At 36.0% G+C, this 53,880-nt stretch overlaps 1 protein-coding gene and 2 pseudogenes across 2 annotated transcripts in view; 2 read left to right on the forward strand and 1 right to left on the reverse strand.

The window, feature by feature from the left end:
- GABRG2 (gamma-aminobutyric acid type A receptor subunit gamma2) overlaps positions 1-829 on the reverse strand; it is a 144,781-nt gene extending 143,952 nt beyond the window's left edge. For both annotated transcript variants that reach the window (XM_069102425.1, XM_069102424.1), the window contains exon 1: positions 200-829. In XM_069102425.1, coding sequence (XP_068958526.1) covers positions 200-306 — 107 coding nt within the window. In that variant the 5' untranslated portion in view covers positions 307-829. The remainder of the gene's footprint in view (positions 1-199) is intronic.
- Positions 830-15,813: 14,984 nt separating this feature from the next.
- On the forward strand, positions 15,814-17,325 carry LOC138172541 (large ribosomal subunit protein uL10-like; annotated as a pseudogene).
- A 9,253-nt stretch (positions 17,326-26,578) lies between these two features.
- LOC138172862 (protein ecdysoneless homolog pseudogene) lies at positions 26,579-27,705 on the forward strand (annotated as a pseudogene).
- The last annotated feature ends 26,175 nt before the right edge of the window (positions 27,706-53,880 follow it).

The raw sequence follows: 53,880 nt of genomic DNA on the forward strand, positions 1-53,880 counted from the left end.
CTCTCTCTCTCTCTCTCTCTCTCTCTCTCTCTCTCTCTCTCTCTCACACACACACACACACACACACACACACACACCCCTACAATCTCCAAACCCTTTATATTCTGGGGACAGTTTCCAATACAAACTACATTTCTCTCTCCTTACCCACTCCCACCTTCTTCCCATGCAATAGAAACCCGAAAGAAACGCATCTTACCCTGGGTGGAGGGCGAGTAGGAGCAGAACCCACACCATCATTTTCAGAGAAAATGCAGGAGACGAGAGTACCCGGCTTCCTGTTCTCCTTGCAACTGGAGAACTCATCGTTTGGTGTTTTACTCCTCCTTTCCTCTCGGTTGCAGACGGGTCTCTCCTTTTTTTATTATTGTTATTAGTATGCTTATTATTATGTAGTGGCTTCCCCACCACCACCCTCCCCTACCAGGTCCCGTCAGTGGGAAAATGCATTGCTCCCAGTCACGGGAATTGATATTCAGAGTGCAGAAATAAGATCAACAGCATAAACCCTTGCAGATACAATCAAAGCGCCAGCTCAGGCAGCAGCTCCCCAAATCTTGGAGAATAATATAACAGAGAGTAGAGAAAAGAGTGAGAGATGGGGGTGGGGAAAGCACATAGAGGTAGTTAAGGGAGAGAACAACGCTTGCAGACACATTCACACATACACTTGCCCCCCCCACACACACACTCACGCATCACTTTCCAAATCCATCAGTTAAAAAAAAAAGAAATTAAAAAAAATGAAAAGAAAATGACTGGAGCTGCTGCCTGAATGCAGATTAACTCCGAGGTCAAAGTGGAAGTGATGCACGCTGCTGCAGCGCAGATTAACACATGCGTGGTGTCGTCCTGGCTGCTTTTTAACGTCTGGTTACACACTCATTGCATGCAAGTCATGGCTTTCATGGAAAGGGGGTGGTATGCAGACATCTCTTCGCTAAGGCCAGAAACAATGTGGCCAGGGACAGAAGGTCTGTCTCAATTGGAATTGAGGAGGATATTCATTTTGGGTTTTGCAGTCTCAGAGATCATGATTTAGGTGAAGGAAGGAAGGGTGGTTGTTGCTATGTAACCCATCCATCCCCAGTGGGGGAACAGCATTGGTGGAGTCCTTATGAATGAGGTGACAAAGACTGAGATAGGACTAAAATGAGGTTGTAGAAATTAAATTCTTTCAAGCCTTTCCCCTCCTCCTTCCTTAAATTGAAGTAGGCAATGCAGAGACATTTGAGGAAGCTGCAAAACAATTCGGGGGAGTGACTCTATGACACCTTCCTCATTCTTCAAGTGGAAATGACTGAGAAAGGTAATACCACTTATCTATTGGTTAAACATACCAAAATCACTCTGGAAGTGGTCTTTCACCCAGAGAGTAGGGGAAAGAACCTAAATTAATTAGAAGTAATGAACTCCAAAGAGATGAAGTAATTGAAAAAATTGTTTTTTTTTTTTTTTTTTTTTTTCTCATTGGTCACTATCATACTGATAAGAATGGGATTATCTTCCCTTTTCCTTTTAAGGATGCATTACCATGGATACTGAATTAGCCATGGATACCGAGGTGTCCAAGGAAAATCTCTCATTATTTGAAAATATTTCTAAAGCAGTAGGAAAAAAATACACCAAATCTCCTTGGTTGGGCCAGAGTAATTTCTCAAATTGACTGACCTCCATTTCTCCTTCCCAGTAGATATACAAGAAAGAAGGGTTTTCAAGGAGTTATAATTGAGGATTACAAACCTAGCTTCCAGGGGTACTATACAGACTTCTACAGACTGGATGCTTATTTTGTTAAGGGTCTGAATCCTCATTTTGAGAAGTTCTTGTGGGGACACCAATATTTTGGGGAGGTGACAGTCCTGTAGGGCATTTGGGTGACAGATGAAACAATTAGGCCTCTATCCTGTCTGCAAATCAGTTATTTAAACCACTCTGTGTATAAAAAACAACGAGTGATCATGTGAGTCATATTTAGTTTAAGCCAGTGAAAGAGTTTAGGGGAAAACATCTGGAGCCATAAGTATCTCAGGAAAGTGCCTGAAACTGGAAGCAGTCAGAAGTCAAGGGGTATGGGAGTTTTTTGATGAGTGTAAAGCTAAAACAAATGAAGAAAATAAAAATTCACTTGAAAACCACTTGATTTCTTCTCCCAACTGTTAAAAAATTGAAACAAATAATAAATCAGTTACTAAACTCTTTAGCAGCAATAAAGGTTTACAAAATGATTTTCTTTCAATTCACTTATAAATTTTAAGAAGGAGGCTAGTACCTTTAAAATGTGGAGCAATGCAATTTGAATAGCTAAACATGAATCATATGCCATTTTATAGTCTTCCCTAAAACACATTATTTTAAGTTGGAAGAGGAAGAATGTTCAGGTGAGTTGGATATATGGGTATGAATTTCCTTTGCAACAACAATTTACAAATTAAAAAATAATAATTTACTCTGCCTGATGATGTTGTAAATGCCACATGTTAGGTGTATATAAATACTTCCTATTATATTGTCTCCTCAAAAATCTCCTTGGCCTCTCTAAAATTGGAGACATTAGAGAGTGTAGTTTTTTAGTTGTACAATCTTATTAGTCTATGATCAACAGAAAAAGAAAGATCTGGTTTGATGGCTATTGAAATGCTGTCACTACGAGGAGAAAAATCAATGTCCTGTGTGATTTTCCTCTATAATGTAGAGACGTTTTATTTTTTTAGTTCCACATTGCTTGTCTCAATATTATGGACGCTTTAAGGCTATTAATTCCACAATTAAAGGACAAATTTGTGAAAACTAGAAAATAAACATTTTTACAAGCACACAAAATTTGGACAATAGAGAAGAGGAACAAGAAGAGTAGAAAACTGGTAAAAAAAATCTTTGCAGGAAGTTTATCTGATGAAGGTTTCATTTCAAAGATAGGTAGGGAAGCAATTCAAATTTGTAAGAACAAGAGCCATTCCTCAGCTGATAAATGGTCAAAGTATGTGAAAGGTAGTTTTCAGAGAATGTCATCTAAAGAATCAATAACTATATGGGAAAAATTTGTAAGTCACTAATAATTAAAGGAATACAAATTAAAACTTTTTCTGAGGTATCACCTCATGCCCTTCAGATTAATTATAATAATAGAAAAGAAAACTTACAAATGCTATGGGATGAGGGACAACATATACACTAATACATTGTTGGTGGAGATGTGAACCAGCTTAACATTCATTCTGGAGCTATGTCCCCAAAAGCTATTAAACTTTACATACACTTTGACCCAACAATTCAGCTACTGGGTACATACCTTAAAGAGATCAAAGAAAGAGCAAAGGGGACTCATATATACAAAAATATTTATAGTAGCTGTTTTTTGTAGTGGAAAAAAATGAGAAACTAGAAGATATCCACTAATTGAGAAATAACTGAAGAAGTAATAGCATTGGTTACTATTGTGTTGTAAGAAAAGACAACAGGGTTTGTTTCAGAAACAATGGGAAAACTTGTATTAACTGATACAACATGAAGTGAACAGAACCAGGAGAACAATTTATGCAATAATAGCAAGATTGTAAAGATAATCAACGTTGACGGACTTAGTAACTCTGATCAAGACAACGACCAGCCAAAATTCCAGTTCAGGATGAAACATGAATATTTACCTCCAGGTAGAGAACTGATGAACTCATTTCAGATGGAAATTATTTTTCTTTTTCTTTAATTTTCTTTATTTTTTTAACTGCTAGTGTGGACATGGTTAGTATGGAAATTTATTTTGCATGACTTTATGTCTGGTTTTGTTTTTCTTACTTTCTCAGTGGGTACAAGAATGGGAAGGAGGAGGTATTTTGGGACTCAAAATAAAATAAAATTGATTTAAAAAGGAACTAGAGGCCCAAATGCAAACATATTTTATGTTATAAGTATCACTGACACTTGATTGGGAACCTGGAATATGGTGTTGAATGGATTTGCTTTAGTCAAAGCAAATGGAAGAAGTATATGAAGGAGGCTCATGGTAGCACTGGACATTAAGTAAGAATACAAATGAGAAAATTTAAAAAGAAACAAAACCTGATGCAAAGCATATGAATAAATGTCAACGAAGAGGAAAACAGAAGTTATTTTGACAATGGATACATTACAATTAACCTGGATAGCTATAGGAAATAAATGAGCAGTTAGGGAAGCAGATCACATACATGGCACAGAGACAAGTTATAATAATTTTCAAGGGTTTCAATTATCCAAGCCATCAGCTAGATCACTATTTCAGCCAAAGATAGGGTACCTCATTTTTTTTCAGCTGCCTTAGTGATACTTTTATTCTTCAGCAGGTAGAAGAACCAGTCAAGCAGAATTCCATTCTCTATTTGATTCTAACATGTAGGAATTTTATTGGGGGTAGAAATATTGGCAAATTTTCGGGTAACTGTAACTCAATTCTGTTTGTAGTTTGTTTGTAGTAGAGGAGAAGAAATAATCTGACATATATCCTAGATTTTGGAAAATATACTTGAAAGGGTTCATTTGAAAAATAGGCACAATACCATGGATCTAAAAAGCTCCAATGGAAGTCAGTCTAAGGGGGATAGAATATAATATTAACTAACTGACTAATGGTCAAGAATAAAATATGGAAGACTGGAAGGTAAATGATTCTAATGAGGAAAAATATTTTTATGAGACTTATGTAGAAATAAATGGAACTCAACAACCAACTCAAATTTTTAGTAAAATGAACAAAATATTGAAGCAAGATCAAATATTAGAGGATATATGACCTGAGGTTGTTAAAGGAAGTTAAGGACAACAAAAGATACAGTGCTTTTTAAAGCTATTTTGGAAAAAATAAAATCAAAAACAGATAGGACCTTTGTTCAGAATTAATAGATGATTGACAGTAAAGAGAAGGAGGAGCTCCTAAATTTTAATTTTGTTTCTGTTTTCTCTTCAGAGGAGAGTTTCCCTTGTAGGTGAGAAGATATACTCAAAACTAATAAGAAATAGTTTGCCTAGATAAATAAGAAAATAATAAGAATGCACCTATGTTTCCTTGAATTCATTTCTTTTGCCTCAGATGAATTTCATCCTTAATGTACTGAAAGAATCGACAGATGTAATTTCTGTTATTCTAAGTGATATCTGAAAGTTTATAGGAAATGGAAGAAATACCATGAGATTCCAGCTGTTCTCTTGTTTACAAAGAAAAGGAAAAGAACAGAGTACACAATTTATAGGTCAAGGAGACAGACTCAATGTTTGTTGAAATTGTAGAATGGATAGTTAAATAAGTGTTTGGTATATATAGTTGGAGAAGTGATAATTACAAAACATAAACATGGCTTCATCTAAAACTTGTCTTGTCAGACTGACCTCATATCCTTTATAATAGGGTTCTTTAGTGATAGATAAGGTAAAGGATGTTGAAATGGTTGAACTAGATTAACACGTGCTTGTTATTTATTAAAATATTCCATGATATGCTTTTGGAGAATTTGGAGCTTTATGGATTAGACATTATACAAGTAGATAAATACAGAACTTATTGAACGGGTTGAATCAAATAGTAATTGTTAATGGTTCAATGTTAACAGGGCAGAAATTCCATAGTAATCTCTAGAGATTTGTATTGGGTCTTTCAGTGCTTAAAAATGTTTTGCCAATGACTTGATAAAGACATAGCTGGTATGGTTATCACATTTATAAATGACACAAAGCTAACAGAATCATGATCCAAATATTTTTTTTTCTTTTTTGGAAGGGAGAAGGCAGGGCAGTTGTGGTTAAGTGACTTGCACAAGGTCATATGGCTAGTCAAGTGTTAAGTGTGCGAGGCCATATTTGCACTCAGGTCCTCCTACCACCTAGCCACCCCCCAAAGAATTCTTGATAGACTTGAAGATCAGGCTGATTCTAATAAAATACATTTTAAAAGTGATAATTTTTTTTATTTGAGTAAATAAAATCACCTTTGATTTGGAGGGGGGGGGAGTGAAGCATGATTACACAGTTAGGGTACTGCAAACTCAATTTTTCATCAGTATGATATGACAGCCAAAGAAGGTAATGCAGTCTTGGGCTGAATTAAGAGGGGCATAATTTCTAGGTGACAGTACAACTCCATACTGACCTCATCAGACCTCTTCTAGAGTACTATATTCAATTCTCAGAGCCATCACTTATGAATCATACTGATAAATTGGAGAATGTCAAGAGGAGGGCAACCAGGATGTTGAAAAGCATTGGCTGCATATCACATGATGCACTGTTGAAAGAAATAAGAATGTTTAGCTTAGAGGAGAGAACCAGAAGCAATGAGTGGGGTTTTCAAAGCAGGCAAATTAACCTTGATTTCAGGATGGGGGAGAGGGTGGCAATCCCTACTAATTAGAACTTTCCAAAAGTGGAAGGGGCTACCGAGAGGATGGTTTCTTTGGAACTTTTCAAGCAGAGGTAGGATGACTACTTGTCAAAAATAACACAATGCGAAATCCCTTTGTGTATGAGTTTGTGGAGTAATTGGACAGATTTAATCCCAAATGCTAGAAAAAGGAGGGACATCTCAAAGAGAAATCTTTAACTGATGGTAGGTAGAGTGTAACATCATAGCCATACATAGAATATAGAACACTCTCACAACCAGTCATAAACATCTATTAAATTTTCACATTTTATAACAAAAATAGTTTTTAATACTATGCATGGATTTGTAAGTAAAATTGTTCAGAGGAGCTATTGCCTAGATGCCAGGAGCTAGGAATATATTTGAGTGGAATTCTTTAGGTATTGTCTGTATTGTGGCATTGAAACCAAAAATAAATGAGGCATTGTCTATATTATTCATCTCTTCCCTCCACACTCTTTTCCCCTCTATTAAAGAAAAACAAATGGTTTGAAGCTTTTAATTCATTATATTTCTTTTCTTTATTTGACAAAATTACTGGAGGTGGAGGAGAATGTTCTATTCTTCATTCCATTTTATCTAAGTTAATGCAGAGGCTATGTTATCTTCATTTTTTAAAAAGAAGATTTGACACTTTGACCTAAACAGTATGATTTGCTCTCAAACTAAACAAACATATTAGGGGAAAATGTACAAGTATCAACCACAAATATATTTATATTTTATGAGGTACTGAGAGGTCAATGATTTTTTTTTTCCCTAGGATTTTAGAGATGGTGATAAACTGTGGTGGACTCTGAATTAAATTCTTTCTGAAGGTGAGTCTAGAAGTCTATCCAGTTAGCTATCATCTTTGCTCTTTCCTTGGCAGCAGGTGATACAGGAACAATGAGCATTATCTAAGAAGGAAACACACAAAACCACACTATGATAGTTCTCCTATTTACTAGAAATATTAGATCATGGAGACAGATGTTGCTCTGTCCCAAAGTTCCTCTCTTTTTAGCAAATCTTGAGATAGGAGTCTCATTCAAACTACTTGGCTTTCAAACAACATTTGGTAAAATAAAATTACACTCAGTTTGGGGTTGTGTGTTTGGGGGGGGGGATGGGAGGAAGGAATGCTCCCTCTGTGGGTTTAAAAATCTGACCTTTTGCTATAATTACCTAATGTTTAATTTCCTAGAAAGAAGAGCTTTGGATTTTTGGAAATTACTATACATTCATATGTGTGTGTATTATTATGCTTATACTTATCTGTGGTATGACTCAAATCCAAATCCAACCCATATATTCTGCAGTTTAAGTTTATTTCCATGTTATTGACCCAGAAAAAGTCAGACCATTATTAAATGTATTAACATATTCATTGTTAGACTGTTCTAACGGTTTTTCAAATAAAACCCCAAATTCAGGAAATATATGGAGTCATCCAACTGTAATATTTTAGTAAAGTGAAATAATACTTATAGCTATGGCACAGCAACTGGCACAAAATAAGTACTTAATAAATACTAGTTGATTCACTGACTCGTGTAGTAATAAGTCAATTCATTTGCTTGGTTTTTTTTTTTTTTGTATTTTGTCCTTTTCAGTCATGTCTGACTCTTTAATGACCCTATATAGGATTCTGCACAAAGTTTCTGCAGGGGTTTGTCATTTTTGTTCTCCAGCTCATTTTACAGATGAAAAAAATGAGGCAAACAAGTTTAAGTGACTTTCCCAGAGTCACACAGTGTCTGAGGCTGGATTTGAATTCAGATCTTCCTACCTTCAAGGCCAGCACTCTTTCCACTGCACCATGTAGCTGTCCAGGTCAGTTAATTAGCATGCATTTAGTCTTTATTGTGTAGCAAGCAAGTCAAGATAGGAGGACAAAAGGGAGTAGTATAGCCCAGCTCCCCACACAAATAATCCAGACTTAGATAATAATAATGAGTGGGAGAACAAATAAGAAAATACAGTGAATTGTCTTTCCACGTCAAGACCACAAACTGTGGAATCATAACTGTCAATGATGAACTCCCCCATACAACAGAGGTGGATAGCAAAATGGAATAAAAATCACAATCCTACAATATACAGTCTACAGAAACACATTTGAAAGAGCAGGATAGGGAGGCTCGGTGGCACTGTGAATAGAGCACCAGCCTTGGAGTCAGGAGGGCCTGAGTTCAAATCCAGCCTCAGACACTGAAAACAAAAAGTAGCAATATGACCTTTGGCAAGTCACTTAACCACAATTGCCCTCCAAAAAAAATAAGAAAGAAAGAAAGAAAAGAAAGAAACAGGAGGATACACATAGAGTAAAGGTAAAAGGCTGGAATAGAACATATTATTCCTCAGTTAAAGTAAAAAAAAAAAAAACAGGGGTAGCAATCCTTATCTCAGATAAAACCAAAGCAAGAAGAGATCTAATTAAAAGAGATAAGGAAGGAAACTATATCCTGCTAAAAGGCACCATTGACAATGAAATAATATCATTAATAAACATATATGCACCATGGCTATCGCATCCAAATTCCTAGAGGAGAAGTTAAATGAGTTAAAGGAAGAAATAAATAGCTAAACTATAGCAGTGGGGGACCTCAATCTCCCCCTCTCTGAACTTGATAAACTTAACCTCAAAATAAACAAGAAAGAAGTTAAGGAGATGAATAGAATGTTAGAGAATAATGATAGAATATGATAGACCATTGGAGAAAAATCAATCGGGATAAAAAGGAATAAACCTTATTCTCAGCAGTATATGTCACAGACACAAAATCTGACCATATGCTAGGGCCTAACAACCTTACATTCCAGTGAATAAAGTCAGAAATACTATATGCATCCTTTCCAGATCATGATGCAATAAAAATTATATGTAATAAAGGACCATGGAAAGATCGACTAAAATCTAATTGGAATTTAAATAATTTGATCCTAAAGAATGAGTGGGTCAAACAAGAAATCATAGAAACAATCAGTGATTTCATTCAAGAGAATGACATATAAAGAGGCAACATACCAAACTTGTGGGATGCATCACAAACAGTTCTTGGGGGAAGTGTCATATCTCTGAATGCACACATGAATAAAATAGAGAAAACGGAGATCAATAAATTGGGCATGCAAATGAAAATGTAGAAAAAAAGAACAAATTGCAAGCCCCCAATTATATATTACATTAGAAATAATTAAAACCAAATGAGAGATTAATAAAATTGAAATTTAAAAAGTTATTGAACAAATAAATAAGACTAAGAGCTGGTTTATGAAAAAAAAAAATAAAATTGATAGACCTTTAGTCAATTTGATGAAAAAAAAAGAAAGAAGAATACCAAATTAGCAGTATCAAAAATGAAAAGGGTGAATTAACCTCCAATGAAGAGGAAATTAAACCAATAATTAGGAATTATTTTGCCCAATTGTATGCTGATAAATTTCATAATCTTAGTGAATGGATGAATATTTAAATATATATATATATACATACATACATATATATATATATCTATATATATGTATATAATATATATATATTAATATATATAATATATATATATTAATCTGGGATATATATATATATATATATATATATCCCAGATTAACTGAAAAGGAAGTAGAATACTTAAATAACCCATCTCAGAAAAGGAAATTGAACAAGCCACCAATGAACTCACTAGGAAAAAATCTCCAGGGCCAGATGGTTTTACAAGTGAATTCTATCAAACATGTAAAGAACAATTGATTCCAATATTTTATAAACTATTTGGGGAAATTGGAGGAGTCCTGCCAAATTCTTTTTTATGACGCAAATATGGTATGGATACCTAAACTGGGAAGAGCCAAAACAGAGAAAGAAAATTATATAACAATTACCCTAATGGATATGGATTAAAAAATTTAGATAAAATTTTAGCAAAAAGACTACAGGAACTTAATGATGACAATAATACACTTTGATCAGGTAGGATTTATTACAGGAATATTAGGAAATTCAATATTAGTAAAACTATCACTATAGTTGATTATATCAACAACAAAACTAGTAGAAACCATATGATTATCTCAATAGATGTAGAAAAAGCCTTTGACAAAGTACAACACCCATTCCTATGAAAAACACTAGAAAGTATAGGAATAAGTGGAGTCTTCCTTAAAATAATAAGTGATCTCTATATAAAACCATCACAAGTATTGTATGTAATGGGGATAAGCCAGAAGCATTTCCAATAAGATCAGTGGTGAAACAAGGGTGTCTACTATCACCCTTCTTTTTCAGTTTGGAACTAGAAATGTTAGCTGTACCAATAAGAAAAGAAAAAGAAATTGAAGAAATTAGGTTAGACAAATAAAAGGCTAAGCTATCACTCTTGGCGGATATTATGATGATATACTTAGAGAATCCTAGAGAATCAAGTGAAAAACTACTTGAGATAACAAAGATAGTTAGCATAGTTGCAGGATATAAAATAAACCCACACAAGTCCTCGGCATTCCTTTACATTTATAACAAAGTTCAACAGCAAGAAATAGAAAGAGAAATTCCATTTAAAGTTACTCTAGACACTATGAAATATTTGGGAATTTATCTGCCAAAACAAACCCAAGAACCACATGAACACAATTATGAAACACTTTTTAACACAAATAAAGTCAGGTCTAAGTAATTGGAAAAAAAAACAGTTGCTTGTGGGTAGTTTGAGTTAATATATTAATTACAATTTTACCTAAATTAATTTACTGATTTAGTGCCATACCAAGAAATCTAATTAAAAATTATTTTATAGGCTAGAAAAAATAGTAACAAAATTCATTTGGAAGAACAAAAGGCCAAGAATATCAAGGGAATTGATGAAAAGAAATGCTAGGGAAGGTAGCCTAGCCAACCAGATTTTAAACTATATTATAAGGCACAATCGTCAAAACTATGTGGTACTGGATGAAGAATAGAGCGGTCAATCAGTGGAATAGATTAGGTATACAGACAGCAATCCATGGTTAGAGTAATCTACTGTTTGACAAACCCAATGACCACATCTTCTGTGATAAGAACTCAGTATCTGACATAAACTGCTGGGAAAGCTGGAAAATAGCATGGCAGAAACTGGCTATGGACCAATATCTTATACCATATACCAAAATATAATCTAAATGGGTGCATGATCTAGATATAAAGGTTGAGACCATAAGCAATCTGGAAGAACAAGGAATAGTTTACCTGTCAGATTTATGGAGAAGGGAGGAATTTATGACCAAACAAGAGACAGAGAGCATTATGAAATGCACAATGGATAATTTTGATTACATTACATGGAAAAGTTTTTGTACAGATAATTTTGATTACATTAAATTGGAAAGTTTTGTACAAATAAAGTTAATGTAAAAAGATTAGGAGAGAAGTGGAAAATTGGGAATTTTTATAACCAGTGTCTTTGATAAAGGCCTCATTTCTAAAATATACAGAGAATTGAGTCAAATTTATAACAATACAATTCATTCCCCAAATGATAAATGGTGAAAGCATATGAACAGGAAGTTTTCAGAGGAAGAAATTAAGGATATAAACATAAGAAAAAATGCTCTAAATATCTATTGATTAAAGAAGTAAAAATCAAAAGAACCCTAAGGCACCACACCTCACCAGTATGATTGGTTAAGATGACAACCCAGGAAAATGATAAATGCTGGAGAGGATGTGGATAAATTGTAATATTAATGTATTCTTGGTGGAGTTGTGAACTGATCCAATTTGTCTGGAGAGCAATTTGGATCTGTGCCCAAAGGGCTAAAAAAAGTGCATACCCTTTGACACAGCAATACCCCTTCTATAACTGTATTCTAAAGAAACCATACAAGTGGGAGGAAGACCCATTTGCACAAAAATTTTTTATAGCAGCTCTTTTTGTGGTGGCAGGGAATTTGAAATCAAGGGGATGGCCTCAATTCAGAAATTGCTAAACAAGTTGTGGTATATGAATATAATGGAATACTATTGTGCTTTAAGAAATGAGGAGCAGATTGACTTCATAATAACCTGGAGAGACTTTTATAAACCTATGGTGAGTGAGTAGAGCAGAACAAGAGAATGTTGTACATAATTACATACACACATCATATGTGTGATGACCAACTTTGATAGAGTAGGATCCTCTCAGCAAAGCAAGGTTTTAAGACAACTCCAAAAGACTCATGATGGAAAGGATATCCACATCCAGAGAAAAGAACTATGGAGTTTGAATGCAGATTGAAGCAAACCACTTGCTCTCTCTTTTGTGTTTAGTTTTGTTTTGTTCCTTTTTTCTAGTTGTTCATTTCATTGGTTGTAATTCTTCTTTACACCCTGACTAATGCTTAATGTTAAGGTATTCATAGAGCCTATATCAGATTGCATGCTTCCATGCAGCGGGAAGGGGGAAGAGGAGGGGAAGAAAATTTGGAACTCAAGGGAGTGCATAGCTGAATGTTGTATTCTAAATGTAGGTAAAAAATTTAATAAAATAAAATTGGAAAAAAATAAATGAGTCAGGATGACAGACTCAGTGCTAAGCCCAAGGCAATAGCAAAGCATCAGTCAGAAAGGAACCGAGAAGTCCGAGTTAGGCCAGCTTAGGTCACCCTTCAGTTTTAGTTTTAGACCCAGTAGAATTGTTGGTTCCAGGAATGTAGTGTCAGTGGCCTTGTTCTGCTAGTAGCTTTGGAACACAGAGAAGATTGCTCAATCTCAGGACCAAGTCCACAGTGAGAAGTCTTCCAGAGAATGCAGGTCTCAGCATCTAGAGTTTTGAGATAGGTCTTCAGTAAAGACATATCCAGAGTTGATCTTCAACTCAGCCCTATTTCAAGCTAGCATCTTGGGAATTTTAGCACAGATTCAGCATAGGCTCAGTGCCCCAAACTCCCAAGCCAGAATCTTCCAAAGCAGATTTTAAATTAAGTAGCCCTCTCAGGAAAACTGTATAAGGGGGCCTGTAAGAGAGGTCTAGATAACAGACTCAGCTTCATAAAGTCTCCTAGCTAGGCCCAGAGAAGATCTCTAAAAGGAGTTTTAAATTAACAAAAAAAGATGAGCTAATATACCAAGGATGTCCAAGACACAAACCCAGACCAAGAGAATAATGCTAAAACACTTATGAGCAATGCCTCAAAGATTTTTACAGCTCATATAACAGAGCAATCAAAATTGCTAGAACAAATGATATAAATTTAAAATGAACTATAATTATATCATAAATGAAATATGAACAATGAAAATTAATTAGAAAAGAAATGGGAGCTAAACAGGAGATATTTGTGAAGAGAATTATCAATTTGTTACTTACGGTATGAAACATTATGCAAGTAACAGATTCTCTGAAAATTAGAATGTACCAAAGAAAAGGTATTATTGCTATGAGACAATAAGAAATATTCAAAGTTAAAAGTTTTTTTTTAATAAAAGAAAATGTAAGATATCTCATACAAAAACTTTTGGCCTGAAACACAATTCAAGAAGACTTGACATTGGAAGCAGTAGAATAACTGAAAGCAAAAAAAATTCAGAGGTTTTAGGGAAAAAAAAGAAAAATCAATACTGATTGTTTCCAGAAAGAAAAAGTTTAAGTACAAAGGATCATGTGAAATTTAGTGGCTAGAAACTTTGAAATGCAAACACAAAGCAAACAGAAAGATTAAAATGTCAATATAAGTAAGAAATCAGGAAACATAAGTAGGAAATGTTTGCTTTCTAATGGAAATGGGAATGATACAAGCATCTCCTAAGAACCAAGATTTCATCCCAGGTCAGAGAGGGAATCAAATAAGATGGAGGTTAAGTGTCTGAGGCCGGATTTGAACTCAGGTCCTCCTGACTCCAGAGATCTATTCACTGTGTGAGCTAGCCTCCCAATTTAACTCTTAATATTGTTGAGTCAGTCTCTAGAGTCAAAGGCATACTATTAGTACAATAGTAGGTGAACATTCTCTTGTGTTTATTGTTCAGTACTTCACATGTTAAGATATCTTCCTTTTATATGACAGATCAGCAAGCACTTACTGGAACTCTAATGACATTTCCTCATCCATCATCAGTACACTTTACCCCTACTGGAGTCTCAAAATGAACTCTTAAAACATTTCTAAACCACTAACTTTTATACCTGTCCTGTTTTCCCAGTTCCATAGCCTTTTGTTTTGCACAACTCTACATAGAAATTCCTTCTGTGATCATAATGGTGAAGGGTAAATCTGATGAATCCTATCTCCAATACAGTAATTCATCCAAGGACTATTTGAATGCTAGACCTTTAAAATCTTCAAGACCTGAAAGAATACATTCTTAGTGGCAGAATTACAAATACTATGTCTAGATGATATTATTGTCCTTGAATATCTCATCAAAGTATGGGAAATAGACCCTTAATTTGGGAACAAGAAAAGGGAACAGCAGAAAATGGGATGGATGGTAGACTTATGGAAACACAGAACATGAAATTGGAACGACTTGGAGAGATGGTGGAGTATAGAAGAGCCTGGTGTGATATGGTCCATGACATCATAAATGAATGAACAACTGACCAATAGCAAAAACCAAGGTGTAGATGGATTGTTATTTCTGAGAATGACATGGAATATCTGTGACAATGAATGTGCTAGACCAGTGTGGAAACCAGGCCCTCCTAACATCTGTAAAATTCTACATGTTTAGCAGCCTGCTTCACATAATGTAGCAACCTTGTTTCCTCCTGAATCCATTTGACATGATCATTTTAATTGACTTTCATAAATGTAGATGAAACTAAATTTTTAAGCATGAATTACAGTATTCATTCAGCTCTCTATACATGGTAATCTTCAACATAAGTGTACCTAAATATTTTAGTAATAATATCTTTAGAAATATGGAACATTTGAATGCTGTGAAACTTTAGTTAAGAGGAAAGCACAGATAAATAGTTTTTCAGATATGTATACTCTTGGTACATTTTAGAATGAAGCTCTATCACAGTAAAAATACAGGAATATCATGGGATCAAAGGTTTATAGGTGGAAGGAGTCTCAGAGGTCATGTATTCCAACCTCCTCATTTTATGGTTGAGGAAACTGGGTGCAGAGTTTACTACTGTGTCACTTTATCCAAGGTTACACAAGTACTAAATATCAGAGGTGAGATTTGAAGCCATGTCCTATGTCTAAAAAGGTACATTTTACAAGAGTGATCAAAACCTATGTTTTGGAATAGCAATTTGGCAGTTATATGGAGAATGGATTAATGAAAAGTGATAACAAAGACGTGGAGACCAATTATGAAACCATTGCAAAAGTTGAGGAAAAAGATCATGAGAAACCTATTGCCTAGGGTAACAAATGCATCACCAGAGAGAAATGGCTCTCCCCTGCAATCCTGCGAGTGACATTGTATTTAAATCCTGAGTACAAATCCCTGAAGCACCTTTGAGATGCCCACAGAAGACAGGACTATCTGGAAATCTAATTACTTCCTCAAGAGCATCCATCTTTTGGATGATTATCCAAAATGCTTCATTGTGAAAACAGACAATTAGTACTCCAAGCTGTAAGGGTTATGGGATTTAAAGATTTTCCATTCCCCTTTGGACTAGCTGACATAGCAGGAAGGGGCAGGGCAAGAGGAAGCAGAAGCCAAGCTACAGTTCCTGTGGTGACTGGCAGCAGTGACTCAGCAGCAGCAGCCAACAAAGGCAGAGGCAGTGATAGTGGTAGTGGCCAAGGTGGAGGTTGGGGGGTTCGCCAGCCAGAATTTCTGCTGAGGACTGCCAGGGACCGGAGCTGTGGGGTGCCTGGAGGTTCTGGGAGCACACTTCCTGGACACTGAGAAATTGTTGTGAGTGGGGAGAGGAGGACCTTTGCCTGAAGTAGTCTGTTCTGTTTTAAAGGCTTGAGAATGCAGGTGTTTACTACATCAATTATGTGTGACAATTTTGTAACTACTGTGATGGCTTTGACCTTCTGGATTTTGGGACTTCATTTTCTGGTATTTTAATAAATGTTCTAGCTTTATCCCCCATGCAGAAAGCCTGGTGTATTTTATGATTAATAACCACATCAGCATATTTATAGTTGCCATAGGCATTGTGAATATTGCATTGCTGATACACAAGTAGATATAGCAGACCCGAATGTCCCTCTGTGGAAAGGCTGTAGTATGGATTGGAAAAAAAACACCATGATGGACAAAACTATTGATGGGCCTCTGGAGAACAAACCTGCCCTAGAGAAACAACTGTTGTCTCATATTGAGGGGAATGTACACTTCGTGGTCCCAATAGAAGATCTGACTGAGATTAAGGATATGCTTCTGGTCAATAAGTTGACAACTGCTGCATATGCCAGCGGCATTGCCCCAAGTGATGTCATTGTGCCAGCCCAGAAGATTGGTTTGGGTCATGAGAAGATTTCCTTCTTCTAGGCTCTGGGTATAGCCACCAAGATTTCCAGGGGTATCATTGAAATCTTGAGTGGTGTGTAGCTGATTGAAACTGGATACAAAGTAGGCACCAGTGTGTCCATCTTGTTGAACATGTTAAACATCTTGTCCTTCTCCTTTGGGCTGATCATTCAGCAGATGCTTGATAATGGAACCCTCTGTAACTCTGAAGTGCTAGACATTGAAGGGAAGAGTTTGTACCTTTAGTTCTTAGAGGGTGTTCATAACATTTCAGCATCTGTCTGCAGAATGGCTACCCAACTGCTGCATCAGTACCCCCACTTGATTATCAATGGGTATAAGTGGGTCTTGCTTGAAGCTGTGGAGAACAAGTATGCCTTCCCACTTGCTGAAAAGGTGAAGGCCTTCCTGGCTGATCCTTTGGCATTTGCAGTGTGCAGCTCTAGTTCCTGCTGGGCCTACTGCTGCTGCTGTGGCCAAAGTGGAAGCAAAGGAAGAATCATAGGAGTCTAATGAAAATATGGTATTTGATGTGTTTGATTAACCCACAGGAAACAACTATTTTAATCAATTTATTAGTGAAACAAAAAAAGTGATTATTGAGTGATTGAGAGAGAGAGAGAGAGAGAGAGACAGAGAGACAGAAAGAGACACAGCAGAGAAAGAGGGAGAGAAATGGAATATAGATCTGAGAAGTTTTTGAAAATAAAGTAAAAATCCAGCTATCGAGATATTTGGCACACCTGGTTTTCCAGAGCTAAGGCCCAACAATTAAGCTATGTCCCGAACTTGTCATAGCAATAATCCTTTGCACTCAACATCTGGATGATCTCAGCCAGAGCAAATTCCCAGAATTCTGGTCATGAAGCCCTACTATGGATCAAACTTGTCACATATTTACTGTTTCACTTTATTGTAAGGGCTACATTTCACTTCATAGCTATATGTATGAGTATTGAGATTTTCCCATACTACTTCCCCCTTCCCCTTCCCCCCCCCCCCCCCCCCTCCCCCCCCCCCCCAGATGATGCTCTGGCACATGTTTCCTTGCTTACAAGTCATTTCTCTCACTTTGAAATTAAACTTCTTTTTAGCATACTTTGTTCAGTTCTAGCCACCCACAAGTTAGAAGCCAGTTCCATACAGTTGATATTAATTGGTGTCAGAAGTGGGACTGGACATAGAACTGGGTTGTACTCTCTGGTACCAGTGGAAAAGTGCCACCAGAGTTTTATTTTTCAGGAATCCAGCCCCACTTCATCTGGCGAGATCTCTGTTCTTGTCCCTGCTCCTATCCCCTGAGATCAACCTTGAATGAGCTCAATACTCTTTGTGAGAAAGACTCCAGGGTCACTCTTTTGATCTGGTTCATCCCAGATCACTCTGGTAATGATATCTTTTATTAACTGTATACTTCTGTTGGTTGGCCTCTCTTCATGCCTTTGTAAAATTCTAACAATGTGCCTAAAGTTGAAAAATATATGCCTTGGTAACCTGGAAACCTCAGTATGAATGGTGACTGTGTATTGTGTTAGAAGTCTTTGTGTTTGTGTTTTGAGATTTGTCTTGTTGCTTTTTATGTGTATCTTTGCAAAATGTAAAATTTCTTTGTCATGTTTGGGTTGTGAGCTAGATTCTGTTACCTGGTAATATTGAAAATGCAGGCAGTGGGAGGCAGAGTCAAGATGGCGGAGCACAAGAAGGACCTCCCTGCGACTCCAGCTTCCACCTTCCCCAATCAATGAAAAAAGGGGACTCTGAACAAACTTTGGAGCTGCAGAACCCACAAAATGGCACAGAGAAGCTAACCTACCACTGAGGACAGCCCGGCAGGCCGGCAGGAATCGGCCAGTGCAGCACTCTGGGAGCCAATCTCAGGCCTGCATGAGACAGAGGTTTTAGCTACAGAGCGTGTCTGACCAGCCCCTGGCCAGAGGGAATCCATCTCTGCATCAGCTGTTGCTGTTTCCAGAATTATAACACATAGATGCGAAGGACAAAGTGAGAGATCAGTGTAGTCGGGATTTTGAGACCCAATAAGTGGGAGTATGTCAGCTTTTGCTCCCAGGGTGAGAAGCTGCTGAGACACAGCACATCCAGCCAGTGCCATGTGGCAGCTTCAGATCCTGGCCTGCAGAATGTAGGGGGACAAAACGACCAGTCTTAGGGGTAATTGCTCTTGGTTTAACCTACTTAGATCTGGATTGCAGTCTAGGGTGGAGATCCTGGAGTGTGCATCCAGCTCACCAGAGCATGTGGAGGCCTCAGAGAGGGCACCCATCTAAAACATCTGGCAGCTGAGAAAACCCCAGAGCTTGGAACAAAAGCTCCCCTGTCTGGGGGCAGAATCCTACTGTGGCAAAAAGCCCAGGGGTCAAGTGACTGAGGGGCGACATGACCAGACAAAGGAAACAAATCAGACAGAAGATTCCAACATTAGACTCCTATTTTTGGGACAAAAAAGGAGCAAAGCATGGAACAGGAGGAAGTCAGTAAAGTCAGAACTCCTGCACTAAAATCTTAAAAGGAAAGTATGAGCTGGTTACAGGCCGTGGAGGACCTTAAAAAGCAGATAAGGGAAGCCGAGGAAAAATTGGGAAGAGAAATGAGAATGATGCAAGAAAATTATGAAATGAGAGTCAACAGCCTGACTGAGGAAAATAACACCTTTAAAAACAGACTAACTCAAAGGGCAAAGGAGACTCAAAAAGGCAATGAGGAGAAGAATTCCTTAAAAAGCCGAATTTGCCAGATGGAAAAAAAATCCCAAAACTCACTGAGGAGAAACATTGCTTCAGAATTAGATTGGAGCAAATGGAATCTAATGATTTTATGAGAAATCAAGATGCTGTTAAACAGATCCAAGCAAATGAAAGAATAGAGGGCAATGTGAAATATCTCATGGGAAAAACCACTGACCAGGAAAAACGATCCAGGAGAGATAATTTAAAATTTTTGGACTACCTGAAAGCCACGATCAAAGTATGAACCTAGAAATCATCCTCCAGGAAATTCTCAAAGAAAACTGCCCTGATGTTTTAGAACTACAGGGCAAAATAGAGGTTGAAAGAATCCACCTATCACCTCTTGAAAAAGATTCCAAAAAGGAAACTTCTAGGAACATTATAGACAGGTTCTAGAATTCCCAGATTAAGCAGAGAATATTACAAGCAGCCAGGAAGAAACCATTTGAATATTGTGGAAACACAATCAGGATAACCCAAGATCTGGAAGCTTCTACATTGAGTGATCAAAGGGCTTGGAATATGATATTCTGGAATTCAAAGAGCTGGGATTAAAACCAAGAATTACCTCCCCAGCAAAACTGAGTATCATGTTTCAGGGAAAAATATGGTCATTCAGTGGAATAGAGGATTTTCAAGCATTCTTGATGAAAAAACTAGAGTTGAATAGAAAATTTGACATTCAGATAAAAGAAGCAAGAGAAACATGAGAAGGTAAACAGGGAAAAGAAATCATAAGGAACTTACCAAAGTCGATCTGTTAACATTCCTACATGGAAAAATAATAATTGTAACTGATGAATCTTTTCTCAGTATGAAAATAGTTGAAGGGAATAGAAATATATATCTATATAAGAGGGTATATGGGAATATTAATACATATGTTAATGTGTGTATATATGATTACCAGTATACATAGAGGGCACAGGCCCAATTTAACTGGAAGGGATGATATTTAAAAGGTGAAATTAAGAGGTGAGAGAGGAATATACTGAGAGGAGATGGGGAGAGACAGAATGGGGTAAACTATCTCATATAGAAGAGGCAATGGAAAAGGGTTACAATGGAGGGGAAGAATATGAAGGCAAAAGGGAATGGGTCAACCTTATTCCCATTGAATTTGGCTTGGGGAGGGAGTGAAATACACACTAAACAGGGTATCTCACCCTACAGGAGAGTAGGGGGGAGGATGGGGATGAGAGGGGGCTGATGGAAGAGAGGGCAGGCTTGGTGGGGGAGGGAAGTTGAAAGCACCCACTTTTGAAAAGGGACAGGATCAAATTAGAGAATAGAAGAAAAGGGAGGTGGGATAGGAGGGAGGGAAATATAGTCAGTCTTTTACAGTATATTGTTGGGGGCCAGGAAGTAATGGTATATGGGCTAGTGCCTGCTTGCTTGATGTATGACCTTAAAAGGTAATGAATAGAGCTGTAGAAGATGATTGGCTATATGTACCTATAAGTTGCCCTGATGCGGAAGTTCAGGGCAGTCGCGATGTAGCTGAGCCTGAATAAAAAACTCCTGCAAACCTCGGGTGCTCTGTCTGGTAATTCCTCCTAGGAGGCCGGTGACGACCGAAGACTTACTATGGGTAAGTGAGAGGACGGGATATCAATAGCCCCCCACAGTATATATACTATGTTATTCTTTTGCATTAGCTACACATATACAATCTATACTGAACTGCCTATCTTCCCAGTAAGGGTGGGTTGACAAGGGTGGAAGTGAATGAATCTGGAATTCAAAGATTTGAAATCAAATGTTTAAATATAAATATTATTAAGAATAATATTTTACATGTAATTGAGAAATTAGATATACAGGTACTGGGGCATAGAGATCCACCATGCCCTACTGGAAAAATCAAAAGGGGAATGGGAGAAAATGTGAGAGAGAGCAGATTAGAGGAGGGGATATCCTGTGGGATTGCTCTTTTGGGGTGGTGGGTAGGGGAAAAACAGGGATTTGTAACTCAAATCTGGCAGAAATGAATGATGTAAATCAGAAGTTAATAAAGCATTTGAAAAATGAAAAAAAAATGCAGGCAGTCAGAAAAAAAAAGTCCAAGGACGGTAACCAGAAAGTTTAAAACACTGGGAAAGGTTAGTGATCTTTCACAATTGAAACGGTTGTTGCAGTAAGCAAGACTAACTCCCACTTTAGGCTTTCCACAGGAGATCAGGTTATGAGAAAAAAAAATTAAACCTGCAAAATACCTTTTCCCCCCATCATTCCAGCTTTGACTATGTTGGGTTTACAAAAATAAAGTCAGATAAACAAAGTTTATGGAGTTGTTAAAACACATCTTAGAAGATTTAAAATTTTGGAGATTGATCATTAAGGAGTCTGAAGATTTATCATTTTTTAAGAATACGGAGAACTCTTTAGATTTTGAAGTAATTCCAAGAACTCACTCTCCTCTGAAATATCTTAGTAAATTTTGGAGTACCACTCTGCAGAATTTGTTTAAAGAAAAAAATAACGATTACATTTATAAAAGTTTTAAAAGCAAATGGTAAGATTAATAACCTCATTGTTCTAGGGCAATGATGAAAGGCAACTAATTTGGAAGTAATACCAGAGTGAAGAAAGAAAAAATGGGTAAAGAATTTGTACTTTTAATCAACTCCTTGTTAACCCTTCCTTGAATGATTGTTTAAACCAGAGAATTCTGTGACTCCCCCAAGTTAGAGACCCACTCCCTCTTCCTGTTAAGCCTTCTCTTCTCAGATACAGTTTGTGGCCAAAGGCCCATCTCTTGGGAAGGCAGCAGCTGCAGTGACCCCTCCCACTGACAGTGACACCAATCACCCTGTGCCTCTGGGCGTCCTTCAGTCTATCCCTCTATGCAAACGTGGAGGCATCACCCAGATACATTACATCCTGCCTACACTGTAGCTGCAAGTAGCCCCAGCTCCAGCAGTATCTGGCCCCAAAGATGTAACTCTTAGTGCAGGGAGGGTGGGTCAGGCCCCACAGCCAGAATCCACTTTTTCTGCCACAGGGGACTACCACCAATGAGAAGTTCTTGGCATCAGCCTCCACAGCCCCAGCTATATCCATTCTGTAGCCAGTGCTGTCTGCTATACCTCCTAAATCCCAGTCTCCAGTTCAGGCTCAGACCTCAGCAAGCCCTGCCTGGCTGCTGCCTAAGAAAATGATGGTGCCCCTGATAGTGCCTTGCATGGCAATACAGGTGGGTAGAGGTGCAAGAGAAAGTAATAAGATTAATTATGTTTATATGGAATAATTTGGAAATGCAATCACTGTCATCTGAAATTTTGATTCAAGTTTTAAATACATGATGTTGTTTGTGTTAGCATTATATTTCTAAATTAGCTTATATTGTGAAACTTGAGAGACCATTGTAACAAATACTGTTAGAAAAAAAAAATTAAAATCTGCATGTTATTAGTTTATGAATTGGGCTTTTAAAAGGAAATTATAAAAAATGCATATTTAAAAGCTCTTAAACACATGAGGCGTGTTTTTTTTTTTTTACAAAATAGTAATAACAAGTTTACTATAATAATGACTTTTTATTTTAAATCCTTGGCTATTAGGAAAGTGTATAGGGTGCTTTAAAGATGTAGCTTTAACATGTCAATGATGAGTCAACTATCAGGTATTGCCTATATGTCTGAAGCCTCAGAATACGGATAGTTTTAATTTATAAAAAAAGGACAAATCAAATGTTAACTGTTAGGGAAACATCAGAAAAGAAATTCACATCTTAAATTGTGACTAGTAAATTTTTTCTATTTAAGGTAAAAAATTCCTGAGATTGTAATTTACTATTGTTTTGAGTTTTGATTGCAGAGAGAGTTGTCTGAATTGTCATGAGGCCAACAGTAGAAAATGGCATGTAGTCTCGGAATTGCTAAAGATTGATGTCTGTGCCTGGGGAAAATTTTGGGGATGACTTGGCCACAGTCTAAGCAGGATCCTCCTGACTCTATTTCTCGATTGTGTTATTCCTTTCTGAAAAGGAATATTCCCACCTGGTTAATTCTGTGTCTTCCTTTTAACACCCTAGGACTACATGATAGAGTGTCAAATATGACTTATGCCTGGAATCAAGCAGAGCTAAGAGGATTTTTCCTACTCTTGTGATACCTTATTATACATTATTATAACTATGCTCTTTTTCCTTTTATAGAAAATATCTATAATCAATAAACTTTGTAAGTATAATACTAAATCTACTAAATAAGAGATTGTTACTGGAATATCTCTGAGTTACTATTATAGGGTGGAATTATGAACATTTTACAATTTTAACCTGTATTTGTAGTCAAATTATAATATAGGGATGATATCCTCCTAGGGTGGAAATGATTAGACAAGGTAGTAAAGAAATAATGTGAAAGTTTTCTAAGTAACTGGAATAGTAAATTTTGAGCAAGCAGCTGGATTATACTGTTTTCTGTAAGAACTATATACAGATGGGTATGATTGACTTCCAAAATCTATCTGTTATGCAAAATCAGGCTTTGAGAATAATTTGATAATAAGTTTTCAAAATAGAATTTTACACATAAATTGTATTACTCTGTATGACAATATTAAATGACAGAAGAGTTATTTTTATGATTACATCCTCATACATTTTATAAAAAACCTCTTATACCAGGTATAGGATTTATGTAAGGACAAAAGCAGCAAATGGTATATAAACTGAAATTCTCTGAAGTTTTGAAATTAGAGTGATTGTACCTAAGACCCTATATATGCTAAACCAGAGAAGCAGAGCCCCTTTTAGAGCTGTCCTGAGAATAAGCACATTGTCTAAGAAAAGATATGTAGGGACCAGATACTAACTACATGGGACATCTGGAACTCAAAATGTGCTGATTAAATGTATATTGGCAATGAGTTACTAGAATACAAAGATACTAGATGTTAGTTAATATTACTGATAAACATTGCATTGCTTTGGTATTTTGATTCAAGATGTTTCTGTTGAAGTTTTCTTGGTTATCTTAGTGACATGTAAATCTCCCTTCTCAGAGAAGGGATATTATGATATCTTATATCAACAATGTGATACACACAGTGACTATGAATATGCAGGTGTATTTCCAGGTTTGAATTGCAAGATATAACAGACTCTTTTCGTTGATACAAAACTAAGTTAATTAGTCATATACCAGAAAGTCAAATATATCATGGTAATAAAGAAGTTTGTGGGGCAGCCAGGTGGCCCAGCAAGTAAGAACACCGGCTCCAGTGTTGGGATGACCTGGATCAAATCCGGGCTCAGATACTCAGCACCACACCCAGAAATAACTGGCCATGTAACCTTGAGCAAGTTACTTAACCCTGATTGCTTTAAAAAAAAATAAAGAAGTTTAGACACATTACCAATGCAGGGAGAACTGCCATCCCCAGCTGCCCTCCATCAGGCCTCCCCATAAACAAGTTCCTTAAGCAAAATCCCCCTCTCTCACAGATGCTAGCTGCTCTGGTTCCTCTCTCTCTCAGATCACCCTCACTCTCTGTCAGCTCTATGTTCCCCACACTTCCTGCTGTATCCCTTCCTGCTCCAGCAAGTTCCTTCCACCATGGGCTCCTTTGACCCAGGCTCAAAGCAGGTTACATAAGTCTATTAATGAGTGGGAAAGGTCTTCCCATTCCCATTAATATCACTGACCTCTAAGTAGTTTGAGCTGTACCTGACTTAATATAATTATGCAATTATGGGAACTGTGAGAAAAACTTTATTGTATTATTTTAATATAATCGTGTGGCTGGGAAAGTGGATCATCTCTATGTGTTGCTTAGACAGTCTTAACTGCAGATCTGTTATGTTCATATTCAGATTGATGGAAGAAGTTTTCTTCAAGGCCTCCACCAAGTCCTTCTGACTACTCCCACAGTGGCCAAACTTGTGGGAGTGTACTCCTGGATCATCTAAAGAAAGCCCCTATTCCTCAATAGACAGTAGAACACTATAGACAGCTCAAGGTTCATCTAGTACAGACTTAGAAGCCTCTGGCATTCAGAAAAGACAGCTGTCCCAAGATTCCACATGAGAGTTGATTATACTAATTTTTTCCCCCTCTTCCTTTTTGTTATGTGCCTATTCACCAATACCCTGATTCAAGCCCATGTGGACATTTTCTCCATCTATATTCTTAGCCCCACCACCCTCTTTTTCTTCTTGCTATCAAACAATTTCTAAAAATTATACCTGACATACACCTTCATAATAGGTCTCTTAAAGGAACTCAACCCTTGGGCAAAATCTTGTCCTGGCCCAACTGACCTCTTGTGGCATCTTTGCTTATACCTTATACCTCCTTTATTGACCATAAGAGCAGAGGTTCTTTCAGAATCCTTCCCTTTGACCAAAAGGGTGAAATATCAAAATATTAGGAGATTCTCTGTTTACATTACAGTAAAATGTGCCCTGAACTTGGCATAACAACAATCCTCTGCATTCACCATCTGGATGATCTCAACCTCAGCAAAATCCCAGAATTGCTTCTGGTCATGATGCCTTCCTATAAATATAACTTGTCACATTGTTACTGTCAGCCCTCATTGTCAGGGTTACAGCTTACTGGGCAGTGATAGGTATAAGTACTGCTATCTCCCCACATTACTTTGCCTCCCCCTGCCACTAGGAGCAGTGCTCTGGCACATGTATCCCTACCTGCAAGCCATTTCCCTTATTTTGAAATTAAAACTCTGTTTGATTCCTGAATTTCTTATCTCTAGCAGTCTTTGTTGGACCTAGGCTACCTAAAGGTTAAAGGTCAGTTCCCTCTGGTTGACATAGTCAGTTGATAAGTATATACGAAACCCTTACTTGGCAGACAATATGCTAAGTTCTAGAGATAGTAATAAAAAGTAAAAAAAAGTCCTTACTAACAAGAAGCTTTAATACACATAAATAAGGACATACAAGATTATTGTATCTAGGCCAGTAGAGAAAGTGACAGTCTGTGGTGCCCTGAAATGACATCAGTGGGAAGGGGATAACCCCTTCTCCTTCTCTCCTACTAGCACCTCCCAGAGTATGCCTGAGTCTGTTTTCTGAAAACGAGAATGAAGGATAACATGAAGCTGCCAGTAGTAGAAGACACAGTGAAATATCACCTGTTTTTATTAACAGAAAAGCTAAAAGATGCAGAAAAATGCAAAGAGGTCCTTTAGAGGTCAGTAACTACCCAGTGTGCACCTCAGCTTGTCTCATGTATCTGACAAAACCAGCCTTTTACTCTGAGATACAAACCAAGTAAAGGTAGCATTCTTCCTTATACGGTTGATATAATTAAGTTTGGGGATAAGTTTACCTAATGAAACAATATATAAAGAAATTTCCAGAGTTATTAGCAAACATTGAACACAGCAAAGGTAAGTACTTGCTAAGAGAAACTGATGAATTTCTCCATAAATTCTTGGATACTGTTAGTAGCACCAATAGAGTGTTTTTTTTTTTTTACCTCTGTGGATGGTTTCCACACTACAGAAACTGGGGAAATATCCTGGTTACCTACCTCACCTCCAATGATCAGTCCAGGCACTCTGAAAAAATCCTCAACTCAAGATCTACATAAGTAGTAGTGAGCAGTGAAATCAAAGGGTAACCAGCAAAAATCCAAACATCCCTTCATCATGCTCATTGCTTCCTCTCATTTGCCACGGTAGCAATTCTGAAGCAACATTCTTGACTGCTAGCTGTAGCTGTCCAGTTTTTTTGCTTCCAGGGATATTATTGACCCACAAATATGCTGCACTTTAAAAATATTCTTGCCAGAAACACATGCAATTGCTTCTAGCATATTCACAAAGTGTATACATAGCTTGTACAACACAAGCTTGTACCAGACTTCCCCAATGGGTGCAGTCTGCCTTCCCAGGAAGTCTCAGTATTGAGCACATGAACTAGGCATGAAATTTATTCATGGCTTTAGATTTTGTGTGCTAAATCAAGTCTATGTTCAGACCCCAAGATGTCTCTAATGACCACCACCTCTCTTTAGAAGGGCTTTCCTAATAGTCTGAAATATTATAGCTATTTTAAAGAAGAGATAGAATATCCTGCTAAGTGACTAGTTAAACCATGAATGGAAGAGAACTACTTTCAGCAATCTGTGAATGGGCCAGAAAGCTTTCTTGATATAAACCAAGAGGAAAATATTTTTAACCATATTACAAGCAATGTCCTTTGATCTGGGAGAGTTTAAGAAAAAAGAAACTATTCTCCTTACAGAGTGGAACTCTCCCCCAAACCCTTCCAAATAGCTATAAAATGACTCTAAACTAATTCTAGAGCTGCAGAACCCAAAAAAATGAGAGTGAAAAAATTTCTAGTCCAAGACAACCTGGAAGGTCAACAGGAAATGTCTATTGCACCAGAATGGGAGATGAGTACAGTCCAGTGTGGGGCATGCTGGCACAGACTGAGTCCTAGAAAACCTGGAGCAGGTCTCAGGGGAATAAATCATTGGAAGCTGTGCCAGTTTCCTGACTTATCAACCCACAAATGCCAAAGACAACTTAGAAGTTCAGTATGAAAGGTGTGTTGGACCTGGGTGAGAGAGGAAGGGGTGTGGCCGTGGCCCCAGGGTGGGGGCAAAGAGACTGGGGAAGCAGCAGCTGCATACTGAACCAGATCCTGGGGGATTCGAAGGAGCTGATGAAAGGAGGATAGCAGTGATCTTTTTACTGGCATTGAGGCAGGATTCTCTTGCTTTGCCCATGCTTGGATCTGGGTCACAATCCTGGGTGGTTGTTTAGGGGTAAGGACGAGCACTGGCATAGTGAAAGTTGTGACTGCATTGTAGAGGTAATCCTACTAACAATCCCAAGGCAGAAGAGAGTGCTTGTGGTCATTCACAGATCAGAGCACAGGCTAGGAGATTATACACCTCTCCTTTGATCATACCACCTTGGAAGAACAGAAAATTTACAGGTACGTAGAAGTATCTTTGAAAACAGCAGCACAAAATCTCTAAAGTTTGGGACAGTAAATCCACACCAACACCCACACCCACTGGAAGCAGTGTTCTACCTTGACAAAGTTAGAAAGCCAAGTATTTAGCTGGGAAATGAGGAAACAGTGTAAAAAAACTCAGACTATAGAATCTTACTTTGGTGACAAAGAATATCAAAACATAAAACCAGAAGAAAACAACAAAGTCAAAGCTCTTACATCAAAAGCCTCCAAGAAAATATGAATTGATCACAGGCCATGGAAGAGCTCAAAAGGGATTTTGAAAATCAAGCAAGTGAAGCAGAGGAAAAATTGGGAAGAGAAATGAGAGTGATGGAAGAAAATCATGAAAAGCAAGTCAACAACTGGTTAAAAGAGAGCCAAAATAAATGATGAAGAAAATAACACCTTAAAAATAGACTAACCCAAATGGCAAAAGAGGCCCAAAAATCCAATGAGGAGAAGAAAGCCTTAAAAAAGCAGAATAACCAAATGCAAAAGGAAGTCCAGAAGCTCACTGAAGAAAATAATACCTTAAAAATTAGAATGGGGCAAATGGAAGAAATGATCTTATGAGAAATCAAGAAATTATAAAACAGAACCAAAATGCTGAAAAAAGAGAAGACAATGTGGGGGAAAAAACTGACCTGGAGAAGAGATCTAGGAGAGATAAATTTATTGAACTACCTGAAAGCCATGATCAAAACAAGTGCTTGGACATCAACTTTCAAGAAATTATCAAGGAATACTGACCTGATGCTTGGAATCCAGAGGGTAAAAAAGAAAGTTACTGAGTCCAACAATCACCTCCTGAAAACGACACTAAAAGGAAATCTCTTATGAATATTATAACCAAACTCCAGAGTTCCCAAGTCAAGGAGAAAACATTATAAGCAGCCAGAAATAAACAATTCATGTATTTTGGAAAAACAATGCAGATAACACAAGAGTTAGTAGCTTCTACTTAAGGGATGAAAGGATCTGGAATATGATATTCTGGAGGGCAAAGGAATTAAAATCAAGAATCCCCTTCTCAGCAATACTGAGTATGAAATTATATATATATATATATATATATATATATATATATATACACATATATATATATATATATATATATATCAAGTCTTAACATATAGATTTGAGAGTCATCTGCTTAGAAATAATGATTGAACCCAGGGAAGGTGATAAAATGAATACTTGTAATTAAAAATAAATAAATATATAAACCTACATACTTGATATAATAAAAAAAAGTATACAAATTTTTGCAATCTCAAGGCCATCATTGTGGGCATCAGTTGTCATTTCAAGGTGCTGCAAAGGAAAAAAAAATATATATATATACACACACACATATATATTTTGGTTATTTGAAGATCTTAGTTGATTGGCAGAATATTTTAAGTGTCTTCCATGGTCACATAAAACTATTAAGATTTCATGATTCTTGTCAAGGTCTTGTAGTCATTACTTAAAGTAAGTTAAAGTCTCCCCAGTCAAATTAGAGTATTGATAGAGTACCTGTACACAACCTTCTGCCTTAAACCTAGAAAAAAAAATCCTTTGCTTTACTTCAACTTCTTTATAGGAGCCAAATTATCCCACTCCTGCCTGAATATTTCATCTCATTTCCTTTTAGGTCACTTTAATTAATTAGCCTCTTTTCTGAAAAGAAAAAAAAAACACATAAAACTACAAGAGGAAAAGTGTTTCATTTATCTAATGCATAAGAAATGTTTAGCACTGATTAAAGATTTTGTTTCTAAGAAAACAGGACTTGGTTCAAATAAGTTAATATAAAGCCTTTAGCATGAGCAAAAGAAAACTAAAAACAAAATGTTCTTCTTTAAGAAGTACATGTGTTGGGGCGGCCAGCTAGCACAGTGAGTAAGAGCCTCGGCCCCAGAGTCAGGATGACCTGGGATCGAATCCAGGCTCAGACACTTAGCACCCACCCAGAAACACCTGGCCGTGTAACCTTGAGCAAGTTACTTAACCCCAGTTGCTTAGGGGTGGCCAGGTCTCTCAGTGAATAAGAAGACGGGCCCCAGAGTCGGGATGACCTGGGATCGAATCTGGGTTCAGTTACTTAGCACCACACTGAGAAATAACTGGCAGTGTAACCAGTGTAACCTTGAGCAAGTTACTTAACCCCAATTGCTTTAGAAAAGAAGGAAGAAGTACATTGTTAAAAACATTTTCATCATCCTTTAAAGAATATTAACCCTGAAAAAAAGAATATTAACCTTGTCATCTTCATCTCCCTATTGAAAACTTGTCTAGTTATTTTCCATCTTATTTCAAACTTCAGGTTTCAATATACAAATGAAAGAATAAATAACCTGCAAATATCATTCCCATTGCATTCTTTTCCTGAATCTGCTCTAAGCCCATGAATTTTTTTCAAGGAATGATTTTCTTAAGCAGTGACTAATACTTGAATTCTGAACATCTTTCAGGCTTGCATTTTTGGGGATCACCAAAAATAGCATAATAAAATATCATGCCTATAAGGCCAATATAAATATTCTGTCACTAAAGCATTTACCAGCAATCTTCAAGAAAATGCTAGGGTTCAAAAGAATTAATTTGGATTCAGAGTTATTCTAAACACCACAGAAGAAAAACAGTATCAATGCATACCTCCTCTCTCATCAGTATGTTATTCATATAATTTGTTTTAATAATAGAAACACCCATCCTGTCCACTGCCACACAATGAACCTACTATTATAACAAAGAAAACAAAACTGACTACATAGCTACATAAATCTCTTATATTTCTTGTTTTCTTTTTAACGGGCAAAAATATTCCAAACATTACTTACACTTGGACCCAATGTAGGGCCATCCAAAAGGAGTGCCATATTAGGTTTACTGCAATATGATGCAGTGGACACAATATGAAATATTTGGGACATTAAATCATGTGAAATTATTATGTAAACATTGTCATTTTTTGAAAATGTAAACTTTATTAAGTTTTCCAGCATCTGAATTCTAGATCTATGTAAAGAAACAGCTTTGCCTTATATTTTGAATGGGAAATTCTTATTAATGATATCAACTCCAATTTTCTTTTGACAATGGGGAAAACTTATTGCCATGATTGTGATTTCCAGGAAAAAAATGCCATATTATTTATTATTTAGTTTTTTCCCCAATTTGATTTGGGATAATAGTTTGTTTTAGTGATTTGTATTAAGATGTACCATAGTGTATGTAGTGGAAAGGATATTGGATGATGTTTAGGGGACCTGGATATGAATCCTAAATCTCTTATGAGTTGATCAAGTGTTTTTTTCTTTGTAGATTTTAATTTTCTCCTTTAACAAGAAAAAGAAGTTTGTATGTGTTCTTGGACTAGATAGTCAAAGCTCTAACATTCATGATCTCTCCTTATTCTGACCTACTATTGTGACTTATGTCTGAACCGTACATGTTAGGACTTTATCCTGTTTGAAACTTGGCAAATCATCGAACCACTCTTGGCCTTTGTTTCCACAATAAAATGAAAAGAATGATAGCATCTGCCTCAAAGGGTTGCTGTAATAATCAAATGAGACTATATACATATATGTAAAGTGTTTTGCAAATTTTAGAGGATTATATGTATGCTAACTATTAGTAGGCAGCTAGGTACCATACTGGTCCTGGACTCAGAAAAACCTGAATTCAGATATGACCTCCCACACTTACTAAATGTCTACAACCATGGGCAAATCACTTAAACTGCATCAGTTTCCTCATCTGGAAAATGAAGCTAATAATAGCACTTATCTCCCAGGGTTTTTGTGAGGGTCAAATTACACAATAATTGTAAAGCTCTTAGGACAGTGGCTAGTACATAGTAGGCACTCTATAACTGTCAATTGTTTCTATCATCATATTTATCAGCTCAAATAAACATTATATTTTTCCTGAGTTGACAAGACCCATATAATTTGACTTGCTAAAAGAAAAAATATATTAATGAATATTACTGCAGAATCAACTTTTCTAAACATTAAAATATATAAAGAACAAGAAAATACTTTCAATATTCCATGTTTGTTTGTTTTTCCCTTCCAAGAAAATACAAATTTAGTTGCATGGCTACTAGTATGTAATATGTCTTCTCAGTTGAGAAAATGTCAGAGAAAAGTATATACCATGAATGCAAGTTATCAATAAATTCTTTCAGCAAAGAAAAGCTTCCCAAGCTTATATTTTCTCTTTTTCAATCCTAAGGCATGAGATGAGGTAAGTGTGTGCAAGTGAATTGTATTATTTCCCCCCTTGATGGTTTAAATTCTGTTCTTTTTCTTCTAAACAGGTATAATAGAGAGTCACTCTCCCTCGCCTGCCTCTTCTTTGCGATGTTGTCTTTTTTCCTTTTCATACAAAGCACCAAATGTGTGTGGGACAAGAGACTGATGAGTTCAAGTTCAAGATTGTTCTGGATAGCAGAAAGACTCATTCTAGATCACTTTTTAAAATTAGTCATTTTTTTTTCTACCTTGTGCCTTGATTGGATGATAGAATATCACTAAAAAAAAACACCCGAGACTCTAGATTAAATTGAATATAACCAGAATCCTAAACAAATGACAACCTTTAACATTCCAAGAGAAATGATCAATTCCATATATCTTCTTTATGTCAGGGATGTCTAATATATTCTGCCTAATATATATCTCTAGTCAGAATGACATTGAAGCGCAAAGGAGATTGGGTTGCCTTAGGTAATAATTTGCTTTTCCTAAACAACTAAGTGGCTTAATGAACAGAAAATTGGGCCTGGAGTCAGGAAGACATGAGTTCAGATCCAGTTTGAGATGCTTAATAGCTGTGTATCCCTAGACAATTTACTTCACATCTATCTGCTTCCATTTCTATTAGAGTTGCAAAACAGTTAGAAAATATTTTTATACAGTTAGTTTGTTATGATATTCCATTATTCATACATATTCCAGATAGCAGAAATGTTTCTGCTCTTCATAAATTTCCAAAGTTTAAAAGGACCATCTCAGAAGCCATCTACCTTCCTCCTACCCTCATAACTTGAATTGCATACCACCAAGTGGTCACTCAACTCTTCTTGAAAACTTCTGTGGATGAAACATCTATCACTATCAGAAGGGGCCTATTAATTATTAGATTTTTATATTATTATTATTAGAGTTTCTTTTCCTCAAGCCTTATTTTGCTTTATTCTTTTCCTTTCTCCTTCTGTGGTCAAACAGACCTGTATTATTACATCTTCCACGTGTTAGGCCTTCCTTCAAAAACTTGAAAACGATCATTTCAGTTATAAACTCTCTAGTCCTAGAGATTAGACTTCTCATAATATTGATTAATTTTTCATCACCTTGTTTGACTACTATACCATAGTTTTGACTTATAGCTATTAAAATTTTAAAGATCTCTTTCAAAATGTTATTCAGGCTTTTCTCTCCCCTCTAATATTTTGAAGTTGATTTAACCCAATTTCCTCTTATTAGATTTAACTTCATTAGATTTCATCCAAAAAAGTCATTTTCAAAACTTCATTTCATTAAATTTCATGCAAAAAGAAATTCTTTAAAAAATTACTTGAGGAAGGATTAATGAAAGAAAACACTGTCTACATCCAGAGAAAGAATTACAGAGACAGAATGCATATTGAAGCAAACTACTTTCTCTCTTTTCATTTCCTTTTTTTTCTTCTTCCTCATTAATCATTCCATTGGTTATAATTCTTCTTTACAACTTGACTAATGTTTAATGTGAAGATATGTGTAGAACCTGTATTAGATTGCATGATGCCATGGGTTGGGGGAGAAAATTTAGCATTCAAAAACTTGTGGAAGTGAATTCTGTAAACTAATAGTGACTAAATTAAAAATATATCCATAAATAAAAATAAAATCATCATCTAAAAAAAATAAAATTACTTGAGGGGGGATAGAGACAAGAGAGGAATAGAAGCAACACTCAGTGGAACATTCCCAAAATTCCTTAGCCAAAACTAAGGGGTGGGGGAGATGGCAGACTAAAGAAGGTACTCACCTAAACTCTCCCAAATTCAACCCCAAACAACTGTAAAATAATGTCTCAAAAAGACTTCTAGAGAAGCACTCCCAATAAAAGGATGTATTAAAACAATTTTCTGGCCCAAGAAAACTTTTACGGCAAGTAGAAAAGATCTGTCTAACTGAGGCAATAGAGGAATGAAGTCTGGTGCAAGCAGCACAAAGGCAAGCCAACAGCCAGAGACTAAATTCTAGGACAACCCAGCATCATGACCATAAATGTGCCTAGAAGTCAAGTAGCAAAGTCTAATAAACCAAGGGGCCAAGTGCAGTCATATGGTGAGGTCCCACAGCCTTCAGTTAAGCTAAGTTGCTAAGTTGCAAGGCACTGCAACCCCACACAACAAAGTTTGGGACAGTAGTTTGCTCCAACAGAGGAACAAAGCCAAATTTTAGTACAAAAGTCATGAAAAAAGCTAGAAAAAAATGGGCATAAAAAAATCTTGATACAGAATGTTAGTATGGTGACAAGGTAGATTGAAACACAAACTCAGAAGAAGTCAATGATGTCAAAATGCTTACTTGAAAAACTTCAAAGAAAAATGTGAATTGGTCTCAGCCCCCTCCCAAAAAAACTAGCATAAAATATCAAAGAGGATTTTAAAAAATCAAATAACAGAGGCAGAAGAAAAATTGGGGAAAGGAATAAGAGTGACGCAAGAAAATCATAAAAAATGAGTCAAGTAAAGGAAGCACAAAACATGGAGATGTAAAAGAAATCTGCTGAAGAAAACAAAGTGGAAAAAGAGATATAAAAATTCAGTAAAGAAAATAATTGCTTAAAAGTTAGAATTGGATAAGTGGAAGCTAATGAGTCCATGAGACATCAAAAAGCAATAAAGCAAAATCAAATCAATGAAAAATTAGAAGAAAATGTGAAATACCTCATTGGAAAAAAAAAAAGCACTAATCAGGAAAATAGATCCAATAGACCAAATCAAAGAATAACTGCACTACCTGAAATTCTTGACAAAAAAATCTTAGAAACTGAAGGGATACATATCCTAAAAAGTGGCTAACAATTGATAGTACATAAATGTAATAGAACATTGTTGTATTTTATTAAATTATGAAGGGGATGACTTCAGAAAAACCTGGGAAGACTTGTATGACCAAAAGCAGAGAAGTGAGTAGAATCAGGCAAATGGCTTATGCAATGAGAATAATATTATAAAGAGGAATGACTCCAAGAGATTTAAAAGTTCTGATCAGTAAAATGACCAACAAATGTGTGTGTGAGTGTGTTATTGTATGTATAAAATTATGTAGCAAACCATCATCCAGGCATAATCTCTTTTATCTAGAGAAATTAACAAGTGGCATAGAGAGTCATTTTAGCTTAAAGTATTTAAATCATTGCTATAACTAAATAGAAGAGAAATTATTACTTAATACTATCATTGATTTAGAATTTGAAGGGGCTTTATAGGTAGGTCTTCTAATCTAATCAACTCATTTTTATAGTTAAGAAAACTGAGTTTAAAAATATCTGAGTTTACAAAGGTAGTAAATGTCAAATCATGACTTTGTACCTGTCTTCTCATTTTAAACCCAGCATTCTTTCCTCCCAGGAGTGGGAAACCTATAGCCCAAGGCTATGTGTGGCCTTCTAGGTCCTTGGGTGTGGCCTTTTGACTGAATCCCAGTTTTACAAAACAAATCTTTTTATTAAGGGGATTTGTTCTGTGAGGTTTGGATTTAGTCAAAGGGCAACACTTGAGGACCTAGAGGGCCACATGTGGCCTTGAGGCTGAAGGTTCCCCACTTCTAAGAATGCATAAAGACTAAATAAGCCCAAATTCTATTTCTAGATGTCACTATGTTTTATCCATTCTGCAGATCTGCCTAATAAGGTTGTCTACACATTATAGTAACTTAACATATAATTCTAAGCTCCTTTACAAAAGAAAAAAAAAAAACTACATTTTTATCTCAATATCATAGATATTTAGCATAGAGTTTTATATAGAGCAGGCATTTAATACAAAAAATACTTGCTCTATTTCTTATGTTTCCTTTGCCATTCAGAGCAAATCTATTCTCAGACCAACCAAGTGATAATCTGGGATTATTTTATTCTACACTTAGGACAAGAAGGTTAGACAATATTAAGGTAAAGTAAAGCAGCCGTGATTTTCAACAGATGGGGAATGAAACATCTTAGGATCTCCATTGACTTTATTCATCATCTCTGTGCAGATGACTCATAAGTTCTTATATCTGGCCTCATTTTCTTTTGAGTTTTAGTCCTATGTCATGAATATATTGCAAATGTCCCTGAGACATCTCAAATTCTACATATCAGAAAGAGAACTAATTATCTTCCTGTGACCTAACTCTATTCTCTTATAAACTTTCCTATTTCTGTGAAAGGCACCACACATCTTCCAGTAGCACTACTTTAGTTTCAATTCATATAAGAAAATGCACAATTCCATAACAATACAATAAAAAGCTTAATTGTACAACTACAAACTATTGTGTACAACTTGCTTATTTCCTCCAAATATACAATGGTTGCCATGTAAATTATTTTTCCCTTTTTTCTCCCCCCCCCCATTCTCTGTCAGCCTTATTCTCAAGCCTTCTCCCTCATCCCATATATTTAACTACTTAACTAATTATTGTAGATCTTGATGTTTCTACCTTCACAACAACTCTTTCATATGACTAATTTTCTTTATTCATGGAAACACCATTTTAGTTGAATTGTCTTTCAACTTTAAGTCTTCCTGCTCTGCATTTACCTTGTAAATGCCAAAGTGATTTCCCTTAAGCTATCCAATCATGTCACACTACTTCTCAATAAACTCCAGTGGCTTTCTGTTTCTTCCAAGATAAAAAAAAATAATCTAATGTTTATCTTTGAAAGGCCTTCATAATTGATTTTCTATCTTTCCAACATCATTCTATAAAATTGCCCTTCTTGAATTCTAAGATACAGAAAAAACTAGACTTCTCTATTTCGGGCTTATCCCATTCCATCTACCATCCCCACACTTTCATATTGGTAATATTCCATACTCTTCAAACACTCTTTTATTCAATTACCTTGCATGTATTTTGTATTGAATCTCTGTCTCTGTCTTGATATAAAGACATACATATGTATCTATACCTACATAAGCACCTTTATATATATGTTCCTATACTTGTGTACCTTTCTTTTCCATGAGAATAGAGATTATTCCACTTGAGCATCTGTCAATGTACATGTCTAGTACTGTGCACAATGCTTGGCTTATAGTGCACACTTAATATAGATGTGTTGTTTGACATTTGACAATGGTAATCACTGTAGTTCCACTTTGGGGTTCATTGGGAATAGTGTATTATAAAGAGAAAGCAGAATCCCTTAGTTTATTTTTCTTTGAAGATAAACCTGAGTTATTAAGTGGCATAGTATTGCAAAGAAAGTCATCCCTTCCTGTTTCTTACAATACATATATTTTCCTGACCCCTGTGCCCTTGTGTAGCATGAATAACCATTTTTCATTGGGACAATTGTGTCATCTGATAGTAAAGCAACAAAACCTCCTACTTTCTTTGCCTTCTACATCATATATGCATGCATAAACATATTAATATGCCATTCCCCAGAAATTTTGATATGTCTTAAATAAATATCTAGTAATTGATTTCCCACTCTTAACCCTTGTAATTATGCTCCATTCTTCTAAGAAGTTAGAATGGTGAATATCTTGTTAACTAGAAGTACTGGTTACTTGACACATATACCACATAACTGCATGATTAGAACTTTTAGTACATGATTAGCCTTTCATGAATTGTCAAAATAAACTATCTGAACAATGTATAATTTATTTACCTTTCAGAGACAGATGAGATAGCATAATTAAAATAAATATGGCTAGGCCAAATAAAAATCTTGAAGGCCTAAATAAAATTCTAGCTATATTACTCTACTACTATCTTATCATACCATGTCTCTATTTGGTGAGAAGTTTTTGGTATATTTATTCAAAGATAACAGAGTAAACAAAAGATAGTAGCAAAAATTACATGAAGGGATAAATGCAGTAGTGGTAAAGCCTGTCAAGATACAGAGGCAGAAGGAGGAACAGTCCATATAGTGTAATGTCTTTGAGAGATAACATTATAAAAAGCTCTGCATTTGGTACCCAAAGACCTGAATTTGCCTCTTACTGTCTCTGTGATGTTGGCCAAGTATGTAAACTTCTCTGTGCTCCAGGTGATTCATCTTTTTAATTAGACCATTGGACTGGGTAATCTCTAAATATTTTTCCATGTAAACAAAAAAACAAAACATATGATGTCAGAAGTAGCAAGAAGCTTCCTGGCAAAAACAAAAAGAAAACAAAACAACTTTCTGATATTTTAGTTTATTGAATCATGCTTGTTGCTTTTAATTATGTTATAATTTAGATGCGACCTAAAATGAAAAATTCCTTGGGAGAGGTAACACATTAAATTACTTGATTATACAAAATATATTTTATTGATGTCTTTTGTTTTTAACTCCCCAAATTTCCTCCTGCATCCCACTCTTACTATTCCCAAATGTTAATACACTTAAAAAATTAAATATTTTACACAGTGTAACATATCCATGGACCTCTAACTCTGCAAAGGAATGTGAATTGTGAATAGAGTGGTGTCTTCATTATAATGTCACAACATTCATTTTCACTGATTCTGTGGTTATTATTCTTTCAATTTTTCTTTTTTAATTGTTATGAATATTCTTTTATTTCATCACTTCACTTTCCATCAGTTCTTGTAAGCCTTTCCAAAGTTATCTCTATTCATCTTCCTTGCAGCAGAATAATATTCCATAGCATTCAAGATCTGCAATTTGTTTAGTCATTCCTCAACCCATGGACATTTGCTTTGTTCCTAATTCTTTGCTGCTACAAAAAGTACTATTAGAAACATTTTGGTCTGAATAGAACTGTTTTTTTTTTCTGACTTACTTCCATGTTGCTGTATGCCTATCAATAGGATGTCTGACCTGAAGGTATTGACATATCATCCATCTTATTTGCAAAATTATCATTTGTTTTACCAAAGATTGCACCAATTCACAGTTCCACCACTAATGCATTAGTGTGTCTGCCTTTGTATAATCTCTCCCAAATTGACTATTCTTATATCCTCATGTTTGCAGATTTTTAAGTATAAGATAAAACTTCATAATTAATTTTTCATTTTTCCTACTAAGACTGAATTTTTTTTCTTATAGTTCTCTGTTGTTGTTCAGTCATTTCCATCATGTATGATTCTTTGTGACACCATTTGGCCTATTCTTGGCAAAGACAGTGGATTGTTTTCACATTTCAATCATGTTACAGATGAGGAAACTGACACAAACAGGCCTGAGTGACTTGCTCAGGGTCACAGAGCTAGTAAGTGTCTCAGGCCAGATTTGAGCTCAGATTCTTATAACTCCAAGCCAGATGCTCTATCAACTATGCCACTTAGCTGCCTCTCATATAGTTATTAAGAGTTTGCAATTCTTTTGAGAAGCATTTGTTCATATATTGGAGAATGACATTTGGTGTTAAATATTTGTATTAGTTACCTAAATAACTTGGAAAAAAAACATTTATGTGAGAAATTTGGTACAAAGTCTTGTCCCCACTCAACCCTTCCTTTTCATATTCTTAGATGGATGAATTTTGATTTTAAAAAGTCTTTTCAATTTTATGTAATCAAAATAATCTATTTTTTTCTTTCTTAAATACCTCTATGTCATAATTGTTTAAGAATTCATTTTGTATCTATGCCTATGTAAAAGTACTGCTCTTCTATTTTATTTTTTGTAATTTGAAAACACCAAACAATCAGTCATACATTTATTCCAGGCACTGTGCTAAGTACTGGGGACATAAAAATAAGAAAAAAGAAAGTCCTCGTCCTCAAGGAATTCACAAAGTTGAGAGAAAAAAACTCAAAACATATGTAGAAATCATCTATATTCAGGATAAATGGGAAACCATTAAGAGAGGGAAGGAATCGAGAGGTTAGGAAAGGTTTCCAAAAGAAAATGGGATTTGATATAGGACTGAAGGGAAACCTGAGAAAAGAATGGGTGGAGATGACTGGGAGAGTGTTACAGGAATGGTGGAACAGCAGAGAAATCGATCAAATGTGAGAGATTGAGAACTTGTTCATGGAATAGCAAGAAGGTTGGTGTCATTGGATCAAAGAGTACAAGGTGCAGAGTAAGGAGTAACATGACTAGAAATGTAGAAGAAAACTAGGTTATGAAGGACATTGAAGACAAATAGAGTATTTTCTTTTGATCTTAGACATAATAAGGAGCTATTAGATTTTTGTTGAATAGGGAGATGACACAACTAGACCCGAGCACTAGAAAAATCACTTCGGTGGAAAAAAGGAGCATAAATTGGAGTGGTGAGAGATGAGGTAGTTATTCTAATGAGCAGGGTATTATATCAGTACAAGTGTGAAATGATGAGGGACTACAAAAGAGAGGTGACAGTAATGGAGGAGAGAAGGTAAATTTAAGGGATGTTACAAGTATAAAATAAATAGGCTTTGCCAACAGATTTATATGAGTTATGAAATATAATGAGGAAAAGAGGGTGACATCTAGATTTCAAACTTGAAAGACTGGGAAGATAGTGTTTTCCTGTATGCTAATAGGTAATTTAAATGGGAGGAGAATGTAGGGGGAAAGATGAGTTTAGTTTTTGACATGCTGAGATGAAAATGTCTATTGGACATCCAAGCTGAGATATCTGAAAGGAAGTTTGACATGTGATGTTAGAAGTCATAAGAAAGGTTTAGGTAAGACAGGTAGATTTGAGAATCATTCAAAGAGAGATGGTAATTAAATCCACGGGAGTTGATGAGATCATGGCATTAAATATCATAGACTTAGAAGAGAAGGCTCAGGGCAGAACTCTGGAGAGACTTATAATTACAGGAGATGATCTGAATGAGAATCCTGTAAAGGAGACTAAGAAGGAGCAGGTAGAGAGGTGGGATGAGAACTAGGACACAGTGGTGTCCCAAAAACCTAGAGAAAAAAAAAGTGTCAAGGAGACGGTGATAAAAAATATGAAATGCTAAAAAGAGACCAGGGAGTATGAGGACTGAAAAAAAGCAAATATATTGGGAAGTTAAGAGATGATTGGTAATTTTGGAGACAGTAGTTTCTGTGGAATAATAATATTGGAAACAATTATAAGGAATTAAAAGAGAATGAAAGGAAAGGATGCATAGATAACTATTGTAGATAACATTTCAAGGAGTTTAGATACAAAGGTCAGAAGAAATATAGGATAATGATTAGTAGAGATAGAAGGATCAAGGGAGATTAAAAAAACAGAGAAATTGGTATATTTCTAGGAAAGAAAGAAAGGAGGAGCCAATAGTAAGGGAAAGATTGAAAATAAGTGATAGAATGGGGATGACTGAGGTACCAATATGCTTGAGGAGACAGGATGAAATAAAATTTTCTGGGTAGGTAGAGTAGTTACTTTGTTAAGGAGTAAAGCCAGCTCATTGTGTGAAACAGGGTTGCAGGAGGAGATAATGGCAGAAGGTATATGAGCAGGGTGGATAAGGGAGAGGTGAGAAGATAGACCTCATAGCAAATTGCCTTACTTTTTTTCCTGTAAAATGTGAGCTGACAGGATGAAAAGAGGGTTAGCTATAGCTATCTTAATTTGAAGAAGGAATGAAAAGGATTGGAAAGCTGCTGAGGATAGTGGGTTGATGCCTTCATAAGGTAGGTATAGTAGAATTGACTGGTAGTATTGAGGGCCAAGTTAAGGTTATGTAACAGAAAGGTGTAGTTGACCCAATCAGAATGGTCATATGATATTCTTCATTTTCATTAACATGAAAGAACACATGAAAGAAGGAAGTAGAAGATGGGAATGACCCAAGACTAAGTCTTGACAGGGTACAATTAAGGAAATTATAGGTTGCTAGATAGTCAAAAGAAAAGTACAATATAGATTTGAAATGTTTCATAAAGAAGTCAAGATGGGGGAGGAGGGAGGGAGTGGTAAATCAGAAAAATTGGCTTGGGAGAGAAATGAGGGGTCAAGAGACTGGGGGTCAAAGAGAATACAAAGAATAGGGTCTGGTAAGGGAAGGCAGAGGGAGAGTTTGAAAGTCAATAGTTTATGGCCAGATATATGGATTTTAGAAATTTTGCACATGTAGATGGTATATTTATGGGTGATGACAAGATCAAAGACATTACATTATTTGTGGCTGAGGTGGAGTACAGAAGTTAATCATAAAAAAATTATTTTTGAATTTTTGGTATAATATCTTTTTCTAAGTCCAATTTCTATGAGATTTTTTCCTAGCATTGAAAAAAGTTCTTAGCAAATAATAATTTCTTTCCTAATTGATTTATGTTTTCAGATACAGCAAACAATAAATAATTGAGTTTCAGTCTTCCTGGTTCTCTCATCTAGTCTTTTACATTGATCTGTACATGTGTAGGAGGGGAGGTCATATTTATTGAGAGTGATCCCTTGTTGAGAATTGGCCAGGCAAAATCAACAATATGAAAAATGGAATGGGACTTTAGAAGTACAGTTTAGAGTTGAATTGGATCATCAAAGGGTCAAAATGGAGACAATCAGAAGAAATGACTAGTATAGGGATGATGGGCTGGAACAAAACTGCTAAGTCAAGGAATTGAAAGAAATAGGACAGATGAAAAATAGGATTTTGTAATGGAAGGCAGAGGGAAAATTGAAAAATAAATGGATTATGGTCAGATAAGGAAATTTCATAATTCTTGAAGATTATGATGGTACATTATGGATGAGGACAAGATAAAGATATGATAATCCTTGTATTAAATTGGGGGGGGAGTGTGGAGGATTAGCTCATGAAAGGTAAGTTGAGGAAATAAGTTGTTAGGAGAATCAATGTATGAATGTTGAAGTCCCCTAATAAAAGGGCAGGAAATGGGGAGGAGACAAAATTGTGAATTAGGTGTCAAAATCATTGAGGAAGGAAAAGTATCTGTTGACAACAACTACCAAATTATTGTTTTGGTGGAAGATTATGAATAATATGGATGTCAAAGGAAGAGAGAGTACTGAAATGATGGGGAAGGGGGAGAACCTGGAAGTAGAATGAGAGATAAGAAGCAAGTTTCCCCAAAATCAACCAGTGAGTAGAGGAAAATGGATGAAGGTCACTCAGTGTTGTAAAGTGTGGTCAGGGAGGCTGTGTCATCAGGGGAAAGCCAGGTTTTAGTAAGGGATGACAAATTAAAGAAAAGGAGAAGAAAAGATTTAAAATCAAGGGAATTTTGTTGCCTATGGAACAGGGATACTGGAGGTCATAGTGGAAGATCTGGATGCAGTTAGATTGAAACTTGGGGATAGGATGGTTGAAGGGGATGGGAATGACCAAACAAGTGGGAGGGTTGTGGAAAGGGTTTTGGATGATGCTCAACAGGAGTTTCAAGTTACTGATTTGTGAAGGGTATGTCCATGTGTGAAAATATTCATCAGTATTTGGAGAGTGCCTCTCCTCTACCCTAAAAGGACAGAAAAATGCAAAGCCTGAAGTAGAAAGGAGAGTCGCTCTTCTTTGCACTGATGGTACTCCCATCCCAGGGAGATTGGGCTGACAGCAGGAGGGAGAATTTTCTTTTGTTGTCACAGATGGGAATGGTTACTTTAGGGCAGATGGAAAATATTTGACCCAGCCCCTAGTAGCCTTGCCCCAGGGGACAAGTAGCACCTAGAAGGACATAGAAGGCACAGGACACTAATGTAAAGTGACTTCATTTAAGGGGTCTATGAGGCAGCATCAGGAAGTAGTAGACTCCCTGAGAACAGGATATCTTTTGGGGCAGATAGAAGACTCTTGTTTGGTTCCTAGCAACTTTTCCTCTATAGACTTGCTACACACAGCAAGAGATAGAGGACATAAAGTTTTATTTTTATAAAATATCCTTTTAAATAACAATTTGATTGGCATATCATTATTTGTAAATGAAAATTGACTTAGAAAATTTTGCCACTTTCACTATATTGGAGATTCTCAGATATGAGCACAAAATAATATTCTAGCTATTTTCTTAGTTGTTGGTTTAGTTGTTTTTTTTTTGTAAAAGAGTGAATTTTAATGGCATCTATGTAAGTACTGAGTGTGTTTTGGTAGATTGGCATTTTTAAAAATGAATTTTGTGGGCATTTTGAGCTATTCCTCCATTATTGCCTTTCCAATTTTGTTTTCATTATATAGGAATGCTGATAGATTTTCCTGCTTTATTTTGTACCCTGTCACTTTGCTGAAAACCTTGTCTTGATTAATTTCTGTGCTAATTGCCTATGCTTTTCCAAATAAACCATCATGTCATCACACAAATAGATATAGGTTTGTGTCCTCTTCTGCATCTCCATGTCTTTCCTCTTTCTCTTGTCTTATTGTTATTGCAACTATTCTTAGAACTTTATCAGATAATAGGAGAGAACAGTGAATTATTTTCACATTAAGAACCTTTCCTCAAACTAGAACTTCATAAAATAAGGAGATCTGGGTTTCATACCCCCTAGACATATACATTTGATTAGTAAACTCCCTGGATATATGGGTAAGGATAATCCTTGCTTGTGTTAGATGCTTCATGAATATCCCAATAGACAAACAAGCACCGAATAACAGGCCAAATTAATTATTAAAGTGTCTATGATATACTAATATTCAAAATACTATAACTTATGGATAAAGTCATTATAGGTAGAGAATTCATAGCTCAAGAATTCCACAAGATAGTAAGATAAAAAAAAAGTCAGAGAATGCCAGGGATTTTTTTTTTATTTTTTCAACTCAAACTGACTCTCCAAACCTAAAGTGGTTTATACTAAAATGTTTGCTATGTTGCCCTTTGCTAATTTTAGTCATGGAAAAGAATCTACCATGAAATCTTGTCTTTCAGCTCTATGCCCAATGAGTCTTGGGCTTATATGTTATCTTTCTCTGAGAATTCTATCCATGGTCTTCAAAGCCTCTACTAATTTTAAGCCACTCACATTATATATTGACTTCCATGTGCTATTGTTTGACTAGTTGACCAGACTCAAAAACTGACCACATCTTATTGATTTACCAAATATATCCTGAAGAGTGCTGCCCCCCAACCCACCCCCTGGTCCATTATTAAATTTAAGTTGCTTGCAAAGACTGGTGTAGTTACAGCACCAGATGAAACCATATGATGGTTGACAATCCAAGTAATATAAACCAAGCCATAATGCCCTTTCCACTAAATAACATGAAAACCTGTTACTAAAGAAGATAACAAGACATGATACCCTTGAGAGCCTTCCAGGGATACAATGGCAAAGAATAGTGGAAGAGAGATTGGATTTATTAAAATTTGTCTCCAAGGCATAATCAGGCATAGCTGGTTTAAGTTTCAAAGAGACAAATTTAGCTTGATGTATGAATTTTCCCCTAAAATCTAGAGCAGGCCAAAAGTAGAATGTGCTATCTTAGAAGTTTGTGGTGGTTCTTCAAGCAGAGGTTAAAGGACCACTTGCCAAATTTTGGGATATTCCTTTCCAGTATGGGTTTAAGTCAATGACTTTTGAGGTCCTTCATACCTCTAAATTTTTACTTGAACTGTCAGACTATACTTTGCTAGCTAGCTGTCCAAGAGGATACTTTGACTCAGGTACATAATTTGCATGATTTGTCATGCAGTTGCAGATACTCACAATAGTGGGGCACTAGACTCCAATGACCTGTTTTCATGGTTTCATGGCAGGTAGAGGACATTGACCAATAACCCTTATCAGTATGCTCAAAGGGGTGGGAATCGATTCCAGGCCAATCCTTCTGCACGTGCAAGCATACTTCTATCTTGGAGAATGAACAACTCAGTCCACTAGAAAAATCCTGCACCTGCTGCTAGTAAATTGCTCCAATATGCCTGGATTGTGTTTAGCAGCTGCAAAGTTGTAATCCTTTGAAGAGTCTGGAGGTTGCTTTTATGTATCCCAATTTAAGTTTGTGACATGTGAATAGGCAATTTGCATATAGGATGCACCAGCTAGAGGTGATATTAGAGAAAATGCCAAAGAGCTAGGACCTTTCAGCTGTGGACAGGAATGGATAGCTTTCCCTATAGTAATAGTTTACAGCATTTTATAATGATTATAGAGCACTGCTTTCCCTCTTTCCTAGTATTTTGTTTTGAGTGAGTAGGCTTCAATAGTGATGGATAGTCTGCCACAAGGTCAGCTAAAACCACAGGAATATTGCTGAATATTAATAATATTTATGAATTAATGCAGCAAGGATAAATGTGATCAAAAAATGAACCTCCAGACCAGGGAGATCTCATGCTAAGTCCTAACTTAAGTTCTAGAATAAAATGGCATACTCTATAAATGGATAAATAAGTAAATTAATCAAAAACAAAATTTGTGCATTGTATAGGCTATAAGACTTATTATCATAATTACCTAGTTTCAACTTTCTTGTGAGATACTTACTAGCTATGCTATCCTAGGCAAGTCATTTTGCCATTCTTTCCTTCAGTTTGCTCTTTAAAATGATGGAGTTGGAATTTATGACATCTATTTTAGCTTTAAAGCTGTGTATAAACATATATACATGCATAAGCATATACACACATATACATACACATACATATCTATGTGCATTTCATAGACAAAAGTGTTTGTGTGTGTGTGCATATTCACACTCACACTTATATATTCCAGATGCTATCAAGGTCCTTTGGTATTCCCTCTAAACACTGCCTAAGTTAGGAACTTATGCAATCCAGAGTAAAAAACTTGGTTCAATATATGGCAAAATGGTATAAAAATGTTTTTATAGCTCCTTGGACTCTCTTGTTTCTGGGAGCTATCAATATAGAAATTTGGTCTTTGGGACGGGACAATATTGCCTTAGCCACCTGAGATAGGACAGATGTGTGCTAGTCATAGGCACAATCCCTGATGAATGATATGGAAAGACTTCCCAAAAAGCAGGAAGAATTTGGTTCATGTTGTTAGGAAAGCAGTAATAATCCAAAAACAAAAAACCCAGATCTTTTTGGTGTTGTAAGACAAGCAGGTGAACTGGTTGCCAGAGAATTGTGTTAAAGGAATATGGGTGAGTTTAGGATACCCAAAGTGGATTTCAAAAAGAAAGTGAGAAAGAGAAGTGAATAATTGTTAGACTAAATAGACTTGCTTGATTTACCATTTTGCCTAGAGTTGACTCTATGGGGTTCCATTAAAAGACAAAGACATATCCAATTAAATTGATTTGTTATTTGCAGGGTTAGTTTTCAAAGACATTTCAAGGACAATTTAAATAGTTGTCTCATCTTATCTCTTAATAATAGATGCATATTTAGAACATTGTGAAATAAAAATAAAACATATAGCAAGCATGGACCTTTGTGTCTCATGTCTCATATTGATCTTGCTAAAAAATTCCAACATTTGAATAAAGAAGCAGGGCAAGTCTTGAAGTGATGATAGACAAGAGCCATAAAGGACATTTTAAAATGTTTAATGTGTCTGCTAGTCTTTGAGTATTTCGGAAGAGCAAGACTTCCTGGCTAAGAGTCAAGGCTAGTGGTCGGATTGTCAACATCCATTAGTGGCCTACCTTCAGTTATCTTCCATTGCTTCACAAACCATGAGCAAATTATGAAGAAACATTCAGTCCTATACAACCCAGTCAATGAGTATCAATGATGGGAAGTAAAGAGCAGAATTAAAGTTTGCTGTTAAAGACAGAACTATGAATAGAAATGTGGAGGTAGGCAGATCCACTTCCAGCTTTCTTAATCCCTTTGTTGTCATTGATTCCCCTCAAGAGGCCATGAATAAAAGATCATCAGGGAGAATGCTCATTAACACTCAGTGCAAGGAGTTGGAAGGGAGACCTAGGTATAGAAATAAGCATCTCTCTTAATTTCATTGAGTTTCCATTGAGACTATAGATGTATTAAGGACTTCCTATTGGAAACAAACATTTTATAAATATTTATCTAATTTCAATCTTTTTGTTGAGTCTTTCATAACAATTGAAGGTGTTATTTATATTAGCCTACTTGAATTGTTTTTGTGGTTTACTCTCTTATTCCACTGAAATACAACAGAGAGAGCAAGGTGTGGAGTTTTCCTGATGAGTAGGGCTCAAGGTAACATTCTGACTATATAAATCAACAGTGACTGTGCCCCTTTGATTAAGATTATGATATTATATAAGATTAATGATTTTCACCCATAAAAGGCTGAAAATGTTAGGAAAGAGAGAAAGAGCTTTTTGAAACCTTGGAAAGCTTAGGAAGTCTCAAAGGCTACTTTTAAATATCTTCTGGACTTGGATGGAGTACACCCAATGCAAATTGTAAAAAAGATCAGGGCAATGACTAATAGTGTCACCTTACTATTAAAATTGAATTTAGTTTTTTTTAAATTAAAATAAGCAAGTGTACTAGACTTTGACTAAGTAATCAAAGGTTTTGATTTCTAGTTTTCTCATTTTTCAGTAGTATCTGACTCTTTGTAAACTCATTTGTTTCTTTGTTTTTGGTAAAGACACTGGAATGGTTTTCTATTTCTTCTCCAACTTTTTTGCAAATGAGGAAACTGAGGCAGATAGAATTAAGTGACTTGCCCAAACACACAACTAGCAAGATTTTGAGACCAAATTTGAACTCAAGAATATGAGTCTTACTTACTGTAGATGCAGTACTCTATATACTCTGTGACACCATATCAAAACATTTGATTAAGGAAGGAGTCACTTTATTTTTAGATGATATCTAAACACCCTTTTAAAAATATTCAGTGACATTGCTTTTTTATTTTTTGTTTTTGTTTTTGTTTTCTTTTAGAACCAGAATCCTATTATGATATCTCTAAGGTTCTTTCCAGCACTCTAATTCTGATTCTGATTTCTGAACTTCTCCAATCATAAATGCTAGTGATAAATTATAAGGATACTGAAAAAGAAATGTGATTTTGGACTTTTTTCCCCTTATATAAGACCCATGATTCATTGCCATAGAGGACTCTCAGGACTGAAACTATCTCCACAAATGTAAAATGGCACCTTATCCAGGACTTCTTGCCCTAGACAGGTTATTGAGAGGTTAGATAAAATTTCCACAGTTACTCAAACTATTTTCAGGGGGCATGATTAGAATCCAGGTTTTATTGACTCCAGGATCTTTTTTTTTTAATTCACTCTGAAATATGTCATTTTTAGATAAGTCTCTATTTCAAATTTTTATCAACTATAAAACAGTGATGCTATCTCATCTACCTCTGGAATCTATCTCTTCTTAGTGCTAAGAAGCAAAATGAGGGGTATTTTTTTATAAAGCACTGCACAAATCCATGTTATTAATATTTGCTTTGGTATCATAATATTTTATGTTAGATTAGCAAAACCAAGTTTTAGATGAGTCAATAATTTATCAATTTTATTCCATTCAGAACTTTTGCATGACTTCTCACACCTCTTATGTCTCCTTTTGGAATAAGAAGCTAAAAACAACCCAGTAGGATATGGACCACATGTTATTTTGCAGAGAAAATCAAATGATAAGCTCTTCTATATTTAAAGTGAAAACTCTTTGGCCTGATTAAAAAGTAGTCACTCACAAGTAGATCAAAGGAAGCTGAAATCATCTAGTGATTTCTGGGTAATTATTTTTAACAACTCCAGAGTGCAGATAAATTTTTTTTATGGTTTAAATCAGGTATGTTAGGGGAAGGGAGGAAGAATCTAAAGCAGGATGAAGAAGAAATATTAATATCAAAGGAAAGTTAGCAGAGTTGATTAAAAGATCAAAGGGATATAGAGAGAACAGAGAACTTTTAAATAAAAACTTGACTTAAGTCAGTCATTATGGAATGGAGGTGATTCTGGTTTCCAAAATACTATTGCAGGGAAACACATTATTTTTTAGGTTGTACCAACTTAAGACCTCAAACAATGACTAGTGCATCTATTGATGTAGGGCCAACATAACTAAATTGGAAGAGATTCCTCAAAGTTGGCCGAATGCTGATAAATTTTTAGTCACAGTAATTTGATAATATATCTTATTGAATAGTGTATTCTAATGAAAACAAAGTATTTTACATTTAATAAAATACTCTTTCCTACATTTTTATGAACCTAGATGTTTATTTCTATATTGGATTGTTGCCTTTTTGATTATTTTTCCTATTTATTTATCTATCTATATGTTTCTTTTTCAACACTCATTTCTAGAAGATTTTGAGTTAAAAAATTTTCTCCCTGTCTCTCCTATATCTCCCTCCCCAAGATGGCAAACATATGGAATGTGCCTTCCCCCAATCTACCCCCTCTTACATCCGCCCTATTCCCAACACACTTTCTTGAAGGGCAAGATGGATGTCTATAAGCCATTGCCTGTATATTAATTCCCGGTTGCATGTAAAAAACAGTTTTTAACATTTGTTTTTAAAACATTGAGTTCCAGGTTCTTTCCCTTTTTCCCTCCTCACCCACTCCCAATGGGAAAAAAGCAATTCAATATAGGATACACATGTGTAGTTATGCAAAATATTTCCAAAGTAGTTATGTTGTTAAAGTCTAACTATATTTCCCTCCATCCTATCCTGCCCCCCATTTATTGTCTTTTCTCCTTTGGTCCTGTCCCTTTTCAAAAATCGTTGCTTCTAACAACCCTCTCTCTCAATCTGTCCTCCCTTTTATCATCCTCCCTCTTCTTCCCTCCGCCCCCCCCACTTTCCTGTAGGGTAAGATACCCAATTGAGTGGGTATGTTATCCCTGCCTCAGGCCAAATCTAATGAGAGTAAGGGTGACTCATTCCCTTTTACCTCCCTGCTCTTCCCCTCCATTGTAATGGCTTTGTTTTGACTCTTTTATGAGAGATAATTTGCCTTATTCTATCTCTTTCTTTATCCTCCAATATATTCCTCTCTCACCACTTAATTTTATTTATTAAATATCATACGTTCATATTCAACTCATCCTGTGCCCTCTGTCTATGAATACATGTACAAACATATATATATATACACACCTACCAATAGATAAATACATGTATACATAGGATTTATGCATGTATTATGTGTATACTTCTCTTTCCTGTTTGCCTTTTCATGCTTCTCTAACTTCTTGTATTTGAAAGTCAAATTTTCTGTTCAGCTCTTTTTTTTTCATCAAGAATGCTTGAAAGTTGAAGCCAAAATGGGGGATTAGAAGCACAATATTCGCATGAGCTCCCACTCCAATCACTTCCAACACATGTAAAAACATGACTCTAAACAAATTATAGGGCTACAGAACCCACAAAGTGAAAGAGAGAAACAAATCTCCAGCTGAAGGCAGCCTGGCAGGCCAATAGTAAGGGTCTAAGGCACCAAGCTGGGAGCGGAGCACAATCTTGCATGATCTGCACAGGTTTGGCCCCAGGGCAGTCCCAATCAGCAGTGGCCAGAAAAGACTTCAGGAGAGTGAATCTCCAGAAGCTGTGGTGGTTTCCAGGCTTCTCAACCCATAAAGGGCAAAGATAGAGTAAAAGGTCAGCGTGGAACTCTATTGGAACAGGGGGACAAAAGAGCATGGTCTGACCCCTTCCCCCAGGGTGAGAGGTGGCAGAGGCATGGTCACTGCAGCTGCTGCCACTTGGCTGCTTCCAGAAGTCCTGGCATGCAGATCATAGGGCAACCAAATGACCATCCAAAGGGTAATCACTCTTTCTTTATCCTGCATCGATATGGATGGCAGTCTCTGGTGGTATTCCTGGGCTGTCTGGCCAGTGAGCCAGAGAATGTTAAAATCCCAGAAATTTGTGACTAAGCTCTCTCCATTCTGGAAGCAGAATTCTACCATGGTAAAGAGCTCAAAAGTCAAGTAATTGGCTGGCATTATGAGCAAGAAGAGGAAGCACAAATAGACCATAGAATCCTTTTTGTTGGGGGGGGAACAAAAAAGATCAAAGCATGGAACAGGAGTAAGAAAATTATATCAGAACTCCTGCATCAAAAGCTTCCAAGAAAAATATGAATTGGTTACAGGCCATGGAGGAGCTCAAGAAGGAAATTTGAACATCAGGCAAGAGAAGTGGAGGAAAAATTGGGAAGAGAAATAAGAATGATACAAGAAAATCATGAAAATTGAGTCAACAGCCTACTAAAGGAGACCCCCAAAATACTGAAGAAAATAACAACTTAAAAAATAGATTAACTCAAATAGCAAAAGAGGCCCAAAAAGCCAATGAGGAGAATGCCTTAAAAAGCCAAATTGGGAACATGGAAAAGGAATTTCAAAAACTCACTGAAGAGAATAAATCATTCAAAATTAGATAGGAGCGATTGGAAGCTAATGAATTTATGAGAAATCAAGACACTATCAAACAGATCCAAACAAATGAAAAAAAAATAGAAGGCAATGTGAAATATCTCACTGAAAAACCACTGACCTAGAAAATAGATCCAGGAGAGATAATTTTTAAAATTATTGGACTACCTGAAAGCAATATATATATATATATATATATATATATATATATATAAAATATTTTTCAAGGAATTATCAAGGAAAATTACCCTGATATTCTAGAACCAGAAGGCAAAATAGGAATTGAAAATCACCTATCACCTCTTGATAAAGATCCCCAAAAGAAAACTCCTAGGAATATCACAGCCAAATTCCATAGTTCCCAGTCAAGGAGAAAATACTGCAAGCAGTCAGGAAGAAACAACTTCAATATTGTAGAAATACAATCAGTATAACACAAGACCTAGCAGCTTCTACACTAAGGGATCTAAGGGCTTGGAATATGATATTCCAGAGATCAAAGGAGCTAGGTTTAAAACCCAAAATCACCTATTAAGCAAAACTGAGTATAATGCTACAGGGGAAAATATGGTCATTCAATGAAATAGAGGAGTTTCAAGCATTCTTTATGAAAAAAGAACAGTTGAATAGAAAATTTGATATTCAAATACAAGAAGCAAGAAAAGCATGAGAAGGTAAACAGGGAAAAATCATATGGAACTTATTAAATTTGAACTATTTACATTACTACATAACTATAATTGTAGCTCATAAGACTTTTCTCTGTATGAGGACAGTTGAAGGGTATTTAAGTATATACATACATATATGTATGTATAGAAGTGTGTAAGTGTGTATATATATGTATATATATGGTGTGCATATGTATATACATGTATATATGTATAGATAGATAGACAGACAGACAGACAGAGAGACAGACAGACAGACAGAGAGACAGACAGACAGATAGATAGATAGATAGATAGATAGATAGACAGACAGACAGACAGACAGACAGACAGACAGACAGACAGACAGACAG

The sequence above is a fragment of the Petaurus breviceps genome, unplaced genomic scaffold, assembly GCF_028583685.1.
Source record: "Petaurus breviceps papuanus isolate PSGF00001 unplaced genomic scaffold, PetGlider_PUasm1.0 551, whole genome shotgun sequence".
In the NCBI taxonomy this organism is placed as follows: Eukaryota; Metazoa; Chordata; class Mammalia; order Diprotodontia; family Petauridae; genus Petaurus; species Petaurus breviceps.